General features: G+C 39.9%; 1 protein-coding gene and 3 long non-coding RNA genes across 5 annotated transcripts; 1 reads left to right on the forward strand and 3 right to left on the reverse strand.

The window, feature by feature from the left end:
* The first annotated feature begins 27,342 nt into the window (after nt 1-27,342).
* LOC110887847 (uncharacterized mitochondrial protein AtMg00810-like) lies at nt 27,343-28,473 on the forward strand. The gene is made up of 2 exons (XM_022135413.1): nt 27,343-28,195; nt 28,289-28,473. Exons 1-2 carry the CDS (start codon nt 27,343-27,345, stop codon nt 28,471-28,473), a joined length of 1,038 nt encoding a protein of 345 aa, XP_021991105.1.
* Nucleotides 28,474-31,151: 2,678 nt separating this feature from the next.
* LOC110891814 lies at nt 31,152-31,766 on the reverse strand. Of its 2 annotated transcripts, none has more exons than XR_002565572.2 (2): nt 31,569-31,766; nt 31,152-31,290 (listed from the first exon to the last, which is right to left on the reverse strand). It is a non-coding gene; the product is annotated as an uncharacterized LOC110891814 (long non-coding RNA). The 2 variants fall into 2 exon arrangements; XR_004871406.1 differs by having other exon boundaries at nt 31,152-31,302.
* Nucleotides 31,767-62,481: 30,715 nt separating this feature from the next.
* Nucleotides 62,482-63,955, reverse strand: LOC110891813. The gene is made up of 3 exons (XR_002565571.1): nt 63,821-63,955; nt 63,216-63,272; nt 62,482-62,771 (listed from the first exon to the last, which is right to left on the reverse strand). It is a non-coding gene; the product is annotated as an uncharacterized LOC110891813 (long non-coding RNA).
* A 5,562-nt stretch (nt 63,956-69,517) lies between these two features.
* On the reverse strand, nt 69,518-70,982 carry LOC110891812. The gene is made up of 3 exons (XR_002565570.1): nt 70,857-70,982; nt 70,252-70,308; nt 69,518-69,808 (listed from the first exon to the last, which is right to left on the reverse strand). It is a non-coding gene; the product is annotated as an uncharacterized LOC110891812 (long non-coding RNA).
* Between the last annotated feature and the right edge of the window lie 1,107 nt (nt 70,983-72,089).

Consider the following 72,089-nt stretch of genomic DNA (forward strand, 5'->3'; position numbering starts at 1 on the left):
GAGGTGGGAACAACCAAGGGTATCAAAGGCAATATCAAACGGGTCAAGAGCAAGGGGGTCTTCGGGTGGAAATGAGCTGATGGATATGTTGAAGAGCATGCAAGCGGAGATGCAAAAGAGAAACCAAATGGATGATGCTCGTATACAAAAGGATGAGGCCCAATATAAAGCAATTCAAACTTTGACCACCCAAATGGGTCAACTTGCAACTGAAGTGTCGGAATTAAAGAAAAACAAAGGTCAATTACCAAGCGACACTAAGGTAAACCCATCTCATAGTACTTCAAGAGGTAATAATGTTAATATTCACCATGTAAGTGTCTTGAGAAGTGGGAAAGAGTATAAAACCAATCCTTCACCGGATTTGGTTGATGGGGTGGTTGAAGATATAACGGGTCAAGATAGTGAGGAAGAAAATGAACCACCTATTGTTTCTTCAAATAAACCCAATTTTGAAAAACCCGAAATTAATAAAGAAAAAGAAAATAAAAATGAGGAGGAGGGATCTAGTCAAGTACCATTTCCCTCAGCTTTATTAGATCCGGGTAAGAAAATTTTCATTTCAAAACGGGGTCCTCAAAAGGAGGAAATGTGGGAGGTTTTTAAACAAGTCAAAATTAATCTTCCTTTACTTGAAGCAATAAAACAGGTACCCGCTTACGCCAAGTTCTTAAAAGAATTGTGTACCCAAAAGAGGCAACAAAAAGTGCCTAAATTGGTAGACTTGACGGAGAGGGTAAGTGCAGTCTTGAAAGGAGATCTTCCTCCTAAGCTTCAAGATCTGGGAACGCCTCTCATAAACATCCAAGTGGGAAATTTTCAAACTACAAGGGCGTTATTGGATCTTGGAGCCGGAGTAAGTATCCTACCGGGGGGGTTATATGACCAATTCGATTTTTGTCCATTGAAACGGGTTGAGACAACGGTGGTATTAGCCGATTTGTCTCATAAACTTACTCAGGGTATTGTATGGGATGTGATAGTTAAGGTTGATGAGTTTTATTATCCCATGGATTTTCTTGTGCTAGATTACTCATCCGCGGACCCAATTCAACAACAAAATGTTATTTTGGGTCGGCCGTTTTTAAACACCACACATGCTGTTATTGATTGTCGATATGGTACGGTCGACATGACATTCGGTAATAGAAAGATGAGATTAAATGTTTTTACTAATGGTACTAACGTTTATGGTGATGAGTGTTTTCTAGCAAATTTCATAGATGGATACGACCCGGAGGAGTTCGAGGAAGAGATTTTGGGTTCTTGTGTATGTGATGTGTCTTTGCAGGTGCATGCATGTGATTTGGAAAAGGAAGAGAAGGAGCAAGAGGCACTTACGGTGAAAGAAGGAAGACCGCCATGGACCCACCAAACAGACACTCTACCGGTGGAATTGATTTGGGCACAAAGCCTTCTTTGGAATGTCCACCAAGTGTGGAATTAAAAGAGCTACCAAAGCATTTAAAGTATGCATTTCTAGGGGAGAATGACACCTTACCGGTGATCATTGCTTCCAATTTGGCGGTAGCTCAAGAGGAGGAATTGATACGGGTGTTGAAGGCTCACAAGGCTGCAATTAGGTGGACGATAGCCGATTTAAAAGGTATTGGTCCATCCATTGTGATGCATAAAATCATTACAAGTGAAGACGCAAAGCCAACCCGTGAAACACAAAGAAGGTTGAATCCAAATTTGAGAGAGGTGGTTAAGAAGGAAGTTATCAAGTGGTTGGATACGGGGATCATTTATCCCATTTCGGACAGTGCGTGGGTAAGTCCAACTCAGGTAGTGCCTAAAAAGTCCGGCATCCAAGTAATAAAAGATGAACAAGGTGAGCAAATTGCCACCCACCCGGTAACTGGGTGGCGAGTTTGCATTGATTATAGAAAACTAAACGCTGCTACCTCCAAAGACCATTTCCCGTTACCTTTCATTGACCAAATAATTGAAAAACTTTCCGGTCAAAAGTACTATTGTTTTTTGGATGGGTATTCGGGCTATAACCAAATTGCTATTCACCTGGACGACCAACACAAAACCACGTTTACATGTCCATATGGTACATTTGCTTTTCGGCGAATGCCATTTGGACTATGTAACGCCCCCGCCACATTCCAAAGATGTATGATGAGTATATTTTCGGATATGGTCGGGGAGTCTCTTGAAGTGTTTATGGATGATTTCTCCATCTTTGGCCCAAGTTTTGACTCTTGTCTCGATGAGTTAGAAAAAGTTTTAAAAAGGTGTGTTGAGACAAACTTGGTGCTAAGTTGGGAAAAGGGCCATTTTATGGTTCAAGAGGGTATTGTGTTGGGGCACGTGATATCGGACCGGGGAATGGAGGTAGACAAAGCAAAAATTCGGGTAATTTCATCTCTACCCCCACCAAAGAATGTTAAGGGGGTGAGATCATTTTTGGGACATGCGGGGTTCTATAGAAGGTTTATTAAGGGTTTTAGTGTAATTACAAAACCTTTATGTAACTTATTATTGAAAGATGTTCCATTTGATTTTACTGACGAATGTTTACAAGCGTTTCATGTGTTGAAGGAACAATTGGTGAAGGCTCCTATCTTGCAACCACCGGATTGGTCAAAGTCGTTTGAAATTATGTGTGATGCTAGCGACACGACCATTGGAGCGGTTTTGGGTCAAAGGGTCGATAAGAAGCCGGTGGTGATCTATTATGCAAGTAAAACTTTGTCCGAGGCGCAATTGAATTACACCACAACCGAGAAAGAATTATTAGTGGTGGTGTATGCCTTGGACAAGTTTAGATCCTACATTTGGGGGAGCAAGGTGATCGTGTATTTGGATCATAGTGCGGTTCGATACTTAATGGAAAAGAAGGATGCAAAGCCCCGGTTGATTCGTTGGGTGCTTTTGTTGCAAGAGTTCGATCTCGAGATTCGGGACAAAAAGGGGTGTGAAAATGTTGTAGCGGATCATTTGTCCCGGATCCCATTGGAAGGTTTGATGACCCGAGCGAAATTAATGAACGGTTTCCCGATGAACAATGTTAGCCGTTTCTACTTTTGTTGCACCTTGGTATGCCCATTACATGAACTATTTGGCCAAGGGTGCAATTCCGAATCATTGGATGAAGAAGAGACGACAAGAATTTCTTAGTCAAGTGAAACAATATATTTGGGATGAACCGGATTTGTTCAAAATGGGACCCGATCAAGTGATAAGAAGGTGTGTTCTCGAAATTGAAGTTTTAGAGATTTTGACCCATGCTCATTCATCGGCATGTGGAGGGCATCTTAGTGGGAACAAGACGGGTTATCGGGTGTTATCTAGTGGGTTTTATTGGCCCACGATTTCAAGGATTCCTGCGAGTATGCCCAAAATTGCATAAATTGTCAAAGAGTGGGAAGCATTTCGAAGCGAGATGAAATGCCGTTACAACCAATTTTGGTAGCGGAGGTATTTGATGTTTGGGGAATAGACTTAATGGGTCCTTTTCCAAACTCAAATGGGTTTTTGTATATATTGGTTGCGGTTGATTACGTTTCGAAATGGATTGAAGCTATCGCTACGAGGACCAACGATCATTCCGTTGTATGTAAGTTTGTACAATCCAATATTTTTGCTCGATTCGGTGTGCCTAGGGTGATAATAAGTGATGGCGGTTCACATTTCAAGAACTTCAATTTTGGGAAATTGTTAAAAAGATACAATGTGAATCACCGTGTTGCTACACCGTACCATCCGCAAACAAGTGGACAAGTTAAAGTGTCAAACCGTCAAATTAAAGAGATTCTAATGAAGACGGTAAGAACGGATAGAAAAGATTGGTCAACCAAACTTGATGATGCGTTGTGGGCCTATCGAACGGCTTACAAAACTCCACTTGATACAACGTTGTATCGAATGGTGTATGGAAAAGGGTGTCATTTGCCTATGGAGTTAGCACATCGGGCATATTGGGCGATTAAAACGGTGAATGCAAACTATGACGAAGCGGGTCGGGTGCGAAAGCTACAATTGAATGAGATTGAGGAAATACGGGATCAAGCCTATGAGTGTGCATCCGCATACAAAGACAAACTGAAGAAAGTTCATGATGCAAAAATAAAGAAAAAGAACTTCGAAGTGGGTCAAAAGGTGTGGTTGTACAATTCAAGGTTGAAGATGTTCGCGGGAAAACTCAAAAGCAAGTGGATGGGTCCTTACGTCATTCGAAGAGTGGGGAGGTTTGGAGATGTTGATATACAAGATGAACAAACAAATAAACAACAAATGGTGAACGGGCATCGGCTCAAACCGTATTTGGAAGGTAACGACATCAACAATCTCGAGCTTGACAAAGTGGGTTACATTCTACGCCCATTGGATGACGAAGAAACTTGAAAGAGGCTCAGGTTTGGTGTTTGTACATATTTAGTTTAGTTTGTTTCGGTTTGAATAAGTTTTAAAGTTTAAAGAAACTATGTAAGGCAAATAGTACTAAATAAAAAAGGAGCAATAACGCCCTCTTGGTTTAAAACCGGTGTTTGAAACAAGTGTGGGGAACTTTTTACGAATTTTCCGAACATAGTGTTGAGGATAACACGGGTTTTTAACGGGGGGTAGGGTAAATTTTCATGTTTTTGAAAAATTTATACACTTATGAAAATTAAAAATTTATAAAAGCTAAAAAAAACAAACAAAATAAATATAAAATTTTTCAAGTCATAAGAGTTTTTGGCCCCCCAAATTGCCCAGTTGCCGCCGTAAGCTATGGTGGGGGGCCATAGCTTACGGCGACTATCAAAAAATTTTAACCTTACGGCGTGTAGGTACTGACCTACGGCGAAGAAAAAACACCCAGTGATCACGGTAACCTACGGCGATCACCGTAGGCTACGGCGACGAGTTAAAAACTGGGGTCGGACCTGCGGCGTTACATAAAAAAAAACAAAACCAAAAATATATTATTAATAATAATAATAATAAAACAATTTACAACAACTTCTAACCTATCCATATCCACATATCTCGTTCCTCATACGCCAACCACACAATTTCTTTCTTCTTCTTCTCCACTAAGAACCCTAGTTCTTCATCACCTTCAAAACTTCATATCTCTCTCAAATCTTGTCCAAATCTAGTGATTTTTGAGTCCATCTTGGGTGAAATTTCACAAGGATTCTAGATTTATACTCATATCTCGAAGAATCCTTTGTTTTTGGGTCGGATTTAAGCATAGGGGTGCCGAAAATTTTGGGGTTTTTGTGGGTTTTTGTGGGTTTTTGTGTGAACTAGAAGAGTTTGTTATTCTCATCTTCTACAACACTAAGGTATGCAATTTCTTGTCATTCTTTGAAGTACATTGAGGTTTGTAAGTTTTCATTATGTTTTTACTTACACACTTGCTTGTGTGAGATAGATGGTAGGATGTTGTGAAGCATTGAATGTATGGGTATAAATGTGTTTGATGTCTAGTGAAAATTTTTAGAAAAATTTTGAATTATAGTGGACATCATGCCGAAATTTTGTTTGAAAGAATGAATCTTTGGTTTTTGTACACTTATACCCATAACATAAAGCAAGTGTGGGGAAGATTGGGAATATTCACTAACTTGAATTGTTGTGTGGTTTGTTTGTGAATGTGTGTAGGTATGGTGAAGACAAAAGGTAAATCGGTTGCAAGTTCGTCTAAACAACCTCAAGTGGAAAAGGAGCAACCAAAGAGGAGGAGATTGACACGGGTTGGTGATCCGGACTCGGAGGAGGATGCACCTCCAAGGGGTCCAAAACCGGATTGCACATCCGGTTCACTACTAGACCAACCTGCGGAATGGAGAGAGGATTTATTTCACGAACAAATGAACAAGTTAAAGCAACGGGCTGAAGCATTTATTTGTGAAAAGGAGACCCGGGAGGTCGATTTTGGGCCGTTCGGGATAACAGCAAAGTTTAAAGCATTGGGTTGGGGGGCAGCTTTGAAGTGTTATGATGGTGAGGTGAAGAAGATGTATGATACTCAGATTCAAGAATGGATGGCCTCACTCGAATGTCCCCCGTTTAAGGCCCCAAGCAAGATGAAGCTCGTTGGATGGTGTAATGGGGTAAAGGTCGAAATGTCTTACGACTCATTGCGCCGAATAGCGAAGTTTGACGACCTATCATCCAATGAATATATCTACCCAAGCCTCAAAGATCTCTTTCATGAGCCTGACAAGCACCCTCAATGGCAAAATATGTTGGATTACCTTTTCCTTCCGGGTACTACACATGGGAAGTTGTATAGACGGAACTTGAGAATGGAAGCGAAGTTGTTGTTGACATTGTGTATGTACAATGTCATTCCGAGGCGGGGTGACAAGATGGAGGTTTGGTTTCAAGAAGTGTCGATCTTGTATATGATGATGCATGGTTCTCCCAAGGTTCCCTTCCGATTTCTAGTGTTGAATAACATCTGGTTGAGCAGAAATAGTGGAGAAAGAAAAATTGTGCCACATTGTCGGTTGATCACGGCGTTGCTGAAGAAATATGGGGCAATTAAAGGCGATGAAAAAGGTTCTTACAAGAGGTTTAAGCCATTTGACCTAAAGAATCTGGGGCCAGGTTGGGAGTATAAGGAATCGGAGAGGTATCATAAGCTGACGACAGATAGGCGAAGGTGGAGAGTGTTGAAAGCGGATGCGAGACCGTTACGACCGGGCGAGGCTGATGAGCCCGAAATGACGGATGAAGAAGTTAGTGGTGATGACGACTACCGTGAAGACACGTTCATGGTTGATGCTCAGATGGGGGTGCTGGTCCGGCGGGAGTTCAAGGAGCCGGTGTACAGTCTGGTTATGTGGGGAGTGCATTTGATTATGCACAACAGGCCTATGATCCCTATTGGGCTCATTCGGGGAATATGGGCCAGATCATTAAACAGAGGCGGCCACGCACTTTTGGCGAATGGAGTGAACCAAACCAAATGCTCTTCGATCAACAAACTTTTATGGGTGCTAGCATGGAAAGAGCTCTCAAACGGAGCTACGACAGAAATGAGCAATGGAATCGTGCTCATATGTATGCCCACGAAGAAGAGACGAACAACCGCTACTTAGATGACCGTCAGCGATGCTTACATGATCAGTGGCATGCGGGCCAACCACTTGAAGTGGACCCGCTAGTTGTGGATTATACCACATTGCCACCGTATGACGGTAGTGTGTCATACCCCACCCCACCATTGCATCATTCTCAATGGGTGGATCCACACGCCATGAATTATCAACAAGCGGGTCAAAGTGGTGATCAAGGAAGTAGCAGTGGCAGTGGAGCATTTGGGTTTTGGCGAGTGGAATGACATGATGACATCCATCTTCGGGCCTCCACAACCGAAGTATTACTAGCCAGGTCGTATCTTGCTCCTTTGTATATTTGTGTAATTTCCATTTCGTATGTTTATGTTTATGGTTGGGAGGTCGGGTGGTGTTTAGATGTTGATGTGATTGTTGGGATGTGAAAGTTGGTGGTGTTATGTTTTTAAAGAAGAAAAATATAAAAAAAATATAAAATAAAAAAAATACGAAAAGAAAGTTGGGATTTGAGATTATTAGCGAAAGCTAATGTTGTTGGTTTAAAGCGATCTTTTTCCTCAAAACCATACATTGGGACAATGTATCCCAAGTGTGGGGATGGGGGAAATTTTTGAGAATTTAAAAATTTTTGTAAATCCAAGCGAAAAGTGTCAAAATTTGAAAACTTGATATTGTTCCACTTGACACACCGACACCCATTCTTAGTCTTTTTTTGGTGAGAATTTGAGCCACATATGATTGTTATTGATATTTCTTTGTTTGAGTGGCGGTGTGTGTAGTGATGTGTGTAAAATGCAACATATAAATTACATCAAATGAGGCATAAAACTAACCCTTTTTAAGTACTAATGTTGGAAAAAGTGTGTTTTTGTCTTCCTTTTGTATTTTCAGGATTAAATAAGCTCAAATTAACAAAAGAAGCAAAAAGGCAGCTAAAGCTAACTTAAATACAAGAAAAGGAACAAAGTGGATTGCCCGACCCCTCGACAGCATCCTCCCAAGCAAAACAGAGTGCCCAAGAAGCAGCAGAAAAGACAAACCTGTAGAGTGTGTGAGTCGTCTCGGGATCCAAGATTGATCGTAAGAGTTCTTGACAATCAAGGCCATGTTTGCCTAAGTCTCTTACATCACTTGGTGAAGACAAGTGTTTAGTATAATACTTTTTATTTTTAATCTTTTGCACTTTTTATTTGGTTTTGTATTAATGACTTTAATAACTAGTTGCTTATGTTGAAGGTGACTTTTCCTTATCGTTTGTCCGTGGTGTCTTGGCATTATTTTACTGTCTATATAAAATAAAAGATTTTCATCATTCATATCTCCACGGTCTATATGGAGGTATGTTGGCTACCTGGTCGGGGGTTAAGGGAACGGTTTGGTAAGGGTCTTGCCCTTGTTCAGCGTTTAGAGGTCCTGCAAGGGACCTGGATCAAATTTAGTAGGATCTCCTTCAATACCCAAAGGTATTGGATGGCGGGGATCCAAACTATTTGACCCCCTCATAAGTTAACTACTATTAATACTATAACCCGGCTATTTAGGACTGTATCCCTGCTGACTCAGACTACTTAGTCGAGGGTAACGTCACCTCCAAAAGTGGGGCCTACCATAATTTGCATTAATAACTTAATTCATTATCTTTCAATAATCCGACCCTTTAGGATTGTATCCTTGCTGACTCAAACTACTGGGTTGAGGGTAACGTCGCCTTCAAAAGATGGGCCTACTACAATAACTAAGATAATATCTTAAACAAGTGCAAAAGTGCGAAAATAATCAAAGGTTATACTAATACACAAGTCGGATCCAAGTGATTCATCTTGTCTATCTGTTTTTATTTTTATTTTATTTTTCAGCATTTAGTTAGTTTTATTTTCTTAGTTTAAAAATCTTTTCTAACATTTTGATTTGATTAGACGTTGAGGATAAACCGGTACTAAAAGCTCTTGTGTCCTTGGACGACCTCGGTATCTTACCAACACTATACTACGTCCACGATGGGTGCACTTGCCCATATGTGTGTTTAGTGTTAGTAAATATCGTGTTTTTATAAATTTAAAACTTGGCTAAAAAGTGTAAAAAGGGCTTAAAATATATACCAAAAATATATAACACCTCGCACACATCAAGTTTTTGGCGCCGTTGCCGGGGACACAAGGATTTTAAGAAAGCTTAAAATCGACGGCCTAATCAGTTTTTCAAAACCTTTTTAAAACGCGCGCACATTTTTCTGCATTTTAGTTTAGTTTGCATTTACAGTATCCTGAACACGGGGCCGTGTCCACTGAACACGCCCCCGTGCTGCATATTTTTAGTTAGATATCCAGATACAGAGTCTGAACACGGGGCCGTACTCATTAAACACGCCCCCGTGCTCAACGAGACCAGTGACTTTAATTAAAACGCCCAGATACAGACGCTGAACACGGGGCCCTGTCCATTGAACACGGGGCCGTGTCCAGCCTTCTGTTTCCGTCTTTGTTTTTGTTTTCTGGTCCCGAGACTCAGTTGTGGTCTGTTGAGTGATTCTTACGGATCAATACTCAAGAGGCTACAACTACACCTATGAGGAGGATGATTATATGAGAGACTATTGCACTAATTGTGGTAACCCGCACTCGGTACAATATTGTAACTTGTTTCAACCATCCACTTCTTACAACCATTATGAGGAGCCCAAGTACGAGCCATCAACTTCATACACATCCTATGAAGACCAAAGGTATGAACCTTCTCCCTCATACTCGTATTTTGATGAACCAAGATATGAGCCTTCATACTCATACTTTGAAGAGTCAAGATATGAGCCTCCACCTTCATATGCTTATTATGAGGAACCATGGCGTGAACAACCCACCTCATATGAGTACTATGAAGAACAAAATTTCGACCCTTATCCATCATATGCTTATCATGAAGAACAATGGTATGAACCATCTACTTCATATGGGTATTATGAGGAACCAAGGATCGAACAACCGGATTCAAGCCATGAGGATCCCGATCCTTACTCTATCACATAGCCGATAGGATAATAGAAAAACTCAAATTTATCGAAAGATGCATAAAAGAATCTCGCGCAAGGGAAGAGGAGTCCCGCGCAAGAGAAGAATTAAATAAAGAAGAAACGGTAATTGAGGAGTTAAAAATGGAAGAACAAATAAGTGAAAAACCGACACATGAGCTAAACAACGAAAAAGGTGAGGCTGATAACGTTAAAATTCAAGAAGAGTCTAATTTTGAAGAAATTAATCTCTTGTTACCTTCTTTTGAAAATCATTGTTTAGTAACCACTCATGCTAAGTTTTTAAAAGAGTTAAACACTAATACTAAAATCGAGGAAATGGTAAGTGTTAAGTTAACTAATGATCAAACTTCACTAATAAAAGAAGATCCTTTTGAAATTAACATTACACCGGTTCCATGTTTTTTTCAAAATTCATTTATTAGTAATGTCACCATTGATAAAGATCTTTGTGTTAACATAATACCTAATTACATTTTTGAAAAATTAAGTATTAGTGATTTTGCTCCACTTCAAATACCCATTTTTCTATCCAATCGGAAAGTAATAAAATCCATCGGTGTAGTTGAGGATGTCTTGGTTCAAACAAATCAAATGGTTATTCCAACCGACTTTGTCATCCTCGATGACGCTCCTCTTATCTTGGGAAAACCTTTTGTAAAAACTCATGAAGCTTTGAAAAACCGGAAATTTAACAATCTATCTCTTCAGTTAGGGGCATTCAAAAGGAGCATAGATCTTGAGCGTTCAATGAAATATTCTTTTGGCAATAATGACCCCCTAATTGAAGATGAAGATGAGCCAGCCGATACAACTGAAGAAGTTGACCACTTTGTTGAAGAAGAGGTCGCCATAGAACAAACTTTTAAAGTTCTTGATCTTGATGAGCCACAAAATAAGGTGTCTCCTAAAGACCCACCCCTGGAGCTCAAAGAACTTCCGAAAGGTTTGGAATATGCTTTTCTAGACAAAGATGGTAATTTACCTGTAATTATTTCGTCTAAATTAAATAGCGTAGAAAAAGAAAAAAATAGTTAATCTTCTTAAAAAACACAAAAATGCGATTGCTTGGAAGTTTGTAGATATTAAAGGAATAAATCCTTCCATGTGCACGCACAAAATTTTAATGAATGATGACTACAAAACAGTAATACAACCACAACGTAGAGTAAATCCCAATATGCAAGAAGTGGTTAAAAATGAAGTCATCAAACTACTTGACGCCGGACTAATCTATCCTATCTCCGATAGTCCATGGGTAAGTCCCGTCTAAGTAGTCCCGAAGAAAGGAGGTATGACGGTAATAACTAATGAAAAAAATGAATTAATACCAACAAGAACCGTCACATGATGGAGAGTTTGTATAGACTATAGACGATTAAATGAAGCAACGAGGAAAGATCACTTTCCTTTGCCCTTCATTGATCAAATGTTAGAACGACTATCCGGTCATAAATTTTACTGTTTCTTGGATGGTTTTTCAGGTTATTTTCAAATTCCGATAGCACCTGAAGACCAAGAAAAGACGACTTTCACATGCCCCTACGGAACTTTCGCCTATCGACGCATGCCGTTTGGTCTATGTAATGCACCGGCAACATTCCAACGTTGTATGGTGGCCATTTTCCATGACATGATAGAAAAGACAATGGAAGTCTTCATGGACAACTTTTCTATCTTTGGAGATTCATATGACCAATGCCTCGATAACCTTGAACGAATGCTATCCCGATGTGAGGAAACAAACTTCGCCCTTAACTGGGAAAAATGCCATTTCATGGTAACAGAGGGAATAGTACTCGGTCACAAAATCTCGAGCGAAGGAATGGAAGTTGATCGAGCAAAAGTAGACACTATTTCTCGATTACCTCCACCTTCCTCCGTTAGAGCAATCAGAAGTTTCCTAGGGCATGTCGGATTTTATAGAAGGTTCATCAAGGACTTTTCAAAAATTTCAAGACCTCTAACAAAATTACTTGAAAACATCTTTGACAAGGAGTGCAATCAAGCATTTCTAACCCTCAAGGAAATGCTAGTCAATGCACCTATCATGATAGCACCTGATTGGAAATTTCCTTTCGAAATCATGTGTGATGCAAGTGACTTTGCTGTTGGAGCAGTCTTGGGACAAAGAAAAGAAAAGCATTTCCACACAATTTATTATGCTAGTAAAACACTTAACGATGCACAAGAAAATTACACAACTACTGAAAAAAAATTACTAGCTGTGGTATTTACTTTTGATAAATTCCGTTCTTACCTTGTTCTTTCTAAAACTGTAGTCTATACAGATCATGCAGCTATCCGATACCTCTTCAAGAAACAAGACGCAAAACCCCGTTTGATCAGATGGATTCTACTCCTCCAAGAATTTGACATTGAAATCAAAGACAAAAGAGGAGCAGAAAATACTGCTGCAGGTCATCTTTCACGCCTAGAAGACCCAGCTTTGGAGGCAACCAGGGACGAACAGATCAACGAAAAATTTCCCACAGAATCCTTGGAAATGGTGGAAAGCAGACAAGAACCATGGTATGCCGACTACGCTAATTACTTAGCTAGCGGTATAGTCACCAAAGGATGGCCACCTCATCAAAGAAAGAAATTCTTTGCCGATGTAAAGCATTACTTTTGGGAAGACCCTTATCTTTTCAAAATGTGTGCTGACCAACTCATCCGAAGGTGTGTCCATGGTGGCGAAGCACGAAGAATTCTCCGCCATTGTCATGAAGGTCCATATGGAGGACATCATGGTGCCGCTAGTACCGCACGAAAGGTATTTGATTCAGGATTTTATTGGCCAACCATTTACAAAGATGCGCAAGATCCTGTAAAGACATGTGATGCTTGCCAAAGATCAGGTAATATTTCTTCCAAAAACGAAATGCCTCAAAATGGCATTCTCGTTTGTGAAATTTTTGATGTGTGGGGACTCGATTTCATGGGACCCTTCCCACCATCAAAAGGAAACAAATATATACTTGTGGCGGTTGATTACTTGTCTAAATGGGCCGAGGCCGAAGCTCTTCCAACAAACGATGGAAGAGTAGTGGTAAAATTTCTGAAAAAAACTATTCTCTCGTTTTGGAACACCAAAAGCTTTGATAAGTGATAGGGGTACCCATTTTTGCAATCATCAACTCGAAAAAATCTTAATAAGATATGGGGTCTATCATCGGGTCTCAACAGCATATCACCCTCAAACAAATGGACAAGCCGAAGTGACTAACAGAGGTTTAAAACGAATACTTGAAAAACCGTAGGATTAAATAAAAAGGAATGGGCTGATAAATTAGATGATGCTTTATGGGCTTTTCGAACTGCTTATAAAACCACTATAGGCACAACCCCGTATAAGCTCGTCTATGGAAAAAGTTGTCATTTGCCAGTAGAAATAGCTCACAGAGCCTACTGGGCAATAAAAAGTGTAAACCTAGACTTAGAAACTGCAGGTAAAAATCGATTCTGTCAAATAAATGAATTAGACGAACTAAGGAATTTTGCATACTCTAACTCTGAAATTTATAAGGAAAGAATGAAAAATTTACACGACAAATATATTAAACCTAATGAATTTCAAGTAGGAGACCAAGTTCTGTTGTTTAATTCTCGACTTCGATTATTTCCGGGTAAACTAAAATCTAGGTGGTCAGGACCTTTTTCCATCACCCATATTTTTCCTCATGGTGTAGTAGAAATTAAAGCTCGAAATGGGATTCCATTTAAAGTCAATGGCCAACAGCTGAAACTCTATCAAGGTTCCATTGAGGAGGAGGAAGAAGAGATCTCGCTTCAAACGGTCAATGAGTAAAAAGCATCCACATCATACCTGGTATGTTACGAACAAGTGAGTATACATCGAAACCGGTAAGTCTCCTAACCATGTTTTTGGGAAAAAACGGGCACTCACACGAGCACACCTAAAAAAAATATATTTACAATGAAGTTAGTAATAAACAAACAAAGCTTCTCAAACAAAAGCTTGTTTGAAGAAATACTTCATTAAAAATAAAAAAGTCATAAAAACAAAATATTTTACGAAAACCGACGCTTTTTACGACTTTCACCCTTTTCTACTAACCACTAACCCAACTACCCACCTTTAGCCCAAGCCTAACCCTTCACCCAAAAAGTCTTCTTGATATTTACAAAGGTATAAAGTTAAAAAGGAGGAGGATTGATTGCTTGGCAAGCTTATGGTAGGAATAAGTTCCATGCCGCTCTCGAGTGATTCACTAAAAATACACCTTCGGCCGAGTGTGAGTGATTTCTCCCGTGAGGTATGTGAACTTGTATATAAATGGAATTTTAGAAAGGTATGTTATGCCTTAATAAATAATTTACCTTATGAAAAGTTTTTAATAAATCATGACGAATAGCATTGTAAATAAATAAAAATAAAACCCAATAAAGATCTTGGATTCCCGACACTCTATGACAAAGCCAAAACCTTCTCTTCTACCCATTCCATTTGGGAGTGTAAGCCACATATTAAAGAGTTTTGCTTGAGGACAAGCAAAAGTTCAAGTGTGGGGATATTTGATGTGTGTAAAATGCAACATATAAATTACATCAAATGAGGCATAAAACTAACCCTTTTTAAGTACTAATGTTGGAAAAAGTGTGTTTTTGTCTTCCTTTTGTATTTTCAGGATTAAATGAGCTCAAATTAACAAAAGAAGCAAAAAGGTAGCTAAATCTAACATAAATACAAGAAAAGGAACAAAAGTGGATTGCCCGACTCCTCGACAGAATCATCCCAAGCAAAACAGAGAAGGCAGAAGACTGAACACGCCCCGTGCTCAGCGAGCACGGGGCCGTGCCCAAGAAGCAGCAGAAAAGACAAACCTGTAGAAGCTTCTATTGTTCACCACGGGGGCGTGCCCAGTGAACACGGGGGCGTGCCCAAAGTACTGCAGGCGCATTAATTGTAATTGCGAATTACAATTAATGAGGAGAGATAGTGTCAGACAGGCACGGGGCCGTGCCCAGGCCTCTGTTCAGCCTATAAATAGGAGTGCTTGGCTTCATTGCAACTCATCCCTTGGCACACCACCTCTCTCACTCTTCATCCACCACCCACCACCATCACAACACCATCATCCATTGTCTATCATAGAGTGTGTGAGTCGTCTCGGGATCCAAGATTGATCGTAAGAGTTCTTGACAATCAAGGCCATGTTTGCCTAAGTCTCTTACATCACTTGGTGAAGACAAGTGTTTAGTATAATACTTTTTATTTTTAATCTTTTGCACTTTTTATTTGGTTTTGTATTAATGACTTTAATAACTAGTTGCTTATGTTGAAGGTGACTTTTCCTTATCGTTTGTCCGTGGTGTCTTGGCATTATTTTACTGTCTATATAAAATAAAAGATTTTCACCATTCATATCTCCACGGTCTATATGGAGGTATGTTGGCTACCTGGTCGGGGGTTAAGGGAACGGTTTGGTAAGGGTCTTGCCCTTGTTCAGCGTTTAGAGGTCCTGCAAGGGACCTGAGTCAAATTTAGTAGGATCTCCTTCAATACCCAAAGGTATTGGATGGTGGGGATCCAAACTCTTTGACCCCCTCATAAGTTAACTACTATTAATACTATAACCCGGCTATTTAGGACTGTATCCCTGCTGACTCAGACTACTTAGTCGAGGGTAACGTCACCTCCAAAAGAGGGGCCTACCATAATTTGCATTAATAACTTAATTCATTATCTTTCAATAATCCGACCCTTTAGGATTGTATCCTTGCTGACTCAAACTACTGGGTTGAGGGTAACGTCGCCTTCAAAAGAGGGGCCTACTAAAATAACTAAGATAATCTCTTAAACAAGTGCAAAAGTGCGAAAATAATCAAAGGTTATACTAATACACGAGTCGGATCCAAGTGATTCATCTTGTCTATCTGTTTTTATTTTTATTTTATTTTTCAGCATTTAGTTAGTTTTATTTTCTTAGTTTAAAAATCTTTTCTAACATTTTGATTTGATTAGACGTTGAGGATAAACCGGTACTAAAAGCACTTGTGTCCTTGGACGACCTCGGTATCTTACCAACACTATACTAGGTCCACGATGGGTGCACTTGCCCATATGTGTGTTTAGTGTTAGTAAATATCGTGTTTTTATAAATTTAAAACTTGGCTAAAAAGTGTAAAAAGGGCTTAAAATATATACCAAAAATATATAACACCTCGCACACATGAGTAGTGTGTTAATAGAACTTGTGTGCGAATCCTTGTTAAATCCTAGAATTAGCATGCTTTTGAAAATGATAGGGAACTTGTAGGAAGCCTCGTCTAGATGTCTGAGAGTGCGGGATTGGTGGGTTGGACCTCATACTTTACATATATGAGTTTGGTATTGTGAGGGGTGGGGGTTTGGTCCTTAGAAAGCCACGTTTGAGCCTTAGACCATTCGGTTGCGACCCAAGCCTACTTCCTATAAAATTTTACCTTTTGAGATGACCCGGTTTAAGAGACTTAGCATGTAGTATTGATGTTCTTGTGTATATTATTGAAGTGTGATGTGTTATGAAAAAAAAGAGAAAAATATGAGAAAAATGCAAAAAGAAATAATTAGTTTGAATGGTGGTTGAGATTGTTGAAAAAATATGTATATATTTGGTGTTTGCTTTGTTAGTAGTAGAAATAAAAACCGGGTCAAATCAATTAGCTCTTCTATATATGCATTCCACCATTTTCCTACCTTTGCACCTAGCCCCGTTACAACCCGTAAGTTCCTTTGATTCAAAAGCATGCTAGATATTTGTTAGGAGGAAACTTGATTTTTATACAAGCTTATTGTCGCACACACACACACATACGCATTGAGTGGTTTAGCATTATATGCTAATAATTCTCGTTACCGAGAGATTTTTGTGAGGGGTGTGTCTTGTGGTATGATTGGAAATTATAGAAGGACGGCACGTTTAGCTTGGTTTGCATAATCAATCGCTTGTGGTTGGAATAGTTTTTGAATGGGTTGCTTGGGACAAGCAACGGGTAAGTGTGGGGATGTGACGGGTGGTCCGTAGGACAACCCTTAAGTGCCTTAAAATGATTAAAATCCCATGCTATACACGGTTAATTGCTTGGACTTGGTAACCACTCTCTGTTTGATGATGCAGGGTCTAAAGTGCTTGAAATGCGGGTTTTTGGAAGGCATGATTGGATGCTAGAAGTTGGTGGAGTCAAAGAGTGGAAGAAGAGAAAATTTGATGAAGAAACAAAGAAATGGCATCACTCAGCGCCGTAGCCTACGGCTACTGCCATAGGTTACGGCACCCACCCTTTGTAAATTGGCATCGCCGTAAGACAGTGTCCCGGGGCCATAAGGATCTGATGCTCGCCGTAAGCTACGGTGAGCGCCGTAGCTTACGACGCTATGTTGACCGCCGCTGACTTGATGATCACCGTAAGCTACGGCAAGCGCCGTAGCTTACGGCGCTGACTGATCCAAAAATGTAACATATGCATTTGTTGTTCATTTGTTGGGGTTTTTATGGTGTCTAATCATGTGTCTTCGGTTACACCTGCATTGTGAACGAATTTTGGAGCAAAAATTGGAGACGAGAGAGCTTGAAGAACACTAGTTAATCTCTTGTTTTATGTTGGTGATTTCTTTGAACATTGAAACTAGTATTATGATGTTGATTCAAGCCATGAGTGGCTAAACACTTGATGATTGTCCTGGATTGAAGGTTTGATTGAGACATTTCATGTTTGATTTTCCTAATTTCTAGAATAACAATCTTTATCTTTATGATTTGTTTGTTATGGTGTGTGATTGTTTGTTAGTAACTTGTTAATTCTTACGTTGAACTAATTAGAAACCATACGTTCTAGGTGCCGTTGGCAATCGAGATATCATGGGTATAGTTAGGCTTGGGTAAGGGTTAATTGATCATCGGGTAACAACCTCACGTTCTAGGAATCTGAGTACTTAGTTCCCTTTCATCACTGCAAGTAATCACACATGAGCTATGTCTATGTAGTTCTTTCTAGTGAAATGATAACATGAATGTGGAAGCAAACCGGAAATCTAGGATGGTCATTTGTCTCTAATTTGCTTACAACCAAAACTTCTCTTTTGCAATCTATTTAGTTAAATTTAGTTCTAAAACCAATTCACTCAAATCAACTCTTGAATTTTACTTTACTTGCAATTAGTTTAATTTTAGTCAAGTTAGATAAACTTCTAACTAACACATATTCCACAAACTCCCTGTGTTCGATACCCACTTACCGCTAACTATTTAGTTGTATTTGGATTAAATTTGATTGTGATCGCGACATCACGTCACCCATGCCTTAGAAAGTGTGTGAACTCACCTTGGTTTGCTCGGTTAGATTAGTTACTCTAATAGTCAGAAATCAAGCACGTCGTAATAAGGTACAGATAACAATCAGTTTCTCATGCATAACACGTATCCTACGTACGGTTTATCTACTCATTACTTCTATCACGTACCACACAATTCTAATGTCAAGGTACTTTGTTAAGTTATATTATTTTACCCTAAATAATATAACTATCTCACAAAATAAACAAGTATCCACACAAGTGTTCTAGTATAAAATATATATTCTAAATATTTATATTTAACCATTTTACTTGTAGAAATCAACCTCCGATACTTTGTATTTTTGTAACAAAGCTCATAGCGAAGTTTATTTTGAAAAACAAAGTTAAAACGTATTTGTGAACAATTGTTAGAAAAATAATTTCTAAGTGTTGGAATTTTTAGAAAATTTTGCCAGAGTTTCCTTTGTAAATGGAGGTATCCATGCTTATTAGCATATCATTTTCTTTTTGGAAAAATATTCAATCAATCAACAACAAGTTACTAAACAACATTACACTAGTCAAGTGCAAAAACAATGCACTTTACATACAACATGAACTTGGTTTTTCATAAAAACGCGTAGTAACCTAGTGGGGTGTTTAGTGGGTTTAGTTACCCTCCAAAGTGTGTTTACTTTTGTTAAAATCTTACTCTCGGGGTTTTTAGGCGTTTACAACTTGTAAACTCATTTTGCAAAAATGTGTAGTTATTGGATCTTCTTGTTCTAAAAAGCATTTCCACGCTTATTTTGTTACTAAAATAGCGTAGGTTTAACAAAAGTCATAACCTTTCAAAAATCATCTTCTACTCTTGGTTTATTTAGGAAAACCATTTGTAAACCTCGGATCCATACGATCGTCAACTCACTTTGTTTACTTATTTTTCAAGAAATCATTTTTGTTACCAAGTTTATGTTGAAATATGGAGGTGATTCCTTTATGTAAATCACTAATCACCTCCTAACTTGTTAACTTATGTTTTTAATGTTACTTTAACAAGTTCAACCATGATGTTCAACATCATATTACTAGTAATCATCAAGCAACATCATATACACTCAAAATAACATCATTCTAGCATTATTTCATCTTATGTAAAGCTTATGTTCAAGTTTTATGTTTATGATCTTTAGTGTTCATATGCATTCATCAAGATATAGCTATTAACCACTAAAAACATGAAGTATCAAGAGTGTATAAGAAGCTTACTACTAGCTTGAAGCTAGGGGAAGAAACAAGTGAAAATGTGGAGGATAAAAGCTTGTGGGAGAGGTCCTTCAAGTTCTAAGAACACCAAGCCTCCTAAAACACCTCCTAGCACCTTGAAATACGCTTGGATTGGAAGATGGATGATTGAAAAAATTGTGGTGGTGTAAGGGGGTGCGCGGCCGAAGCTTGTAGAGAGGGAGAGAGTGGGATGTGGTGTTGTGATAAGTGTTGAAGATAATGGTTAATATAAACACACTTTCTTTTATCCAATGGTCATAGTGTTCATGGAAGTACATACAAGATCTACATAATCCAAGGAGAAGATATTACATGGGAATTAGGGAGATCACCAAATCTTGGTGATGATTATGGTGGGGCCACTCTTGGGCCGGTTCTAACCAGGGGGGGGGGTTATTTGTAAATTATTGGTAAGTAGGTGATTAGTAGGTGTTAAGTGTTATATCTAGTGTTTTGTGTGTAACATGTTTTATGTAGTGTGTTATAGTGCTCGGGAGCCATAACTAGCTCAGAAAAATAAAACAATACTTTTTGCAATATTTTAGTGTTCCGGGTAATGTCACACCCCCAAAATCCACCATGCGGAGTATCACCGCTTGGAGGCGTGACATGACCAGGATCGAGCCACCAATCATATTGAACAACGTAATTAAGTAAATAAAACCAACCACAATACAATTGGTGACCAAAAGGAAGTAACCAACTCCAAGTTAACGGCGGAAGCATAAAACGTAAGTCCAAAACATAAGTTCATAGTTCATAGGTTTAAAGACCAAAACATAAGTTCCATAAGTTCATAAAGTTTAATTATTAAACACGGGACTTAATAGTCCATATCTCACAACGACCTCCTCCTCGTGCAAGCTCCATAAGCATCTAACGACCTATAAGGCATGTAACAACGAGTCAACAACAAAGTTGAGTGACTTCACGGTTGCTCGGTTAGGTACTGTTCCGTTAAAGTGCTGAGTTATTCCATATAGTGTCCTATATATATATATATCTTTTTGTAATACTTTTAATTCCCAACACTTAGGAAAACATACAGGACCATTTAGTCAATTTTCTGCACAAGACTAGTATGTTAAAAAGCACAAGTAAGTATGACACAGTAATCAGAAAGCAGTTAAGTAGTTCAACACAGTCATCAAGCACTTTAATTAACATTAATTAATCGTACGGATACATGTAATTATGAGGGTTATCGCATTCCAAGTCCGTTAACACTTTCTTTGGGGCTTTATAAAACGAGAAGTAATAAGTCGACGAGAAGTAATAAGTCGGTAAGCTTTCCATAACCGATGTAATAATGACAACTCTACCCCAAATCGACAAAAGGTGGGACTTCCACTTAGCTAACCGATTTCTGAACGTGTCGTAAACCGGTTGCCAATTGGTTATCCGGTTCATGTTAGCTCCCACTATTAGACCAAGATACTTGAAAGGAGGAGCATCCGCCTCATTAACCATGTCTCCGATATCCTCCATACCCACACCAATGTGGTATAAATTGGATTTCTCTATATTGATGGCCTGAACAGAGATAGAAACATCGGAGCATTCTCACAACGTTCACCACTTCTTCCTTAGACCATTCCCCCACTACTAAGGTGTCATCTGCGTATAAGAGGTGAGTAATGGCCGGTCCGTTATTTGGGGTGGAAATCCCCTTAACGGCCCCCGCTTCCCTTGCTAAGTTAATCATACATGATAGAGCTTCCATCACCACCAAAAATAGGAATAGAGAAAGGGGATCACCTTGCCTGATTCCTTTTTCGCACTTACATTGAAAGGTAGGGGCCCTGTTCACCAAGACAGAAGATCTGTCCGACTTGAGAATACCCAGAATCCAACTACACCATTTGCTCGGGAATCCCATTTGATGGAGAATATTGACCACGCATTTCCCCCTCACATTGTCGTAAGCTTTTTCAAAGTCAATCTTAAGGAAAAAAGCCTTCGATTTCTTCTTTTTGATCCAAGAGATAAGCTCATTAATGATAAGGGCCCCGTCCAAAATGAACCTACCTATCAAGAATGCCGATTGGGAGACCGAGATAATACCATCCATCACCTTCCTTATTCAATTGGCTAAGGCTTTTGAAAGAACTTTGCTGATAATGCCAACTAAGTTGATAGGTCTATAATTGTTGAGAGAAACCGGATCTTTGACCTTAAGGATAAGAGCAATAAAAGAAGACTCACTTCCGATGCTAATCTCTCCATTAGAGTGGAACCAAGCGAAAATTCTAGCCAAATCCTCTTCAAACAAATCCCAAAAATGCATCTAAAGTTCATCCCGTCCGAACCCGGAGCCCGATCATCCCCACATTCAAAAACCGTCTCCTTTATTTCTAGACCAGAAAAAGGTTCGACTAACATGTCACTATCGGTTTCAGATATTTTCTTGAAGTTGTCGCAATACACATCCGGTCTCTCCGGGAACTCTTCTTTGAATTTGCCCCGAAAAAACGAGAGAATTTCTTTCTTAATTCTAGATGGCTTCGTGCACCATTCTCCATTGACATTCAGGCCGTGAATGGAGTTCGTTGTCCTTCTATTGTTAATCAAAGCATGGAAATATTTAGAGTTTTCATCTCCGTCCGTGGCCCACTTCGAACGGGCTCTCTGTTTGACATCCAAAACTTTCATGTTCTCCGCCTCTCTGACAACTTTCCTATTTTCAGCCATTGTCCATTCTTCTTCTTCTGAGAGGTCCCAAGTTTCCATATCCATTTCTAGCTGTTCCAGTTCGGATAAAGCTAAATTTTCCTTTTCTTTTTCTTTAGCTAAGAACTCATCTCTCCAATTTTTAACAGCCGTTCTGATCCGAGCAAACTTGGCCGACAGACAAGAGTCAGGGGGATCAAATTGTTCGAATCCCTCCACTGCTTCCTTAATCGCGTCCTCGAAACCAGGTTTCCCGATCCAAGAACTAAAAATCTAGAATGGACGAGGACCAAAAATCAAATCAACCAACTCCAAAATAATGGGACAATGGTCAGATAGGTGACACTGCAACACTCTAACACAAGCGGAGGGCCATTTATTGAAAAAATCCGGACTGACAAGAAAACGATCCAGCTTACTAAGTTTTTTTCCATTATCCTTAACACATGTAAACTTTCTCCCCTGCATCGGATACTCAAGCAAACCATTATTGAAAATAAAATTATTAAAGTTACTGGCGCATACCGGTTTGAACTTGGACTGTTTTCTTTCATCTGGAGACCGCACCGAGTTAAAGTCACTGGCTAGAACCCACAAACCAGCATCCATATCAATATTGATAGAGATTTCATCCCACAAAATTCTCTTAGCCACAGTGCTTTGAAGCGCATAAACATTTATCAAATTGATATGTTCCCCACTCCCGACAACAGTCCCACTAATGGTCAGAAAGAACCTGTTCTTGATGATGTTATCAATCTTTAAAATCTTTGGATCCCAAAACCAAACCAAACCTCTAGACTGCCCAACCGAAGCAACACTAGCAGACTCAAAATTTCGGTTCCCCCAAATGCTAGCTAAATCAGCCGTCGAAACTGACTCCACTTTAGTCTCCTGAAGAGCCACTGCACCGATTTTATTAGGGGAGGGGGGTGGTCACTAGTGATAGAATTCTATCATTCACAAGCACCAATCAAGTTCCGCCATGTCATCAACCATTTTTCCATCACTCACAACCTTTTTTTAGTGGAGGTGGTCATCACTCACCACCATACCCAACAATTTCCCCCCAACCAACAATTACACTCACAGATAAAACCATCACGCGTTCTAAAAATAACGAAATCATGTTTTCGTTAATATATAACGCGTTATATATGGAGGTGGGGGTGGGATTTCGTTATTTCCACGCGTTATACATTGTTCCGTTATACAATCACGGAACCGCCCCCTTGGGCCTTAGAAATCCTCTTTTCCTTCCGCCACAAAGGGCATGTTTGGCTAAGCTTTTTGAAACAACTTATTGACTTATTGGCTTTTCGAAAAGTCATAAGCTCTAAAATGGTGTTTGGCAATGAGGGTGTATGTGAGTGGGAAAAGTGACTTTTCCAAAAAGTCACTCTATCCTAATTTTTCAAAAGCCAATAAGTCAATAAGCTGTTTTCAAAAAGCTTAGCCAAACATGCCCAAAGATTTACCTATCCCTCTTTAATAACCATTGTGTTTACATATATTTGCCATTATTCAGTTTCCTTGTATACAGCCTAGGCATTAATTGTATTCCCTAAAAAAAGGGATTTGTATTGATTATAAATATAATGGAATAGAGAGGGAAGGATCATCGATCCAATCGTTTCATGGTATCAAGAGACCAGAAACTTTTACCCTAATTCTTCCCTCCTCTGCCATCATCTCTTCCCCTGCGACCCATCTTCTCGGTCGTCGGCTTCACCCCACCACACGCACCTCTGTTTCTTTCTCCTAACCAGCCGCTATTCTCATGGATTCGGCCACCATTCATCCTGCGGTAACCGTGTCAAACATCAAAACGTTTGTACCGGTTACACTTGAAATCGAGTCCGGGCACTTCACCGCCTGGTCCGAGCTCTTCAAGCTTCACTGCAAGGCCTTTCAGGTCTACGACCACTTGCTACCTCGCCAAAAACCAGCTGCCTCCTCCTCCGACAAAGAAAAAGCTACCGACAAAGACACCACCACTCCCACCAATGCTCTTTGGGAACGCCTAGATGCCATTGTGCTACAATGGATCTACGGCACTATTTCCAAAGATCTCGTGCATACCATCCTGGTACCGAATACTACTGCTCACACGGCTTGGACCACTCTTGAGAGTCTCTTTCAGGATAACAAAAGTGCTCGCGCAATCCAGCTTAAACATCGGTTCTCCAACACCCGTCTTGAAAGTTTCCCCAACATGTCTGCTTATTGCCAGGAACTTAAGGTTCTGGCTGACCAACTCTCTAATGTTGGTGCTCCTCTAGATAATGATGGTTTGGTCCTCCAACTTCTTACTAGCCTTAATGAACAATATGAAGGCATCGCAACGATCCTTCAAGGACAAGATCCCTTACCCAACTTCTACACTGCCCGTTCTAAGCTCATCATGGTGGAATCACGCAAGGCCGAGAATGCATTACACTCTGCTAAAACTGCAGGCACTGCTCTCCAGACATCCTCGTCTTCTCGCCCTGACCAAGCCAACCACAACTTCTCGGGCCGTGGTCGTGGTAGATCTTCCCGGGGACGCGGCCGCGGACGTAACCACAACTCTTGGGGCCGTGGTCGCCATCAGCAACAGTCACAACAATTCAGCCCTTGGGCCTGGTGGGCTTCTCCTCCTCCGTACGGGCCTTGGGCCGGTGCTCCACAGCCGCATTGGGTCGGCTCCTCATCACAGTGGGCCGCACCCTCTACATCCTCTCAACAAAACTGGGCCGCCCCACCCTGCCCCTACCCCACAACCCAACCGAACTCTACCACCCCTAACCCGGCTGCTGGCATTCTCGGTTCCAAACCATCTCAGGCTCATACTGCTGCTTATACGCCAACTGATATTGATCAAGCATTGCACACCATGACTCTCAATCATTCCGACTTGACATCATACATGGACACCGGTGCGACAGGTAATATGTCCAATACTACGGACAATTTTCAATCTTTTTCTTATAATAGCATGTCTAAAAATATTATTGTTGGTGATGGATCGACCATTCCAATAATTGGACAAGGCCACAAAACCTTACCACAACCTTACCCACCCCTTATTCTCAAAAACGTCTTGTATGCACCAAAATTAATTAAAAACTTAATTTCGGTACGTCGCTTCACCACTGATAATTCTGTTTCAGTTGAGTTTGACCCATTTGGTTTTCTTGTGAAGGACTACAAGACACGGACCCCTATCCTCTGGTGCAACAGCAGCGGTGATCTATATCCCCTGGTACTTGGATCTGGAACTACCAACTCACCCTCCACTTTTGCAGCCATCTCCTCTTCGCTTTGGCATCAACGTCTTGGTCACCCCGACCAAGACCCTTTACTTTCTTAAAAACATTCATGTTCTGTTACTTTTGATTCTATTAATAAAAACATTTGTCATGCTTGTGTTCTTGGAAAAAGTATTAAACTGCCTTTCAATATTTCCTACACACCCGTGTTTAAACCCTTTGATATAATTCATAGCGACCTGTGGACCTCACCAATTTTAAGCACTCACGGTCATCGCTACTATGTCCTATTTCTAGACGACCTAACCAATTTTCTTTGGACCTTCCCACTCACGCAAAAATCACAAGTATTTGCTACATTTGCCATTTATCACAAACAAATCCAAACTCAATTTGACTTACCCATTAAAACTTTTCAATGCGACAACAGTACCGAGTATGTTAACTCGTCTTTTCAAGACTACTTTAACCAACATGGAATGGTCTTCCGTCACTCCTGTCCATACACATCCTCCCAAAATGGCAAAGCTGAACGCAAAATTCGTACCATTAATAACATGATCCGCGCCCTTCTTACACATGCATCCCTTCCAAACAATTTTTGGCATCAACCCCTCGAAACCACCACATACTTACTAAATATTTTGCCATCCAAACAATACAATAACAACACCCCAACTGAGCTTCTTTACCGCCGCACCCCCACTTATGACCATCTACGCGTTTTCGGCTGCCTATGTTACCCTCTCACACCTTCTACCACAATCTATAAACTTGACCATAGCTCGTTCCCACGTGTCTTCCTTGGTTACCCATCAAACCATCGCGGATACAAGTGTTTCAATCTACAAACGAAACAAATAATTATCTCTCGTCATGCTGCGTTCGACGAGATCACCTTCCCATTCGCCAATGCCATTCACCCACCACCTTCATATAACTTCCTTGAAGTCCCCTTTCCATCCTATTACTGGCCTCAGACACACTCGGCCCATTTACCCAGCCCAAATATCCCCACCCCCTCAACCGGCCCACTGCCATCACCCTTGACCCCACCTACGGCCCAAATCTCCACACCCCCCCATACGGCCCACAGCCCATCCCCACATCCCATGACTTCTGAACCGGCCCAGTCCCAGCCTACACCGACCAGCCACTCCACTTCCACCCTGGCCCAACTCTCACCCGATTTATCTACCATACCGTTAGCCCTCCCACGTCCAACCCGGCCCACCTATCACCCGGCTCATCAGTTCATGACCACAGCCTACCCACCTCAGCCCCCTTACCTCCACACTCTCACCTCAGCCCAACCCCATCACTGCCACCCACCCGAACCATGCGGACACGTGCCATGGATGGCATTGTCAAGCCAAAGCGACAACTTAACCTACACACCTCTACCATTATTCCCGTCCCTAAAACACCCACCCAGGCCTTGTCCATACCGAAATGGAAACATGCCATGACCAACGAATATCATGCTCTTATAAAGAATGAGACTTGGGAATTGGTCCCTCGGCTTTCGTATATGAACGTTATCCGAAGCATGTGGCTCTTCAAGCACAAATTTAAGTCGGATGGCTCTCTAGAGCGCTACAAGGCAAGGTTGGTATGTGATGGATGCCTTCAACAGGTAGGCGTCGATTGTGGCGAGACATTTAGTCCGGTTGTTAAACCGGCTACCATTCGTACAGTGTTATCTATTGCCTTATCACAAGCATGGTCGGTGCACCAATTGGACGTAACTAATGCTTTCTTGCATGGAATCTCCATGAAACGGTATACATGTATCAACCCATGGGGTTTCGTGACAAAAATCATCCAGATTACGTTTGTCGCCTCAAAAAATCTCTATATGGGTTGAAGCAGGCGCCTCGGGCTTGGTACCAGCGATTTACCGACTTTGTCCTCACTCTTAGGTTCACACAAAGCAAATGTGATGCTTCTTTATTTGTGCATCATCAGGGCTGTGATACTGCATTTCTTCTTCTCTACGTCGATGATATCCTGCTCGTTACGTCTTCGTCATCGCTTCGGCAACATCTCATGACTAGCTTGGCACACGAATTTGCCATGAAGGACCTTGGTCCTCTCAGTTTCTTTCTTGGTATATCGGTTACTCGCGACAAAAATTCAATGTTTCTGTCCCAACATGCATACGCCGCTAAAATAGTTGAACGTGCAGGTATGTCCTCATGTCGCCCGGTTCACACTCCCGTGGACACTCACGCAAAATTAAGTGCCACCGGGGGTGATCCGTTCCACGATCCTACACTTTATCGGAGTTTGGCTGGGGCACTTCAATATTTGACCTTTACGAGACCCGACATAAGCTATGCTGTCCAACAAATATGCACACACATGCACGCGCCAACTACCGCACACTGGGAAGCTCTCAAACGCATCATTCGCTACATTCAGGGAACACAGTCATATGGTCTTACACTTGGCCCATCTGCCGACCCGCGTCTTCTTGCTTATACGGATGCTGATTGGGCCGGCTGCCCCGATACCCGTCGTTCCACCAGTGGATACTGTGTGTACTATAGGGATAATCTCATCTCCTGGTCCTCGAAGCGTCAAGCCACCATCTCCCGCTCTAGTGCGGAAGCCGAATACCGGGGAGTAGCCAATGTTGTTGCAGAAATTTGTTGGTTGCGAAATTTGCTTCTCGAGTTGCACCGACCCTTGTCCCGTGCCACGTTAGTATATTGTGATAATGTCAGTGCTATTTACTTATCAGGTAATCCGGTTCAGCACCAGCGAACCAAACATATCGAGCTCGATATACATTTTGTTCGTGAACAGGTTCAATGGGGTCAAGTTCGTATCTTACATGTCCCGTCTCGTTATCAGATTGCCGACATTTTCACTAAAGGTTTACCACGTGTTCTTTTTGAAGACTTCCAATCCAGTCTCAGCATATGATCTCCTACCACTTCGACTGCGGAGGTGTAATAACCATTGTGTTTACATATATTTGCCATTATTCAGTTTCCTTGTATATAGCCTAGGCATTAATTGTATTCCCTAAACAAAGGAATTTGTATTGATTATAAATATAATGGAATAGAGAGGGAAGGATCATCGATCCAATCGTTTCACTCTTAAACCTCTGATGTTAAAGGACAAAATATTCATTGGTCCACCACATTGCTACCTTCACTAGTGGTGGTCTTTCTGATGAGAGGGAACCTTTTAAGGATTCAATTTTAGCCCATAAAATAACTTTCGTCTCGTCTTTTTTTCCTTTAGGATTTTTATTTTGTTAGCCAATGATAAAACAACCCAGTGAAGATCAACGCATCCATTATTTCCACTCTTACTCGTGCTCAGCAACTACAGGATTTGATCCACTAAATTTCATCCCCTTTTATTTTGTTTTGATTAATTTGTTTCAAGTTAATAAATATCAACATGCTTTGTTGAGATTAGTGTTCTAATCATATAAGTATCGTTTAGTAAGAAAAAAAATATAATTATTGTATTTTTTGTATTTTATGAAAATATTTAATAAAAGGGAAATTGGCCTGTAATAATCTCACATAGACCTTATTGCCATTAATAATCCCACCTCAGAATATTCCCCCCACCAGTCCCACCTTTCACTTATTTTTCCTACAATGGTCCTCCGTTAAAAAAACTTAACGGAGTTAAGCTTTTTTCCAAATTACAAACAGATTTTTAGGGCTTTTGATTAGAACGACGATACGAGTCCATTGATGTAAAACTTGCCTCGAAACGGTGCTCTAAACGATGAAAACGATGCTTCAATTCGGGTGTTTAAATTTCCAATTAACCAAAATCAACTTACTTGGAGCACCATTTCGAAATAAGTTTTACATCAATGGACTCGTATCATCGTTCTGATCAAAAGCCCTAAAAAATCTGTTTGTAATTTGGAAAAAAGCTTAACTCCGTTAAGTTTTTTTAACGGGGGACCATTGTAGGAAAAATAGGTGAAAGGTGGGACTAGTGGAGGGATTATTCTGAGGTGGGATTATTAATGGCCAATAAGGTCTAGGTGGGATTATTACAGGCCAATTCCCCTTAATAAAATCTTTCTATACTAATAAACAAAAATCCTTTTTGGACACGTGTCATTCTCTGGTAATTTCTCACCCTTTAATTTTTATTTATCTCTTTTATAATAATAAGAATAATAATAATAATAATAATTATAAACAACAATTTAACTAAATCTATTTATCTCTTTTTTTTCATAATAATAATAATTATTAACATCAATTTAATTAAATCTATTTATCTCTTTTTTTCATAATTTGAAATTGATTTTTTTTAACTCTAAAGTTTCAATCTTTGCAAATTTAAATCTAAAGTTTCAAGCTTTGGTATTTTAACCCCTTTAATTAATTTGGTTTTTCACTTCTAATTTCAAAAGTTTTCATCTTCTGCAATTTAACACCTTTATTTTTTTTTTTACTTTTAACTCAATGCTTTTTATCTTTTGCAATTTAATCTCAAAATTTTTTTACTTTCAATTTTAGTCTCTTATATACTTTTCATATTTCAAAATGTGGAGACTAAATGTGAAAAAACGTGAAACTATAGGGACCATCCGGGCAATTAACTCTTTTTTTTTTCAAAAAACATATCTTGACGACCATATGTGTTAAAAAATTATATTATATTTAATCAACTCGTGTAATACACGTGTTTATTTAACCCATGCAGTACACGTTTTTAAAGATGTAATTTTTTTATAAAGTTATATTTATTCATACCCGTGTAATACACGTGTTTATATTATATTATATTTAATCAACTCGTGTAATAAACGTGTTTATTTAACCCATGCAGTACACGTTTTTAAAGATGTAATTTTTTTATAAAGTTATATTTATTCAAACCCGTGTAACACACGGGGTTCTAACCTAGTACATTGTATTTATCTGATAGTATTAAATAAATAGTGCTTCCTAATCTGGTTATTAATTAATATGTTTAGACTAGCGTTATTATAATATTAAAGATAAAGATTATTTTAAAAATAAAATGTAAGTATAAATTGTGATGTTGAAGAAGAGAGGACACATGACATTGATTTGAATCCTTATTAGAAGTTAGATTTGTTGTTTTGTTTGTAACTTTATCATTCTTATCAATTATTAATAGTTAAAATCATTTGATTTAAGAAATATATAATGTTTTAAATAATAAGACATGTGGTTACTTTTAACGACTTGTTATAATAAAAACATTATTATAATCATGTATAATTAATTAAGTTGGAGATATAATAATAACTAGTGGGGTGCCCGCTCGATGCTGCGGGAGCACAACACTTAACATAAATTGGTGATTTTAAGGATTGCATAGGGCGATTTGGTTCGGTTCAGCTTTGAGACCCCATAACGAAACCCAAATTAGTTACAAAACATGGGATTCTAACTTGGTTATAAAAATATAACAACTGTGTTAGGCGTATTAGAACCCGGATTTTGCCTTTAAAACAAGAATCCACCCAACCCCTCCTAATGGTTGGTTTGTAAGTAAAGTTTCCAAAACAACATTTCTATGAGTAACAATGATAGTTTACATCTTTCTTGTATTTGCTTGTACTAATAATTCATACCAGAAAAAAAAAAAAAAAAAGAAGTATATTATTTGGTTTAGTCAATTTCATAACAGTTTCAGAAAATAGGGGTGGTGTAGATCTGATTATATTTCTTTTCCTCATCATCTTCTTATGATTCTTCATTTGTGCATATTCAAGCCATTTATCTGTAATGTAACCTAAAAAGTCAGAAGATGGTCATAAACACATGAAACTAAGAAGTAAAGTTTGATCACATTCAATGGATCATGATTCGATACAGAGTTTTAAAGAGAAAAGAATGGTGATCTTGGTAACCAAGTATGAAATAACAAAATTTATCACCCTACGAGTGAAGGACCGAAACTAATCAAAACAATAAATATAAAAATACGTTACAAGTTGAAGACAACATGATCCATACAATACGAGAACATGCTTAAAACAGAGACTATAGAATCCATACCTTATTCTTGTAATGTCGCCACAAAAGAAAAACGAGTGAAGGCGGCAACCGGTGGTGTTTGTTCACGAACGATAGTTGCTTCGCAGAAGAGCCAAATTTGTCGGCAGTTATTCAATCAAAGAAAAGGGATGGAGGTGGAGATGTTGATGGGTTTTGAATGAGATTCCAAGAATTGGAGGATTTGAGGTAGACATCGGCGAGCCCTTTTAACCACTTGTGGGATTAATGAGCATTTTAATTATTAAAAGGTGGCATTGAAGTATTTGATTATTGGGTTGGGTTACGGAAGTTGAACAACAAACATTACTTCACTATACGGAATATCTTTAATCAATTTATTTAATTCTTTCAACTCTATTTATTTCATTTTGATTCTCCGAAACATTTTAGTTAATATCCTAAATTCTTTTGAACTTTCATAACGTTTAGCACCTTTTCGATTACCATCATTATAGAGCAATGAATAGTGAATACAATTCATTTATTTATTTATTGTTGTAAAACAATGGTCTATTAGCAATCCATATACAACTATACTAAACATGAGAGAACAAGACTATAGAGAATAAGTGAATAGGAATTCTTTTTCATTGAGATATCAACATACAATACAAAGAACTCTATATATAGTGTTCTTACATTAATACAAAGGACATGAAGAGATGGTGGTTACATATGTGGAAAGTCACCACATTATGGTGCATTCATAACACTCCCCCTTAACTATTCACATGATGAAATATAATAGTCTACTATTCTTTTAATACGCTAGGTGATGCTGTCTCGTTAAAAACTTTGCTAGGAAAACCCAGTGGGATAAAACCATAGCTAAGGAAAAAAGAGTGCAGCGCGTATTTTCTTCCCCTGATACTTTTGGATCAGATATGTTGCCTTATTAAAAAAACCTTACTAAGAAAACCCAATGGGAAAAACTTAGTCAAGGGAAAAATAGTGCACTACGCATTATACATAATTAACAACATGATTTATGATGATGTTAAATTAGTACTTCGGGACCTATAAGATAAACTGATACTACTGGATCAGTTATGTTGTCTCGTTAAAAACCTTACCAAGAAAACCCAATGGGAAAAACTTAGTGAAGGGAAAAAGAGTGCAACATTTGAGATTAGAACTGTAATCTTACCAATACATCTAGCAAGAACGTAATATCAGATGTCGTCTTGTTTGCAAGGTACGTCAATGCTCTGATTGCAATTAAGTATGGTACTTCTTGACTAAGTAGTTCAACATCCCTTTCTTGGGGTTGATAAGAATATTTTTTCTATGTCAAGCGATTAGACAATCGTTCATGTACTCAACGAATGAGCTTTTTCTATGTAACATCTTCTAGATGTAGTCAGATTGATGAGCAAAAATAGTACATATATACTCGAACTACAGGTCGAGAATAACTACACTTTGTAAAGGTCATTCAAAATTTTCCTCTTTTGTTTGAGAGTTCCCTCTCGGTGATGTTTACATTATCACTGTAAGAGTGAAATCTTGTTAAACAGATGTAGCTCATTTTATCAAAATTATACCTCTCTTTTCAGAGTATAGTCGACTGTGCCACATACGAGTAGTTTCCTTTAAGAGACATATATATAACACCTATGGGGTTATTGTTTCATAATGCTTTGAGCATTTTTAATCCTTCAGGGGGTTTTCATACAGATGTCATTTGCAATTGTCTCGTACATGTATACGGTGATGACATCCATAAGTTGTTTTATCTCAAGTCATTCTGAGATTGCGAGGCCGCTTAAACATTTAAAGATTATCGCATCCACTACAGGGGTATACGTTTCCTCGTAATCAACTGCTGGGATTTGGGAAAAATATTTATGTTAAAATGCGTGCCTTACATCGCAAAAACTGATTATTTACGTTTCCTTTTATTTAAAGACACCCTTTTATAACCTACTGGTTTGACGTCTATGGGTGTTCGAACTGCTGGTTCGAAAAGGTTTAGTTTGTCGAGCAAATTTAGTTCAACCTTAAGTCATGTAGCCATTTTGGCTATTTGTGTGCGTACACTCTTGCACACTTTCTATATACGTAATCTTTTTTTTCATCAATTACATCTATTGCTATAGCATAATCAAATATATCATTTTACACGTGTTTCATTACGGTTCCATATTGTACTTATTTTGTACATAATTCATCGCGATCTCATATTTGTTTGGTACTAGAGTTTCTTTTAGAACTCCATTAGCCTCTTTTGGGGTTTTGACAACAACCTTCTTTAAGGTTTAGTATGCAACCACTTCTAGGGTTTTGGATGTAACTACTTATGGTGTTTTATGTGCCACCTCTTTTGGCGTTACACCAACTGCGTTACTCTGCTCTTTTTGTGTTTTGTGGGTTTTATCTTTTTGGAACCGATTTATCTCTCACAATTTATTAATATGATAATCATTGTGTGAGTACTTCCATTCGAGCAGATAAGTTTAAGCTGGTATATGTGACTTTGTCACCTTATTTGTGTTAGTGAATACATCTTGTATTTCATTTGTTATTATTTGCAAATACACCTTTCTTTTGGACTTCAGATTTGCATTGACCACTTCAGGGGTCGATATATAATATGATGCATTTTTTTATGTTACCAGTCTTTCATTTTCTTGTCTCCCCCTAAGACTGGGAATACGATGTACATATCCCATTTTATATGTTATGGTGGTGCTATTGGTACATAGGCTGCACAACAAAATATATATAAAAAAATGGAAACTTGGTTCTCTTCAGGAGACCAGTTGTAATGGGGAGTATTTGTGATAAGCAGTTGGTTTTGAATTTATATAATCAATCGACGAATTCCGTCTCGACTACGTATGCCTCTCACTATATTTCACATTGTGCCCAACAATGGTCCCTACAATTGGGTTGTCAAAGAACCATGTTAAACCATGTCAAAAAAAAACAATGTTCCATAGTGTTGGGCATATGCTACATACGGGTAGCTAAAAACTCACATGTAACCATGTATGAATGCCACAATCCACATAACTGTACATTTCAATGGTCCCCTATAAGAGGGATTGTTTGTAGGAGTTTATTGTTTGGAAAGGCATAAAAAATTATTTGCCACAAAAAAAACTAACTAGACATATGATAAGGCATTTTGGGAGCAATGTTTTTAGATTACTTAGAGGTGCTAAGGTACCGGTTAGCATGTTTGATTGTTTAGCATATCATGATGCTATCTTGATGACCTATTTGGTCATGCCATGTGGTGAACGTATAAATATTCTAGTAACTTCTTGTTACTAACCATATTTGATTTAATGAAATATTGTGGAAAATTAGTATAATTTCTAGTAACTTCTAATACAGTCTTCTTGGCCATATTTACTATATGATATATTTTAGATATTTAGTACATTTTCTTTTACACCATTCCAAGGTGATGACTTTTCATTCAAACATAGTGGAAACTTAATAAATTTCTTCGGTATACATTAGAATATGATGCATTATGAATTACAAAATTCGATATCAGCGGGTAAACTATCGATGCTCTTCTGGAGCATATAATATGCTATTAACACGTGAAATAGTATCAATAGCTTCTCTACCACGTGAAATATTATAATTTTAGCCTTTGTTTAGAGGAAAAACATGTACTATTCATAAGGTTTTCCATCACTAGGCTATATGTTAGCCAAAAACGCCAAGTGCGATGAACTAAAGTTTGGGTTGAACTTGAAAAATCATTATTAAAACAAACGGGACTTTGTATACATTTGGGAGAACTTCGGGTTCTCAACATTGATTTAGGATTCCTGTGAAATTCAGTATAAATGAGCATCAACACTAACTCAAATGAATTATTATCTATCAATTTAAGTAACTAACATCAGAGTAGTTTACTTATGAACAAGAGAACAAACATAAGAAAAAGATTTCCCTCATCATTTACCATGATCATGACCTTTATAACAATCATTATATCATCACATTCACTTTTAGGGAATGGATTATAACCACACAACTTTCATAGTGCTATCATTACAATTGCTTTTGTTATGTACATGATCTCGACCTTTCACTAATCTATCATTGCATTTACATTAAGGAATGGCTTAGAGCCACACAACCTTCATTCTGGTTGTTTCAAACCTTATATATATATATATATATATATATTACTACTTTATAAGCATATTTGAGGTTTGATAAATGGAAATTGTTTTATTTAACCAATATAAATAATCGTTTCATCACATAACCTCAACTAGCCCATCAAAAGAGGCACATAGCCTACTAAGGCTACACGGTACGGGGGTCGTCCCCCTACCGTCCCGGTCCGTCGCCGGTTTGAACACCGTGCCGCCCCTTCCGTCGCCGTCCAGTCATCGTCCTCTCCGTCGGAATTTCGCCGTCCAGGACGGAGCAACACATGTGGGCCCCCCTCTTTCTTCTCGGCGTCGCTCTGTCACCCCCGTGCCGCCACCCCCGTCGCCGTCCATCCCTCGGTCACCATACCGAGTAGTCTAAGTATGCAAGAGTCATGGGTGGTGAAAAGTCTAACATAATTAGAGACTTAATTTTGCCATAAAATCTCCAATCAATTGTCATAAAAGACATCAATACACCACATGAAAAGTACTTAATTTTGCCATAAAATCTCTAATTAATTGTCATAAAAGATATTAATACACCACATGAAAAGTACTTAATTTTGCCATAAAATCTCTAATCAATTGTCATAAAAGACATCAATACACCTCATGAAAAGTACTTAATTTTGCCACAAAATCTCTAATCAATTGTCATAAAAGACATCAATACACCTCATGAAAAATACTTAATTTTGCCATAAAATCTCTAATCAATTGTCATAAAAGACATCAATACACCTCATGAAAAGTACTTAATTTTGCCATAAAATCTCTAATCAATTATCATAAAAGACATCAATACACCTCATGAAAAATACTTAATTTTGCCATAAAATCTCTAATCAATTGTCATAAAAGACATCAATACATATCATGAAAAGTACTTAATTTTGCCATAAAATCTCTAATCAATTGTCATAAAAGACATCAATACACCACATGAAAAGTTTATTATATTAATAGAAAATTAAACAAGTGACATAAATAACTCTACTCAAGAGTTTGTCACTATATGTAGAAATTTAATATTATTATAGGCTATTACTTTATGAACTAGAAAGGCAACAAAGTGTCACACTTTTACTTTTTGAATATCATAATGAATAATCATAATAATAATAATAAAGATGATTGATGCTTAATGTAACTAATCATACATGCAAGAGTTATTTTACCTTTAAAACATGTGTTATGAAGAAAAACGTAAATGAAAATAATACATAAAAGTGTTGAAAGAATATAATGAAGTGGCAAAGATGTAAAACTTATCTAAATTGCTAACAAACCTTTTATTACTTATATAAACTAATAGGGAATGTTAACTGCCACTTTAAATGATTTATTTATAGCTCTTTATGGCTAATTTAAATGATTTCTTTATAGCTCTTTATGGCTAATTTAAATGATTTCTTTATAGCTCTTTATAGCTAATTTAAAAATTGAATTATAGTAATTAGTTACCATCCCGTTTCTTCTTAACCCCACTTCAATTTCTTTGGTGGTTTTAGAAAGCAATCGGCCAAACACAAAAGCATAATTCTAGATCATGTATATCAAATTATCAATTCCAACGAGACTTCAACCGGTGAAGTATATGGCCGATTAAATACATAGAAAATCAGGTCTCTTCGGCAAATATTAATTAGATATATGCAAATTAACTTGTTTTCAAACAAAGTTTATTAGGCTCATCATCTTAAATACAATTTCTTAGTTGAAATCAAAATGTCAAAATAATTCTTAATACAAACAAATAATTTATGTGCATGTTGATGATCATATTGACCCGTTACTAGCAAATGTAAATACTATATATAACATTTAAACTTTCATACATTTATAATAGATGAATAATAGATTATGACTAGTTAACCTAGGCAAGATTTTCATCGAGCCCATATAAGAACAACCAAAAGAAAAAATATACATAAAAAAATAATGAGGTCACGAGTCATGATGACTTAATGATGATATTGGGGGAAATCTGAAGTACTACAAATCTAAAATATAGTAAATGGCATGAAAGAGTCCGATTTTATAAAGTAGAAGTCACACATTTTTTATTTTGATGCTAATGAAGAACGTAAGCAATTGCGTGAAAAAAAAATAATCTTCAAAGGCTGTAAACGTTGTTATTATTTATTTATTTATTTTTTTGAAAACAAATCAAATATAATTTATTTTTCAGTCATTTTCTCCTCAGTTACTTTCATGCCATCAAAATATTCACAAAATTAAATCCAAATTTTCTAGTTATGATTATATACAAAAACAATAAAACGAGGACAAAACATGGAGCCATGAAGTACAAGGTGAAAGGCTGAATGGATGAAAGAAAAACCAAATCATGGATATGAAGATTCAAATCATGGATATGAAGATCTTGCAGCAATTCGTGCTGATAAGGTGTTGTAAAACAATGGTCTATTAGCAATCCATATACAACTATACTAAACATGAGAGAACAAGACTATAGAGAATAAGTGAATAGGAATTCTTTTTCATTGAGATATCAACATACAATACAAAGAACTCTAAATATAGTGTTATTACATTAATACAAAGGACATGAAGAGATGGTGGTTACATATGTGGAGAATCACCACATTATGGTGCATTCATAACATTTATCAGTATAAGTGTATCTATTAATTCATTTAGCAATTTAATATTTGTGTAGAAAGACCATTTTGCCCTTTTACTTACTTCATTAAGTTATTGTACCATACACATAAAATATTGTAATTACTTAAATTTAGTTGGTATTTTTGGGAAATGCTTTATAATATGGTATAGATAATAGTTTTGTTATATATAAGAATAGATTCAAGATTTTTGACTTTCAAAGTAAATTCATATTAAATACAAACATATTAAAAGTGTATATATATAATTACCCTTGATGAAACAATGGTTAACCGGGCAGGGTTAACTCACTGGTCTCGTCAAGAAGGGTTAATCCCTTCCTCTCAAGGATCGCTGGCTGGATCACCGGTGGGTTGATCTCCTGCACAAGGAAACAAACCGTGACTCGTAACAAGGAGGAGGGGGTGGGGGGTGCTCCTTGTTACCACTCTCCGGCGTGAGAATCAGTAGTCTGCTTGGGAAGCAAAGTATGATAGTAGTAGTAGTGAGAGAGTTGTGAAGAGATACCTCAAACCTGGTTTGGGGTTGGTTGTTATAGCCGAGGAGTGAAGGAGGAGGTGGATGGATAGACTGACGGCATGCTGCACCTTTGCAGGTGTGTCAGACATGTTGGCCGGGGAGGCGACGCCACGTCAGTCTGTTGCTTACGTAGTCCTGACAAGCGGCTGCCATTGGTGCTACTTGCTCTATGGTGTCAGTCCCACTTGATGAGTAGACAGGATGCGGTGCGAGCCGCATCGCTGTCTGCAGTAACTGTAGATGTTCCCGCGTCTTACTCTTTTGATCAAGAAATGCGCGAGATGCGGTGCCAGGCCGCATCGTCGGCTGTGGTGACTGTTGCTGTAATCCAGCTTCTCTGTATTGATAGAAGTGTTCGCTGGATGCAGTGCCAGGCCGCATCACTGTGAATACTTCCGTTTTCATACACCAGATGCGGTGCCAGCCGCATCGCTATGCCGTTCTCATATTCCAGGTAAGTCCTCCTCCATCACTGGACATATTGGATTCAGCCCCTATGTCGATGCGTTCCCGCACGGACACAAGTGGGTTGTTAGCTAGTGGGGGTTTTGATAAGGGTAATGGTTACTCGCGGTCGATGCTGACGCGAGATCTGGGACCATACCCCTTCAAGTCCCCCCAGTCTAGTGTTGCTGCCATATGCAAGCTGCATGTGGGAGGAGTATTGGACTATGGTGTTTAGAAGTTAGTTTGGAGTCTGGAGAAGATCCTAGGCCATGCAGATGGTCTTTCCTCTTTGTAAATCAAGCTGGAGATCTGGAAGGGTCCTTTGATGCCTCTTCTGTACCGGTGAGAATGTTTCGTCTGATGCGAAATTCTCAGCCTCGGGTTGGGTGCCACCTGTTGGTGTGTCGAACCAACCTTGAGACCTTGCCGGGCGGATGCACAAACTTCGAACCAATCTCTGAGATGGTGGTTGAAGTTGTGCACAAACTTCGAACCAACCTTTGAGGTGGTGAATGAAGAAAAGAGTTTTCTTCTGTCATGATTGGACATCGAATGATGATCCCTTTTGTGGGGTGTTCATGTTCTTCCAATTAGCTCTCTAGTAACCGCACGTCCTTTGCGGTTACCTCGTTGCTTGACATTGTTGGCCACGGTTGTGGGAACCATGTTGGGTACTTGCGTCATTGTTGGCCATGTTTGGTCGAACAATGTGAATCTGGATAATGGTCAAATAAACATGGTCATAGGCATGGTAATGCCCACCATTGTTTATTCTATCCGTCATACAAGTAGGGTAACAAAGTCATAAGCAGACTTGTTACCGCTTGTTCGGCCGCTTGCTGTTCGACGAGATCTCGTATGATACTTGGGGATCTCGTCCGCATCTCTTCCTTAGCCACCTTCCTTCACGCTCCAATACCGAGGAGTTTTCCTTGAAGTAGTTTCGTTCATCGATGTGAACTTAGTTGTGGCTCTTCCGTAGCAACCGTTTGCGGAAGCTATGGTTGTGTCCGCAGCGACTCATGAGTGTCTGCGGTTTTGTCACCCGATATTCGCTTGAAATCGGTGTGTTGCTCGGATGTGGCTCTTGAAGGATCAGGAGTCAGGGTTGCTGATGTGCGTGCGCGTACATTCCCTTCCTTCTTCTCGTTAAAGAAGTTGTTTATGCACCCTCTGTGGTTGTGAACCGGACAGGAGGGATTTGAAGCTTGAAGAGAATGAAGGCAATGCGGTTTGCCTGTTTCTGAGATGCGGTTCTGTCTAAAGAACAACGCTGGTTCTGAGTATCTGACACACCTGTACGGGCTCGTGTGTGTCATCTCCGCATATTCCACGTATGCTCGTGGGTATGTGCGGACATGTTTATACCCCTTAACCATGGAAAGATATAATTTTTTGGCTATTTTATGGGGTATTTAAAAAAAACGACATGCGGTATGGGTTATGGTTCGGTATACCAGAGAAACCGCATGCCGCTTGTGTTTGGATAATGTTGTCGCTTTTTGTTGTACACGTGGCTGAGCGCACGTGTGAGTTGGTGGAAGTTGGTGAGATTTTCTGGCATGTGCTGAAATGAAAGGACGGTTGCACTGCCCGAGGCCATTAAATGCACTGTAGCAGGAGTGTAAACGTCTCCTTTGTCAGGCGCGTGGGCGGCCACGCGCGCATGGTAATTGTCAGCGAAAAGGTCGCTTGACACGTGGTGCCGCGTAATTCGCTCTTTTTTGGACGTGATGATTCAGTTTCCATGCTGCATTTATTGCAGTGAGTATATAAGGGGAAACCGTTCGTGGTTTCCCCTCACTTGTTCAAAATTTCAAAAATTTTCGGTGAGAGAAACAGTTTCCTCTTGTCTTCTTCGATAAGATTTTCTGAAATTCCGGTGAGGTAGTTTGAGTTTTTCCACTCACGTTCTTCCGTTTCTTCTATATTTCTGATGGCTGAACCATCAAGTCCACACAATGTGGAGGGTGAAAACCCTGAACAGCCGGTTGTGGCGGCTGATGAAGATGAAGATGATGATGGTGGTGCCGTCGGTGGTGGTTTACCGGTATTGAAGTGGACAAAAGGTGGTTTTAAAAACCTGATGACCACTATTCAGATGGCTGACGATTGGAAGGCCACTTACCCACAAGAGGGTGATACTGGTGCCGATGCTCCGGCCGGCTATATCACATTGTGGGCTGATTTTTTCACCGATGACAACCTTCGATTGCCGGTGACTGTGTTTGTTGCGGAGGTGCTAGAGTACTATCATCTCCATATCTCCCAACTAAGTCCATTTGGGATGTTCCAAATTAGGAACTTTGAGTACACCTTTCGTGCCCATGGGTTGGGCGTTACTGTTGAGAATTTCCAGCGGTTTTACCCGTTGACGGTGAACACCGGATTTTTTTCTTTTAATCAACGACATGGGAGTTTGAAGTTGATGACACCCTCAAGGGTGTGACTGGTTGGAAGAAGAAATTCTTTTATGTCAAAGCCTGTGCGATCTACGCCCATATGACTTTTCGGGACGTAAATGTGGGTGTTACGGATGAGGATATTCCTGTTGCCACCGCAAAGACTGTGGATTGTTTCTCTGGGCTGCGGCCTATTGAACTCAAGAAGTTAGACAACAACCAATTGTGGGTGTTGCTGATGATGCTCAGCAGGCCAGATAGGAAGGCAAGGCCCGTTCTTCGGGAAAAGAGTGGTGGTAAGCTTGTTACTCTTGATTATTTTCCTTGCTTCATTATCCTTTTAGTAATGTGCATGCGTTGTATCAGTGGATGCGGTTGGTCTGTGGAGGATGTTTGAGCCCGATTTCGAGGGCAAGGTTGAGCTGATTCCGGTTGATCTGCGGGAAGGTTTCAACCTGGAGATTGTTGGCAATTTTCGCGTTCCTACTCGTGATGCGTCGAAGGCACCCGTGCCAGAAGGCCCAGGTATTTTCTAAGTTACTCCTGTTTTCAAAGATCACCTTTGTAACTTGTTTGCTTCATTATTTCAATGCAGGTATTCTTGGGGATCTGGGGAAGTTTGAAAAACGTATCCCCATGAAGCACGTGGAAAAGAAGCAGGTGAAGAAAACCGCGCGGGGCCGCGGTAAGGAGAAAACTGAGGGTTCTGCTACCCCTCCCTTGGTGCCACAGGCCGCAGGTACCTATCATTCTTGTTACCGCAGATATACCGATTACGTAGTAGTATCTGATACCCTTGAGGGTTTGGGTGTTCCAGGTGGTGATGCGGCTGTAGGCGGGGCTGCTGCGGGTTCCGCCCTTGATGGTGGTAAGAGGAAACCGGAGGAGGCAGCTGTTGCTGGTGGTGAAGTGAAACGTCGGAAGCTACATTCTAAAAGGGCTGCTCCGACGCAAAAGAAACCTGCGGTCGCTGCTGGTAAGTATAACTGTTGCAAGTGTTTTGTGAGCACAACTTGTTTATTAATAGTTATTGCCTTGTTTGTATTGCAGAAACCCAAGATGCAGGATATTCTTTCTTTGATGCTCCTTTGTCTTCCTCGCATACCACAGCTGTGGATGCGTGGAAAGAATCTTGGGCCAAGGTGAATGAAACACTGTTTCGTGTTCGTCAGGAGTTGACGAATGCCAAGGCCGTGAATGCTGCTCTGGGCAAAGAGAAAACTGCGGCCGAGGTGATTGCGGTTAAAGCCCAACAGGCGGAGGCCCGGGCTGTAAAGGCGCTTGAAGAGGCCAAAGAGGCGGGGGCTCGTGCTGCAAAGGCCCTTAAAGAGGCCAAAGAGAGGGAGAGCCGTGCTTCTAAGGCTCTTGAAGAAGCGAATGCTGAGCGGACCCGTTTGAATCAGGTTGCCGGCAGCCTTCAGGTATGATTTGTTTTACCTGTTTTATCTGTTTTATCTTTCCTTCTGCCTTTCAAGAATGTTTACTAACTTCATGTAACATGCTTCTTGCTTTTTTGAAAGGTTGAGATTCAGTCTTGTGAGGCTAAGCTCGCATACACTACTGCCCGCTTGACTGTAGCGGAAGGGCGGGTAAATGCGGCTGTCGAGGCCAGGGATGCCTTGACGTCTTCGTTTAACCAGTTTGAGGCTGACCGTGAGTGGATGCGGTGTCACGGCATTGCACGTGTAAGTACTTGATGCGTTTGTGTTTACTTGGATTAGCATGTGAGTCTTATCATCCTTTTATTGCAGATTGTTCAGGCTATCATGGATGCACCTGAAACCGCAACTGGTTTGGACTTGGTCAAGGAACGTGCCCGCGATGCCGGTTTTAAAGCTGGTTATAGCCGCTGTATCGGTCACATAAACATCATGTCTAAAGGCGGTTATACTGAAGAGCGATCCGGGTTTCGTGACGTGGACACCGAAGCGCTCCTTAATGCGGCTGTTGCCTCCTTTTACGATACGTCCCTCTCTTGCGTGGAGAAGTTGGACGAATGTTTAGAGGTCGCGGATTATGTAGACCGGTTGCGGATGCTATATGCCGATGCAGAAGAGGAAAATCCTGCTGGTGGCAGCCACGATGGCGCGGGTACCAGTGGTTCAAAATAGGATTTAGGTTGGCCTGTGTGCCCCTTTTTTGTTTTCCTCCTGTATATGTTGGAAACTTTATGTAAATCCATTATGCACCGCGTGGGTGCCTGAATTTTTTGAATATAAAGTTTGTTGTTCAATTTGTACAAGTGTTTTTACTTTTTGCATGATTGAACGTGTGTATGCGGGACTCTACCCATTGTGAATGGGGTTGAGTATACTCCATACCGTTGTTGTAGGAGTATGCGTCAATTCCATTGTTCGCCTTATTAGGGTTAGGAATTGTGTAAGTTTTGTAAAAACTTGTCCGGAGCTCTACCTATTGTGAATGGGGTTGAGTATACTCCATACCGTTGTCGTATGAGTATGCGTCAATTCCATTGTTTACCTTATTAGGGTTTAGGAATTGTGTAAGTTTTGTAAAAACTTGTCTATCCAGCTGGATAGACACTTAATATTCTGCCTGTTGCAGGCCTATTACAATATTTGTGTGTGGTTAGCACTTTGTGTAGGTATCGCGAATGAAGATGTTGCCAATCTGTTTTTGCGGATACCGCAAAGTGGAACACACATTTGTAATAATAGTAACAAACAATATTGCATTGAATTGCTCGTGTATTTATTTGCAAATGGCCTGCGGCCCGATAGGTTACATGAAAATGTAAAAACATGGCTTACATGTAACAGCGTCTAAGCTGTTGTGCATTCCATGTACGTGCGATAGGTTCGCCTTCTAACGTTTGTAATTTATATGCCCCTTTGCCCAGGACCTCATTTATGAGGTAGGGTCCTTCCCACTTTGGGGCAAGTTTCCCTGGGCGTTCAGCATTAGATGTCTCGTTGTCGCGGAGTACGTAGTCTCCGGGGTTGAAAGTACAAACGCGGACGCGTGAGTTGTAGTACTTTTCAAGTTTGGATTTGTACTTGGCCTCGTTGATGGCCGCGTTTTCACGCCTTTCTTCCAAGAGGTCCAAGTCAATCCTGCGTTCCATACTGTTGTCTAGTTTTTCAATAGCCAACATTCTGGGAGAAGGGATGCCTATCTCCGCGGGGATCACTGCTTCTGAGCCATAGACCAGGCTGAAGGGTGTCTCCCCGTTGCTTGTTTTTGGGCTTGTGCGGTGAGCCCATAAGATGCTTGGGAGTTCATCGACCCAGCCACGTCTGGCTGTTCCCAACCTTGCTTTGATGCCTTCGACTAAACTTTTGTTGATACTCTCAACCTGGCCATTCCCTTGTGGATACGCCACAGATGAGAATATGTGTTCGATGTGTAGTTCTTTTAGCCATTTTTGAAATTCATCGGCAGCAAAGTTGGTGCCGTTATCGGTGACGATGCACATTGGTAAACCGAAACGGCAGATGATATGTTCCCAAATGAATTTCCTTGTTATCATAGCAGTGGTTGAGGCGAGCGGTTTCGCCTCTACCCATTTTGTGAAGTAATCAACCGTTACTATGATAAATTTGACCGCACCTGGTGCATCTGGGAAGGGTCTGACCACATCGATTGCCCATTTCTGGAAGGGCCATGCGGTGGTGACCGGGACCAGGTTGTTCTTGGGGCGCAAAGTTTTTGGAGCATGTCGTTGACAGTTGATACATTTGCGCAACTCTTTGACGGCGTACAGGTGCATGCCGGGCCAGTAATACCCAGCATTCATGATTTTGGCAACTACCATGCGTGGTCCTGCGTGTATGCCGCACATACCCTCGTGTATCTCTCTGATGAGGTATGTGGCATCCTGGGGGTTGACACATCGTAGGAGCGGCCCTAGGTATGATTTGCGGTATAAGATACCGTCTCCCATTTGATAATGGCACGCTTTGTATTGTAGCTTGCATGCCTCTGACTTGCTTTCGGGAGTCACACCTGATTGCAAATATGCAATAATTGGTGTCATCCACGATGTTGTGCCGTATTGGATGACATTGACCTGGCGCAGGGGTACTGAAGGATTTTGTAGAATTTCGATGCGTATCTCCTTTGCCAGGTGTTGAAAGCTGGTGGATGCGAGTTTTGAGAGTGCATCTGCGGATTTGTTTTCACTTCTGTTGATATATCGGATATTGAACGAAGTGAACTTTGATGTTAGTTGCAGGGCTTGCTCAAGGTAGAGGATCATGATATCCCCCTTTGCGGCATAATCGCCGCGTATCTGCCCTGCAACCAACAAAGAGTCGACGTGTGCTTCCAAATGTTGCACGCCGAGTTTGACTGCTAAACGTAGTCCTGCCAGTAAAGCCTCATATTCTGCCTCGTTATTTGTGCTTTTGAAATCGAGGCGGATTGCATATGTAAGTTCTTGGCCATCAGGGCTGACGAGTCGCAGACCTGCGCCTGCACCTTCCTCGTTGGAGGCACCATCAGTAAAAAGTGCCCATGCTTCCGAGGAAGATGGTGCTGGTGTAGGATTTTGTGCTTCTTCACATTCTTGAATGCGATTGGCCGGTACCTCGGTGACGAAATCAGCTAAGACTTGGCCTTTGATTGCGGGGCGCAGTTTATAGTTCAGCGTGTGCGCGCCCAGCTCGATTGCCCATTTTGCTAATCTCCCAGAAATGTCAGGTTTGGATAGGATCGGGTCGATCCTGTAATTGGTTAGCACCGTGATGACATGGTTCGCGAAGTAGCGTCGCAACCGTCGTGATGTGTGCACTAGTGCTAATACCAATTTTTCCATTATTGAGTACCTTGTTTCTGGGTCGTTGAGCATCTTGCTGATGTAATAGATGGGTGTTTGAACCCCCTCGCGCTCCACTATCAGTACCGCACCTACCGCGTTGTCTGCGGCAGATAAGTATAATATGAGTGGTTCACCCTTGCGTGGTGCGGTTAGAGTTGGGAGTTGTATCAAACACTCCTTCATTTCCCGAAAAACATTTTCGGCCTCTGCGGTCCACTTGAATTGCTCTTTCTTTAAACAGTTTCCCAGGGTTTTGATGAAAGGATATGACTTAGCTGCATGGTTGGCTAAGAATCTATTCAGTGCGGCTAACCTGCCGGCCAGCCGTTGCATTTCTTTCATCGTTGAAGGCGACGACATGTGCTCGATCGCCTGAACTTTCTCTGGGTTTACCTTGAATCCATCTTTGGTCACGATGAATCCAAGGAATTTGCCTTCTTCCATTCCAAACGAGCATTTCCCTGGATTGAGCTTTATGTTAACGCTTCGCAGAGTTTGGAATGTACGTTCAATATCAGTGAGCATGGTATCTTCCTCCATGCTCATGACGACTAGGTCGTCCATGTAGATTTCGACACTTTTGTTTATTTGCCCGCGGAAAGTGTCGTTCATCAGTTTTTGATAGGTTGCGCCCGCATTGCGCAATCCAAACGGCATTTTTGTATAGCAGTAATTTCCGGTGGGAGTGCGGAATGCCGTTTTGTCTTCATCCTCGATTGCCATCTGTACTTGGTGGTAGCCTTTATAGCAATCGAGGAAACACTTCCATCTGAATGGTGCGAGGTTGTCGACTTTTTCGTCAATTTCCGGAAGTGCGTAACAATCCTTGGGACAGGCTTTGTTGAGATCTTTGTAATCGACGCACATGCGCCAGCCCCCGGATGGTTTTTCTACCATGACTGGGTTGAATAACCAAGTCTGGTATTTAACTTCCCGCAAGATTCCTACGGAGAGCAGTTCTTCCACCTGCTCATGCATCGCCTAGTTTTTAGCGGATCCAAGGTGGCGTTGGCCTTGGATCACCGGCTTAATACCTGGCATGGTATTTAAGCAATGTTGCGCAATTTCACGCGGGACCCCAGTCATGTCTGCGGGTGTCCACGAGAAAATGTCTTGGTTCCTGAAGAGAAGCTGCTTCAAGTGCGCTTTGGTGTTAGGTGACAAGGCGTGGCCCAATGTAACCTTTTGTTCTGGGTATCTCGCGTTGAGAACCCATTTTTCTGGTTGGTTGTTGGGGGTAGGCCTTGCTATCTTGGTCGGACGTATTTCGTCTGACATCATGACGTCTCTGCGTGTGTAGATTATCGCGACCCCTGTTTCGGTTGGGAAACCGACCGCAGAGTGGGGTACGGACGTAATCATATTGAAATCACCTTGGGATTCTCTCCCAAGGAGCACGTCATATTTGGAGGTATGAGGTAAAACCATAAAGTTTACCTCTTCTGTTCGTGTGTGCCTTCCGCTGGTAAGGCGCACAGGAAACGTAATTTGGCCGAGGGGAAAGACAGTTTCCCCTGCGAACTCGGCCAACGGGTAGTCCACTGCTTGCAACCGATCTTTGTCCTCCTGATCGAACTGGTTGAAGCATTGCTCATAGATGATATCGGAAGTACTGCCCGGGTCGATGAATAGACGCTCGGTGCAGTAATGAGCCAGTTGGCCTGTAATAACGACGGCGCGTCTGTCGCGCGGGCCGACTCGGACTTTTGGAAAGACGACTTGCTCGTCTTTCCAGTCATTGTGCGGTCTTTTTGCCGCCTTGCGCGGCATATCTTTACCTCCGTTGATCATGTGAGTGGAGGCCACGTACATGGTCCTCTTCCCTGAGGAGGTGCCTTCGCCATGAGGGGTGATGCGCTTGGTGGGTTTTTATACACCTGGCAAAAGATGTTGCAGTTTCCCCTCTTTTAAGGCTCGCTCAATCTCCAGCCGGAGACTGATGCAGTTATTTGTGGTGTGGCCCGAGTCCTTGTGGTACTCACAATAGAGTGTGACATCCTGATTTTTCTTGGCCTTCATTGGTTGGGCCGGTCGCAAGAGCTGTGCGTCCGTAAGAAGGACTTCGCTTGGCGACGCAGTGATTTTGGTTCAGTTGCGGTCACGAGAATCTTTCTTTGGCGCACGGTTGTCCCGTTGGGGATTGTGGTTCCTCGGGTCAAACGGGTTGGTCCGCGGGAAGTATGGTTTGGAAATATCGCGATTTCCAACGTCCCGGTTGCGTTTATTGTTACGCTTGGACCCCTGGTGGGAGGTTTCGGCTTGGGGCTGTGCCTTTGCCATATGCGGTTCGAGGGACCGCTGCGTCTGGGCGTATGTCTTGACTGCGGCCATGACATCTTCCCATTTTTTAGACAAGCCCTCCTTGCCAGAGATGGTCATAACCATCTGCCTGTCCCTAACGGCCTTGATGAAATGGTTTCGTGCCATTTGGTCTTGCACGTCACCTATCTCTAGGCACTCTTTATTGTATCGGACGACGAATGCTTCTAGAGATTCGTCGTCCCTGCGCCAGATATTCATGACGTCTAACGAATCACGTACGTGACGTCGTTGCTAGCTGAAATGAGCGAGGAACTTTTCATGCAGATCCTCGAATGAGGCTAGTGATCCCACTGGCAAAGAATCGAACCAAGCCCTGGCCAGACCCGTAAGGGTCTGGGGGAAAAAATTGCACCAAGTGGGTTCATCCCATTAGCCGTTGCACCCTGCGGCCCATGAAAACGTTCATGTGGTCGTCCGGGTCGGACGAACCATTGTATTTCCCAACGTTGAATGGGAATTTTGTTGTGGTGACATGGGCGTGGGCAATTCGTGGGGCGAATTTGGAGTTTTCGGCCGCAGCTTTCGGCCTGTAGGGCTGGTTCTCAGGGCGTTTTGCAGCCCTAAGGTATGTGTTGCGTGGATGAGTGGGAGGTATATAGATGCGTCCTCCCGGTCTGCTGCTGGTGTCATGCGAATCTACGCAGTATGTATGGTCGTCCGGGTCGGTACGGCCATAACCCTCATACTGGGGCAGCGGTCCCAGCCGGCTTTGGATGCCGGAACTGCGGTGGACTGTGGATTGCCGCCTGTTAACGGCTTGAGGGCCCAGGCGGCTCTATAATGGGCCCCTGGTGCGGGACCCATATGAAGAATCGTCCTTATTTATTGTGCGGACCTCACAGTTAGAGGATCCGCGGTCCTCATGTCTGCTTCTTGAAGCTAGACGTGAGGGTGCCCTGCCGTCGTATTGTAAAATACGACCAGCAGGTGTGTGCGGTGCCGGGGTAGGCCCGGCAGGTATTTGCGCCTCAGCGCAAGCTCGGTTATATGTTGCGGCCAGCAGGGCGGCCTGCTGGTCATACCAGGTGTGAGGGTCCATGTCCGGAGGAATCACAGATGCGTACTGTGATAGGTCGTGTCCGAACGTTAGGGATGGACCCCTTTGCGTGGAGGTGCCAATGTGGCCCGGATTTGGGTCTGGGGGAGCTGTCCCCGCATTCCCTGGGTTGGTGGGGAGTAGATTATCCCCGGTAGTGTTGTTTTGGTGATCAGTCATGATTTTTTGAGAGGGAAAATGATGGTTGAAAAAGTGCTAAGAGCAGCGGTGGGCGCCAATGATGAAACAATGGTTAACCGGGCAGGGTTAACTCACTGGTCTCGTCAAGAAGGGTTAATCCCTTCCTCTCGAGGATCGCTGGCTGGATCACCGGTGGGTTGATCTCCTGCACAAGGAAACAAACCGTGACTCGTAATAAGGAGGATGGGGTGGGGGGTGCTCCTTGTTACCACTCTCCGGCGTGAGAATCAGTAGTCTGCTTGGGAAGCAAAGTATGATAGTAGTAGTAGTGAGAGAGTTGTGAAGAGATACCTCAAACCTGGTTTGGGGTTGGTATTTATAGCCGAGGAGTGAAGGAGGGGGTGGATGGATAGACTGACTGCATGCTGCACCTTTGCAGGTGTGTCTGACATGTTGGCCGGGGAGGCGATGTCACGTCAGTCTGTTGCTTACGTAGTCCTGACAGGCGGCTGCCATTGGTGCTACTTGCTCTGTGGTGTCAGTCCCACTTGATGAGTAGACAGGATGCGGTGCCAGCCGCATCGCTGTCTGCAGTAACTGTAGATGTTCCCGCGTCTTACTCTTTTGATTAAGAAATACGCGAGATGTTGTGCCAGGCCGCATCGTCGGCTGTGGTGACTGTTGCTGTAATCCAGCTTCTCTGTATTGATAGAAGTGTTCACTGGATGCGGTGCCAGGCCGCATCGCTGTGAATACTTCCGTTTTCATACACCAGATGCGGTGCCAGCCGCATCGCTATGCCGTTCTCATATTACAGGTAAGTCCTCCTCCATCACTGGACAGATTGGATTCAGCCCCTGTGTCGATGCGTTCCCGCACGGACACAGGTGGGTTGTTAGCTAGTGGGGGTTTTGATAAGGGTAATGGTCACTCGCGGTCGATGTTGACGCGAGATCTGGGACCATACCCCTTCAACCCTTTATTATGTGGGTGAAGATAATTTTGATATCTAATATTTAAAATTGGTATACTAATTCTTATCATTTTATCTCTATATTATATTGTATAATTAATTAATCTAATCATCATGGTATATCACTTTCTCTTAGGGGAGAGGATGTGTTGCCATGTGTTATTATTTAGAATTGTTTATTAAAGGTAGGATAATAATTTTTATTTAATTTACTTATTATTTATTAAAGTTGAGGTAGTATGTGACATGACATTAAATGAAATTCTTTATTATAATATAGACGTATGTTTAGAAAGTTGTTTAAGTGTGTAGGAAAAAGTATCGACTTGGTGCAATAAGTTAATGCGAACAAGTTTATGTCTTTATGATTAGACCAACGGATGTCAAATTTAGACAACTTCACTAAGTCAACATGCATGAACGCTATAGAAATTGACATATTAACATATTCGTGTAAGTCAATAAACACTCACTAAATCAACTTATAGGTGAGTCAACATAAACAAATTAGGAGCTGGCTTCCGAAAGGAGGCGTGACCATTAAAGTGATAGTGATTCGGTTCAAGTCGAAGACAAAAATGAATCATGGAGCATGAAGACTAATCCATGTTAACCTTTAGACTATGTACTGGTTCATATGATTTTTGTTTTGTGAAATCTAATAAATATTGATCACAAACACTTAAGTGGTTTAGATTCAAGAATATCAAGTCAGAGATAATTAAATCCTGGATATTATTTTTAAGTTATGACCCGAGATCTAGTGGCGGACCTACCTACAGTCGTGGGTGGGCGGCCGCACCCCTTGAATTTTTTTTTGTGTATAATTTAGGCAAAAAAACCCGACCGCACCCCTTGAAAATATGATTGAACGCCTCATCCGCACCCCCAACAAATAATTTCTGGGTCCGCCACTGCCGAGATCTATGGACGTAGTTTTTAAAAGGGGCAGCGACACAGCTTGCTATCTGTTTATTATCTATCTCGATGTAAATTAAAAAAAAACGATTTACCTAGTCAAATGAAACTATTCACATGCATGCTTATTGAAAAGTCTAAGCTAAAGCATATTTCCGCAAGTGGGTTACTAAAATGTTGGATGAGATTTTCATCAAGAGAATTGTGTTCCAAATTAAATGCAAAAAAAATGGTGGACTACATAATTGAGGCAACACTCAATGAAAACCGAATGTAAACAAAACTAAAATCAATGTTTTAGTAAACATGTTTTGCTCTTTGAGTGAGCAAAATTGTGAGATAGGACTGAACTGGGTAGAACCCGACCCTAGAACTAAGTTTATACACAACACATAATAGATGAAGTTTATGTTGGTTCAGTTCTGTTCACACATGAAGGAGAACAGTAAACATACCTGTTATGGCCGATAGTGCAGTGGAGAATCCAGTGAGAGAAGACGACATGGAGTTCGACATCTTTGTCAGGGTGATCTGGTTCCTCCTTAGGGTGCTAACTGATGATGGGGACTTAGAAACCGAAAAGGGATATCGGTTAGGAGAGGAGGTCGTTCGTGATGATGTTATGGCTAATGGGGTGTGTGAATTGTGTAACTGAGTAACTCCTTAACCTCCACATAACTCTCCTTTTATAAGCACCCAGGAGGAAACCCTAATTAGTTAATAAGGGTAATATGGTCCATCAACAATTACCAACTAATTATTTAATAGGTTATTATATATTTTGATCTCTATAATGTAAATGATTATGATGGCTATAGATTAAATATTAATACGTAATATATTTAATCTTACATTCTCCCACTTAGCCGAGTAATCATTTACTATGAGTATTAGATAAGCCTGATTAGGAGTTAACACTCATTTTAGCCTTAAACAAGTACTATAGCAGAGAAATACAGCCGTTGAATCATTATGCGACTCAGGACCCCCATTAATCATACTATAGCCTTAATTTAAAACCTAATCGTCATGACCAAAATACGCGTAAGCCCTTTGTTTGATTTGTAACTTTTATTTGTCTATATGCCATTATACCGGTTGAACATATTCTAATAGACATACAAAATCAAACTTGAGGAAATTTCATTAATCATAAAACATAAGCTAGTACAATATGCTCAAATAAGGTCTTTACTAATTCCCATATTCCGAACATGTTCTTCGTAAACCTTAGGAGGGAGACCTTTAGTCATCGGATCCGCAAGCATATCCTTAGTACTAATATACTCGATACAAAGATTATTTTCCTCAACTCGTTCACGTACAAATAGATATTTTGTATCGAGATATAAACCAGCTCCAGTCGAACTGTTACTGTTCGAGAAACTAACGGCAGCTGAATTATCACAGTAAAGCTTCAATGGTCTAGAAATGGAATTAACGATTTTGAGTCCAGTGACCAGGTTTCTAAGCAACATTCCATGACAGGTTGCGTTATAAACAACAATGTACTCTGCCATCATTGTGGAAGTTGTGGTCAACTGTTGTTTATGACTCTTCCATGAGATAGGGCCGCCTGCTAACATAAAGATATAGCCCGAAGTGGATTTCTTGTCATCTTTGCATTTGGCAAAGTCAGAACCAGAATAGCCCACCACTTCTAAATGATCACTTCTTCTATAAGTCAGTTTATAGTCTTTCGTCCCTTGCAGATATCGAAGTACCTTCTTAGCTGCTTTCCAGTGATCTATGCCAGGATTAGTCTGATAACGGCCTAGCATTCCAGCAATATAAGCGATATCTGGGCGAGTACAGACTTGAGCATACATCAAGCTCCCAACTACTGACGCGTAAGGTATCTGGCTCATTTGCTCCTTCTCAACCTCTGTTGTCGGACACTGGAATGAACCGAAAACATCTCCCTTAACTACTGGAGCGACGGAGGGTTTGCACTGTTGCATGTTGTAACGTGTAAGGACACGATCTATGTAAGCCCTCTGGGACAATCCTAAGATCCCTTTGTGTCTATCTCGGTGAATTTCGATGCCAATGACGTAAGAAGCATCTCCGAGATCCTTCATGTCGAAGTTATGCAAAAGTAACCGCTTCGACTCATGCAACATGTCTAAACTATTACTTGCCAATAGAATATCATCCACGTAAAGGACAAGTATAGTAAAGTTACTCCCACTCATCTTGAGGTAGGTGCATTGATCCACTTGATTCTTCATAAAACCTTGCCTCTTCATGACTTCATCAAACTTGAGGTACCACTGACGTGATGCTTGTTTCAACCCGTAAATGGATTTCTTCAACTTACAGACTATATGCTCCTGACCCTCAGGTTTAAAGCCTTCAGGTTGTTTCATGTAAACATCTTCGTCCAAATCTCCGTTAAGGAAAGCGGTTTTAACGTCCATCTGATGCAGCTCTAAATCGAAATGAGCTACTAGGGCCATAACGATCCTTAATGAATCTTTACGAGAGACAGGTGAAAACGTCTCTTGATAATCAATTCCCTCTTTCTGAGTGTAGCCCTTTGCAACCAATCTCGCTTTGTAGCGTTCAACGTTCCCATTCGGATCTAGTTTTGTTTTGAACACCCATTTGCATCCTACGGGTTTGACTTCGTTGGGTAATTCTACCAAATCCCAAACGTCATTTTTCTTCATGGATTCAAGCTCATCAATCATTGCTTTATTCCATTCAGAAGACTGATCACTGCTAATGGCTTCATTGTAAGAGATAGGATCATTGAGCTTTCCGGGATCCATTTCAGTCAGGTAGGTAACATAATCATCCCAATTAGGAGGCCTTCTTTGCCTGGATGACCTCCTGAGTGGATTATCGGGTTCAGCGTTGTCTTGGTTTTGAGCGTTTGACGTGCCTTCGTCATGAGGTATAATGGGTTCTGATTGTGGAGGTGAATTTGGAGTTGGTGCAGTAGCTTCAGGTACAGTAATTGCATTGGGTACAAGAGGAGTAATCGGAGTAATGGTAAGCGACGAGTCTCTCCCCCCCGCATCTTGTACTTCTTGCAATTCTTCATAAGGGTTGGTATTGCTCCCACTGACCTTGAAATCCTCCAGGAACGCGGCACGCTTGGTTTCAACAATACGGGTGACATGGGAAGGACAATAGAAACGATAACCCTTCGAGTTCTCAGGATACCCGATAAAGAAACAGGTAACTGTTTTAGGGTTAAGTTTCCTTATGAAAGGATTGTAAAGTTTTGCTTCAGCAATGCAGCCCCATACTTTCATATATTTAAGACTCGGTTTCCTTCCTGTCCAAAGTTCATAAGGAGTTTTAGGGACAGACTTAGAAGGAACTCTATTGAGTATATGAACAGCTGCTTTTAACGCTTCAGTCCAGAGGAATAATGGTAAATTGGTGTTGGCTAACATACTTCGCACCATGTTCATAAGGGTACGGTTTCTTCTTTCAGCGACACCGTTCTGCTGAGGTGTACCAGGCATGGTGTATTGGTTCACAATCCCCTGGCCCTTACAAAACTCATAAAATGGACCAGGAGCTTGACCCACATCAGTATGTCTTCCATAATATTCACCGCCTCTATCTGATCTCACAACTTTAATCTGACGATCTAATTGCTTTTCAACTTCAGCCTTATAATCTTTAAAAGTTGTTAGAGATTCAGATTTCTCCTTAATAAGATACAAGTACATGTAACGAGAATAATCATCAATAAAAGTGATAAATGAAGTATGTCCTGTTATGCCAGCGATTTGGTAGGGACCACTAATGTCAGTGTGAATGAGTTCTAACAAATTAGAGCTCCTAGTGGCACCTTTCTTATTCGCTAATGTCATTTTACCTTTAAGACATTTGACACATGTTCCAAAATCAGAGAAATCGAGAGGAGGTAAGACTTCATCCTTTACGAGACGATTTAATCGTTCTTTTGAAATGTGGCCTAAACGCTGATGCCACAACATGGATGAAGTCTCTAAGTCTCGTTTCTCTTCCATCTTTGTGAGTGATTCATTAATGTTATATGACAACAAAGATTTGGAAAAGTTATCTTCTAGTTCTAATCTATAGAGACCACCATCCAGAACACCAGTACCATAAAGAACAGAATCATAGAGGATAGAGAGTTTGCGATGACCATGGGAAACAATAAAACCGTCCATGTCTAACTTTGGTCCTGATACAAGGTTCCGAGTTACCTCAGGAATATATAAGGTATCATAAAGTTTAATACATAAACCAGTTTTCATAACTAATTGTAATGTTCCAATGGCCTTCACTTCTAATTCTCGATCATCCCCAACCTTAAGCGTTCTTTGGTTTCTTTCCAGCTTCCGGATTGAAAGGAATCCCTGAGTAGAATTGGTAACATGAACCATAGAACCAGAATCAAACCACCAAGAATTAGCAGGAACACTTAAATTATAGGACTCAAGTATCATAAAATAATCGTTACCTTTCTTAGCCAGCCACTCCTTAAAGTCAGGGCATTCCTTCTGCATGTGTCCTGTCTTTTTACAGAACTTGCAGCGGATACTGCCTAAGGAGTTCTTAGAGCTGGAAGGTGCACTTGTATTATGATTAGGATTAGGCCTTTGGACTTTTGAAGCATCCTTCCTCTGATAATTGTTCTTCCTTTTCTTAGAATTGGAGGTAGTGAAGTTTGCAACATCAGTATGGCGATCCATCCTCATACGCTCTTCCTCCTGTACGCACATAGCGACCAGCTCACTCATCGTCCATTTTTCCTTCTGAGTGTTGTAGTTGATCTTAAATGCTTCAAAAGACGAAGGAAGCGAAGTGATGATAAAATGAACGAGGAAACCATCACTGATTTCCATTACCAGCCCCTTCAGCTTATTGGCCATGTCATTCATCATCATGATGTGTTCGCGAATGCCGCTCCTCCCATCATACTTAGTTGTCACCAGCTTGAGAATAAGGGTACTAGCGTGTGCTTTAGACGTCCCCTTGAACTGCGCCTCCACAGAAGCCAAGTAGGTTTTAGCATCTTCAGAATCAGGAATAGCTCCCCTGATAGCATTGCTTATGGACTGCTTCATAAACATGAGACACATGCGGTTACACCTAGTCCACTTTTCATGAAGTATCTGCTCAGCAGCAGTACTCTGAGTGGTAAGGTCCGCTGGCTTATTCTCCCTTAGAGCATAATCGAAATCCAGCAGCCCAAGCATAAGCATGAGAGCATCCTTCCATGCAACAAAGTTGTCACCAGTCAAAGATGGAATCCCCTGATTTGGTGCTGATAGTGGAAATAAGATGAGCAAGTTATGATACTAAGGAAGAAGTCCTAATGTGATCTATGGGCAGGTTAAACTAAGGCAGGCAAAATAATGACCATTTTACATAATGAAGCTGTGATAATGTCTATTACTAACATCAAAATAATAGACTTAGTTAAAAAATTCTACTTAAATGAAGACAAAACAGCTTTGGCCAGAAGTGTAATCATTTAAGCATATGTGCAAAGTGGTTGTAACAAATCAGCTTTGGCCAGAAATTGAAACAATCACTTTAGTTATGCACTTGTTAAGTATGTCATCTATGAAAGAATTAAATCAGCTTTGGCCAGATATTAAAACATTCATGCTTGTGATGCACACTTAACATAGCTTTCGTAATACTTGGATGATAAGTAGATGTATCAAGTCAGCTTTGGCCAGAAATGATACATTAAAAAACTCATTCAAGTTAAGCTATTTTGGTTTTGCAAAACATTATCTGATTCTGATTAATTAACTAAAAAATTACAAAACCAATTATTTAATAGCAAACTACCCGTTATCACGTTATGGTCTCGAGTCGAGACCTTTGTCTCGAGTTATCACGTTATGGTCTCGAGTCGAGACCTTTTGAGCCCTTATGATTTCGAGTCGAGACCTTATGGTCTCGAGTCGAGACTGATGGTCTCTAGTCGCAATCTGATGATCTCGAAACTTCCTGTTACAGCTGTTTATTGTGATAACATAACTGAAAATTCGAAATCTAAGGGATTATGAGATATTATTTCCTGTTTTAAGGTGATCTAATTTTATCAACATATTTCGGAAAAAAAATAGTAACTGTTTATCTAATAACAGTTTTCGAAAATCTATTGAGGACAAAACAGATCAAAACAGGAAAAACATTTCATAATCCGAATCATATTCCTAATCATAACAGAATTTTCGAATTTTCTAAGAACATGCGATGAACCCTAATCATAAAAATAAAATTCTGGAACCCGAAACCTGAAACCTTTAAGACTTCTAAACAGATTTCGGTTGTAAAACATAAACCCATTTGATTTCGAGTGAATACGTAACTAGTCCTTTTCCAAAAAACAATGATTTCGAGTCCATCTTCATGACCCGAAAACGGCTGTGATAGTTTTAAAGGTACTAAAATCCGTTTTCCAAGTTTCAATCCCAGAATTATGGATACGAAAACGGAACTGACTAATCAACATATGCTCTAATACCACATGTTGGTTCAGTTCTGTTTACACATGAAGGAGAACAGTAAACATACCTGTTATGGCCGATAGTGCAGTGGAGAATCCAGTGAGAGAAGACGACATGGAGTTCGACATCTTTGTCAGGGTGATCTGGTTCCTCCTTAGGGTGCTAACTGATGATGGGGACTTAGAAACCGAAAAGGGATATCGGTTAGGAGAGGAGGTCGTTCGTGATGATGTTATGGCTAATGGGGTGTGTGAATTGTGTAACTGAGTAACCCCTTAACCTCCACATAACTCTCCTTTTATAAGCACCCAGGAGGAAACCCTAATTAGTTAATAAGGGTAATATGGTCCATCAACAATTACCAACTAATTATTTAATAGGTTATTATATATTTTGATCTCTATAATGTAAATGATTATGATGGCTATAGATTAAATATTAATACGTAATATATTTAATCTTACAGTTTATACACAACACATAATCGAGGACTGGCCCTATAAGTTCATTTCATGTCTCAGCTATTCGGTTTGGGTCTTAAAGCACCCACAAGACCAAGACCAGATACAACTTTGATTTGGATTTTTAAACACTTTAGGGCCTTAAAGCACATATAAAATGTCCAAACCAGACACTTTTAATATGATAATTGTGGTTTATGGTTATAATATACATATACATAGCTACATTACTACATATTAAAAAAATATTAGCAAATGTTAGATGACCACTTCCAAGTTTCAAACCAAATCAAACTGTTAAAACCAAACCATAAACCAAACCATTTAAATCTTAATATACCAAACCGATCTACTAGCTTCGATTTAGAAGATTATATGGGTTTCACCTTATTGGTATATTTAAGTGTAACTTTTAATATGAATCTTTCTCACCAACTTCAATTAGTCATATTACTAAGATGACATGGTGTGAGCGTTCAAAAATAGCGTTGTTGTTGATTAACGTCGTTCACACCATACCGTCCACGGCGTTGTTCAAAGGGCGGGGGAATCTCCACCGGCGTAGAGGACATTTTGCAGACGACATGGCAAGTGGTTAATAGACGTGATTGTTAGCCGTTTACCCCCAACGGTTAACTTTTAATTTAAAAAAAAATTACTTTTTTTTAATTTATAATTTCACACTATAAATACAACCAACATCTTCACCCAAATTTATACAAACTCCACAATTCTTCAATTTTATACCAATTTTTCCACTTCAACGCCGTTCCACTTCAAAAAAAAAAAAAAAAAAAAAAAAAAAAAAAAAACCGACGATGGCAACCACACGTCGGGTAGGCGTACGAGCGGTCCTCTTTGGAGGACAACCCGACAACACATCCAAGCCTATACAGGTCATAACAACCGAACCGTCAACTCCCCCTCGTCTCGTTTTAGGACGATCCATCTTGATTCCGAAAGATTTAGGATAATCCACAACACCATGGATATCGAGGGTGGTGATCTCGGGAAGGACGACATCATTCAAGTGGCCCTCATCAACTTCATGCACGTGCACAACCTAAATTATGTGTTTTTTAGTTTCTTATTTTTATTTTTATGTAATGTTTTTTAATTTTATATAATGTTTTTTTTTATTTTAGTGTTATGTATTTGTTTAATTATTAGTAATATATTTATAAGTTTTTAATACATTTTATAAAAAATTAATTACAAATTAATACAAAAGGTGTGTGACACGTGTAAAAAAAACCATGTTTCCACACCCCGGGTCACATCATCCGTTTTAAGACCATGCCCTGTTCTGACGCGTGTTCCACATGTCGCATAATTCTCCTTCTTTAAACCCCTTTACACCATGTGTTCTTAAATAAAAAAAATATATATAGAAAGCTGGGCTACCCTTAATGGGCCTGGCCTGTTTAACGTTTTTCATAGTAAGTATAACTTAGCCCTAGTAGAATACACTCATAAGTCGCCCGCCCTATAAATAAATTACCGAAAACTCACTTCTTCAATTCATCCATCCTCTAGGGTTTGGTTCAAACCCATCTAACAACAAATGTAAGTTTTTGTTTCTTTCAGTTGTAAACACCAAACCCATCGACACAATAATAATACGAAATGGGCATGAATCTCAAAAAAATAGGGGAGAGCTTTAACATCAATGGCTCTGAAATACTTACAGGTTTTCTGTAGGGTGCCCTCTTATTCATCTGCCCTTCACATTAAATTTCATCGTTTATTTACAGATTTTCTGTACATGAGCGTAAATGATGGCATCATAGTACAGGATTTGTGCTTTTTGAATCTGGATTTGTTTTAAAATATGGGACTTTTTTTGTTCTGTTTTTTATTCCATCTTTGATTCAAATTCTTCTTCACATTCCTGCCTCCAAACGCCATTACATTAATTTTTTCTTTCACTGAATTTGATAACTGTTTATTACAGTTTTTTATTTTAATTTTCAATATTAAAATTTAATGAAAGCTAAATTTGGTTTGGGTAAAATGGGTTATTGAACCTGGTTAATGTCAAAACAGGTTGGCTCATTGCAGGATGCAATTGTTTCAAAACTTCTTGCAAAATGTTCATCATTTTTTTTAATATTTTTTATTTCTAGAAATGATGCATTAAAAATAAATAAAATATATATTAAACAAAATAAAATTACATTTAATCAAGAAAACACATTACATAAAATTAAAATATAAACCATAAACCTAAAAGTTTCGAAGGGGCATGACCAATTATAATTTTTTTGCGATCTTCTGTTTTCGGGCTAGAATAAACGGCAACATCTTAGGTAAAGCATGGGCGTGTGGCTTAGTAAACGTCTCCATATCCCTTTCATACAGAAGTTATTGCACCGCCTCGCGTTGTTCCGACATTAACGCTATGATTTCTTCCTCACGTTCTTTTTTGTATTCGACAACTTTATCGCCCGCGCTTGTTTTGCTTCTTCGATAAGGGTGTATTGTGAGAGCTTCTCGGTCAAAGGGCATGAGCTATCGAATGGTGTTGTGGCTCTCTTATCTTTCTTTCGTGGTCTTGTTGGTGAGGGGTCTATGTTTATTTCGGGTATAGAACTAGTGAACTCAGGTCCTAATGTACCCGCATTATAGTTACCCGAATTTGACGACTTTCTTTTTTACCCTAACTACCACTATCTTCACCCAACAATGATACCGGCTACGTAGTACGGGTACGGGAACGATACGGGTACGGGGAACGACAAAACTCAAAAATACAAGATACGGGTATGACAAAAAAAAATAATATTAAAAATAAAAATATATTAAACAAAGTCTCAAAAATAAAAATATATTAAACAAAGTCCAAAAATATATTAAACTCCAAAAACATTGCATCAACTATAGTTAATTAATTATCAATAATCAAAACGTTTTCAAATTCCGGTTCATCTAGCGAAAGATCGGCAACCTCCAAAAACCCAACATCTTGCATTGAATCAAAAACATCTCCACCCACATCCCACATCTTTAAATCATCATTCGGATTCCTTGACAAATGTCGTAGATTATTGTGGATGTAAACCAAGTCTTCAGCACGACTTGTAGTCCAGTTGTTCCTCCTTATTGAATGAATAAATGCAAAAGTATTCCAATTAAGCTCAGCACAGGAAGAAGAACTAGGCTGTCCATGTAATTTAAAATCCAAAGTCTAGAGAAAAGGAGTTTGAGCACCAAAGTTAACCCACCAATTCTTGGGTTCCATAGTAGCCATTTGTTCAATGCTTTTTAAATCTGCAAAAGGACCACTCTTCATTATTGAAAACATTGCATATTCATCAAGGACTCTCGTATGCTCATCACCATCAGGATACAACCTTCGAAAACATTTATGCCTTTCTTGTGAAATTTCTCCATCCCTATGTGGAGCAAGTCTTTCAGAATCATCACGTAACCATGCATCACTATAATATCTACAACATTCAAAAGTACATAATAGAAATCAATCATATAGTTTAAAAGCATATACCTTGGATTTAAAGAGTGAGCTAAACAATGTAGGGAAGTGTTATTCTTCGTCCATCGGGCATGTAAAATACCACACACAACATCATAAAAGTGAAACGCCCAAATTTTCTCATTCGACTATTAACATAAAAACTCATACAATTTTTACAAAATTTTGACATGACCTGTTTGCATTAAGAACTTTTCCACCTGCTTTTAACATTATCAATTTAATAAAGTTCTACAACATCTTTCAGAAATAGCAAAGTGGTGACCATATAAGGTTCACCATAAACATTTTGTCCAACATACTAAAAGGTTTAGAAATCCAAACTACATACTAACATACTAAACATAAGTTTGACACCATATCACAAAATGAAAACTTTGACCCATACATAATAAACCACTTGAACCGGAAGCGTGTAAAAAAGTCTACATTGTGTGTGTTCAGTCCGGGTGCGCCGCAATTAAGCAAGGGATTTACCTATCATTCATAACAACAAAACATTATTAGTTCATAACACATAACAATTTAAATCCTTTAATTATCTATCATTGTTCGACCCGTTAACATGACATGTTACCTTATTAACATCCTTACTTCCATTCGAATACATCCAACATATCCCTTTCCGACTCATTCGCAATGAATCGTTACATACAATACTTTTTAACATACTTACATCATTTGACCCGTTATAAACAAGTCAATACCACACATTCTAACGACCATTCTACTTATCATTCCGACCCCATTTAAACGGGTCCTTGCACATTCACTACAACATCATCTTTAGAACATTTCTCGATTCACTCTTTGCATCAAATAAATCATAACCCGTAATGAAAATTTACAACAAATCTATAGTATCAAATACTACCATTCATGAATCTACATTTAGAGTAAATAAAGTTCATATGAACTTACCGCGATCTTGAGATGCTTGTGCCTTCGAGTGACTTACGCCTTCTTCCTTCTTCGTGCCTATATGTCATAATCTCATACTTTAGCTTTCATAAACATTACTTTCACAATCCTTATAGTACGTATGGCGTCTACTAATCACATACATCATTATCATAAAGAAGTTGCATTAACTTAACAAGTATCCATGTAAAAATCATAACTAAACTCACTTAGGCGTTTCGTCAAACACATTGTGTGCGTATCACTAGTTTAGCACAATGTACAAGCATCCTAAGCACAATTTCCATAGTTCTCTCATTGATTAACATAAACATCCTACTATTTTGAAATCTACCATTCAAATCATGAGCACATAGTTCTAAATCAATTATTCATAACAATTTCTTCAATCAACAATCAAATTAACATACAAAACTTCACAATTGCTAAACATTACTTGACTTACAAGTGGGTTTTGCCCTAATCATGCTCCTATTCAAAATTTAGCATCTAATGATGTCTAGACCTTCATAGCAACCATTAATCATACTGAATTTAGCATTACATTCACGAATTACACTAAACCCACTAAATCAAACATCACCAAATTGCAAAATTCGACTTACTTGATGTAGGAAATACTTAGGTGATCACCATTCTTAGTTCATGCATTCAACTAGCCTTCAATTTCCCTTTTAATTTGATGGATTTGTGATGTTAGGGTTAGATGAGGGCAGAGTTCTTCCTAGTCCCTAATTCTCGATCGCACACACCCACATACAACTCACTGGGCATTTTTTGTGTTGGGTGTTTTTAATCTAACATTTTCATTTTAACCCCCTCATCTATTAAAACACAACACTTTCCCTTTTTGTTTATTTACATATTATTCTAGTAACATTCATGCATACATAAGGCTATTAGGTTTATTAATATTTATAAAACCTTAATGATGGTAAAGATTATGTTTACCATTTCTTTTCATAAAATTTTCTGCGGTTAAAATATTAGAACGTGTCATACGAAATTCGGGGTGTTACAAGTCTACCCCCCTTAAGATAGTTTCATCCCCGAAACCAGAATACATACCGAATAACTCTGGGTAGTGCTTTAGCATATCATCCTCCGCTTCCCATGTGAGATCCGATCCCTTCCGATGTTGCCATTGAACCAACACTTGTCGAATGGATTTGTTGCGGAGTTGTTTTACTTTGAAATCTTTTATTGCGACAGGCCTTTCAACATAATTCAATTTTTCATCTACTTCAATATCATCCAAAGGCACATATGCAGTCTCATCCGCGAGACACTTTCGCAACAACGACACATGAAAGGTGTTATGAATTCCATCCAGTGCGGGTGGTAATTCTAACTGGTACGCCACCTCCCCGACCCGAGCGAGTATTTTGAATGGTCCAATGTATCGAGGACCCAATTTTCCGCGTTTGCGGAAACGAATTATTCCCTTCGATGGAGAAACTTTCAATAAGACATAATCTCACACTTGAAATTCAATTGGTCGCCTTCGCCTATCCGTATACGACTTTTGTCTATCTTGCGCTGCTTTTATCCTTGATCTAACCATATCAATCTTTTCATTCGTCTTGGCTACTACTTCTCTTGACGCGAGTTCTCGTTGACCCACTTCCCCCCAACAAACCGGAGTTCTACATTTGCTTCCATAGAGCATTTCGTAGGGGGCCATTTTTATGCTGTTATGATAACTATTATTATATGAAAACTCTACCAAAGGTAGATGATCATCCCAGCTTCCTCCGAAATCCATAACACACGCCCTTAGCATATCAACAAATGTTTGAATAGTTCGTTCCGATTGACCATCAGTTTGTGGATGGTAGGCGGTGCTTATATGTAATTGGGTCCCCAATTCTTCGTGAAACTTCCTCCAGTAACGAGATGTGAACCGGGTATCTCGGTCGGACACTATAGACACCGGAACCCCATGTCGAGATATAATCTCATTCGTATAAACTTCCGCCATCTTTTCCGAATTATAGGTTTCCCGAATGGGTAAGAAATGTGCACTTTTGGTTAGTCGGTCAACGACTACCCAAATAGCATCGTGTCCCTTCCTTGTCTTAGGAAGTTTAGTCACCAAATCCATCGTTATATGCTCCCACTTCCATACTGGTATCTCCAACGGCTGCATCTTTCCATACGGTCTTTGGTGTTCGACCTTCACTTGAGAACATGTCAAACACTTAGCAACATACTTAACAATGTCTCTTTTCATTCCCGGCCACCAGTAATTCATTCTTAAGTCTCGATACATCTTTGTAGCTCCCGGATGAATGGAGTACCGAGACTTGTGAGCCTCATCTAAAAGTAATTCTTTCACGCCACATTCCCGAGGTATCCAGATTCGGTCATACCTCGTTTTCATACCATTCGCATTCTCTTTCAATTCATGAATAAATCCTTTTGTCCTTTCTTTCTTTGAGTCGCCGGCATTTAAAGATTTTGTTTGAGCTTCTCGAATTTCATCAAGGAGTTTAGGTGTGACTACCATCTTCATAGATTTTACCCGAATCGGGGGCGGGTGCTCCTTCCGACTTAGAGCGTCCGCCACTACATTAGCCTTTCCGGGATGGTAATGAATGTCACAATCATAGTCCTTAATGAGTTCTAACCATGTTCGTTGCCTCATATTAAGATCTTTCTGCTCGAAAAAGTATTTGAGGCTATCCGAGTAAATAGTACATTTCACCCCATATAGGTAGTGCCTCCATATCTTCAAGGCAAACACAACTGCCGCCAATTCTAGATCATGAGTTGGGTAATTGTTTTCATGCTGCTTGAGTTGTCTTGAGGCATAAGCAACGAGTTTACCCTTTTGCATTAATACATAACCTAAACCTTGGTGGGAGGCGTCAGTATATATTACCAAATCATCCATTCCATCCGGTAGTGTCAACACCGGGGAATTTGAGAGCTTTTCTTTAAAAATCTGAAACGCCTTCTCTTGTTCTTCGCCCCATATAAACCTTTCACTCTTCTTGGTTAATTTCGTCATGGGCGAGGCTATCTTGGAGAAATCCTGGATAAATCTTCTGTAATACCCAGCCAAGCTTAGAAAACTTTTTATTTCGCTTGGATTTTTCGGGGGTACCCAATTCATCACTGCATCTACTTTGGACGGGTCCACGTGGACGCCATCCGCGTCGATTACATGACCCAAAAGTTGTACCTCTCTAAGCCAAAAGGTACACTTTGAGAACTTTGCATATAACTTCTCTTTACGAAGCGTCTCCAATACATCATGTAAGTGGGAAGCATGCTCTGCTTCACTTCGGGAGTATATTAGTATATCGTCAATAAAAACGATTACATACTTATCGAGCATAGGTCGGCACACCCGATTCATTAAATCCATAAACGCACCTGGTGCATTCGTTAGCCCAAAGGACATTACTAAAAACTCGTAATGTCCATACCGTGTTCGAAACGCAGTCTTCGGCATATCTTCTTCTCGTACACGCAGTTGGTGATAACCCGACCGCAGATCAATTTTCGAAAACCAACTTGCCCCTTGAAGCTGGTCAAATAGGTCATCAATTCTGGGCAAGGGATAACGATTCTTCACCGTTAACTTGTTCAACTCTCGATAGTCGATGCACATTCGCATCGAACCATCTTTCTTCTTCACGAATAATACGGGCGCTCCCCATGGTGAAACACTTGGTTTAATGAAACCCTTATCGAGCAACTCCTAAAGTTGCGTCATCAATTCTTTCATTTCGGTCGGGGCCAACCGATAAGGAGCTTTGGTTACCGGCTTTGCACCCGGGTTAAGCTCTATTTTGAACTCTACTTCCCTTTCGGGCGGAAGCCCAGGTAAGTCTTCCGGAAACACATCCGGATATTCATTCACTACATTCACAGCTTCAAGCTTTGGGGCACCTCGATTGGTGTCAATCACATAAGATAGATACTCCCTTCCTCCGTTCTTCACATGTTTGACAGCTTTGATTATAGAACATAATTTCGACTTGATGACCCTTTCCCCTTGAACACTTACCCGTTCCCCCCCCCCCCCCCCCCCGAGGTTACTACATGGATGACTTTCTTTTCACATTGAATTTCAGCGTGGTTTTGGGCTAGCCAATCCATTCCTGCAACTACTTTAAATTCCCCCATGTACATCAGGACAATATCTATACTAAATTCCTCATCTTCGATTAAGATCTTACAATTTCTACAAATATCAAGCAACAAGTAGCTTTTACTATCAGCAACTTCCACTTCTAAGGGTACTAACATCTTTTCAAGCTTAAATGATGGATGAACTAGCAATTCATTAGAAATGAACGACCTACTAGCCCCGGAATCAAATAAAACATTCATAGGCATAGAATTAACCAAGAATATACCTGAAACCACATCCGGGCTAGCCTTAGCTTCATCCGAGGTTAGCTGGAACATCCTCCCGCGAGCCTTGGAAGACTCATCCTTCTTTCCATCTTTCTTTGCCCCTTGTTGGAGTTTCAGACATTCCGCTTTAATGTGCCCCATTTGATTACAATTATAACACACTTTTGAATTTTCGGGGCACCTATAATACGGATGTCCCTCTTGCCCACATTTGTAGCATCCTTTCTTTCCCAACAAACATTCGCCCGAATGATGCTTCCCACATGTCTTGCAAGTCGGAATTCCACTACTTGCTTTCCTTTTCCTGTTTTGGTCTTGATATCTTGCCTTTTTCGATGGGTTTGTGTTGGTAGGCTTCTCCGCCACCCTTTTCTCTCCCCGTTCAACCTGCCTTTTTATCTCAATCTCCCTATCTCTTGCCCAGTCGATTAATTCATTCAACATTGCACACTTGGAGGGATTTACGAACTCCCGATATTAAGCCTTTAACATAGCATGATAACGTATAATTCTTAACCTCTCAGTCCCCACTATCTCCCCACAAAACTTCACCTTGTCAAGGAACTTGTTTGTTATCTCGTCAATCGTTTCATCCTTTTGTCGGAGACGTAAGAAGTCTTCTTGAATCTTATTAATTGTGGATTGTGGGCTATGATATTTCAAAAATGGCTCCTTGAACTCTTGCCATGTTAACGTTTGTACTTTATCATTCCCCAATTCCTTCGAGTATGCGTCCCACCAATCCTTTGCTTGAAGTTGTAGGAGGCCCGTAGCAAACATCACTTGATCCTCCACTTCACATCTACTTCGTGTAAACATGGCTTCAGTACTTGAAATCCACCTTTGACAAGCTATCGGATCAACTTCCCCCTTGTATGGCAAGGGGTTGCATGCCATGAATTCCTTGTACGTGCACCTCCGAGTACTTTTCTTCATTTGCAATTCATTAATCATTTCCTTCAATTCCTCCACCTTGGACATTACTAAAGTATCAACTACCCCCAATACTTGCCCTTCAACTTCTTGAGCTAGTCGGGGAATGCTAGCCTCAATTCCCTTCTTTACTTCTTCCGAAATCATAGTCTTTAGTTGTTCTTGTTGTGTCACTTCATCATCATTCGTATCCGCCATCTACACATAAGCATCATTCTTTAATTTAACATTCATTCATCCTTTCTATCATGTAACCATGCTAGTAATACGTAGCTCTCATTCTTTCTAATACGTAAAAGAAATTATTCGCGTCTAAATCATACTTAAACTTTCCTTGGAAACTCAACGTTTCCGACAACCAACATCATAGTATTCTTTATCCCATATACCTTGGTATCACCTTTCTTATTCTTTAAAGTCTTAATATAACGTTTTTTAATACTTCTCGTGTGATAAAAACATCAAACATAACAACATATTTGGATTTGGCTGAAAATGGCCTCCACCGTAAGCTACGGTGGCTACCGTAGCTTACGGTGGCCCTGTTTTCCTTTACGGTGCTGGGCTACTGTCTTACGGTGGCCATTTTCTCCCAGGTGCTACCGTAAGCTACGGTAGCCACCGTAGCTTACGGTGACGCCCAGCGTACAATGGCTGATTTTTTCTTGTTTTTACCCCCTTTTTGACCCGTTCTAACCCCCAAACTGATCCGATTCATCCCACATCTTTCCACAACATCCCGTAACCATTCCATAACGTTCCTTAACTAAATTATTCGTAATGCAAAAATTTCAACTTTTAAAATACTTACTTACTTTGCGCCGTGGAACGAACACACACTTCTCATGAGCTTTCAGTTTGAGTTCAAGCACTTGATGCTTAAATCCCTCAAACCTAGGCTCTGATACCAACTTGAAACGCCCAAATTTTCTCATTCGACTATTAACATAAAAACTCATACAATTTTTACAAAATTTTGACATGACCAGTTTGCATTAAGAACTTTTCCACCTTCTTTTAACATTATCAATTTAATAAAGTTCTACAACATCTTTCAAAAATAGCAAAGTGGTGACCATATAAGGTTCACCATAAACATTTTGTACAACCACACTAAAAGGTTTAGAAATCCAAACTACATACTAACATACTAAACATAAGTTTGACACCATATCACAAAATGAAAACTTTGACCCATACATAATAAACCACTTGAACCGGAAGCGTGTAAGAAAGTCTACATTGTGTGTGTTCAGTCCGGGTGCGCCGCAATCAAGCAAGGGATTTACCTATCATTCATAACAACAAAACATTATTAGTTCATAACACATAACAATTTAAATCCTTTAATTACCTATCATTGTTCGACCTGTTAACATGACATGTTACCTTATTAACATCCTTACTTCCATTCAAATACATCCAACATATCCCTTTCCGACTCATTCGCAATGAATCGTTACATACCATACTTTTTAACATACGTACATCATTTGACCCGTTATAAACAAGTCAATACCACACATTCCAACAACCATTCTACTTATCATTCCGACCCATTTAAACGGGTCCTTGCACATTCACTACAACATCATCTTTAGAACATTTCTCAATTCACTCTTTGCATCAAATCAATCATAACCCGTAATGAAAATTTACAACAAATCTATAGTATCAAATACTACCATTCATGAATCTACATTTAGAGTAAATAAAGTTCATATGAACTTACCGCGATCTTGAGATGCTTGTGCCTTCGAGTGACTTGCGGCTTCTTCCTTCTTCGTGCCTATATGTCATAATCTCATACTTTAGCTTTCATAAACATTACTTTCACAATCCTTATAGTACGTATGGCGTCTACTAATCACATACATCATTATCATAAAGAAGTTGCATTAACTTAACAAGTATCCATGTAAAAATCATAACTAAACTCACTTAGGCATTTCGTCAAACACATTGTGTGCGTATCACTAGTTTAGCACAATGTACAAGCATCCTAAGCACAATTTCCATAGTTCTCTCATTTATTAACATAAACATCCTACTATTTTGAAATCTACCATTCAAATCATGAGCACATAGTTCTAAATCAATTATTCATAACAATTTCTTCAATCAACAATCAAATTAACATACAAAACTTCACAATTGCTAAACATTACTTGACTTACAAGTGGGTTTTGCCCTAATCATGCTCCTATTCAAAATTTAGCATTTAATGATGTCTAGACCTTCATAGCAACCATTAATCATACTGAATTTAGCATTACATTCACGAATTACACTAAACCCACTAAATCAAACATCACCAAATTGCAAAATTCGACTTACTTGATGTAGGAAATACTTAGGTGATCACCATTCTTAGTTCATGCATTCAACTAGCCTTCAATTTCCCTTTTAATTTGATGGATTTGTGATGTTAGGGTTAGATGAGGGGAGAGTTCTTCCTGGTCCCTAATTCTCGATTCCACACACCCACATACAACTCACTGGGCATTTTTTATGTTGGGTGTTTTTAATCTAACATTTTCATTTTAACCCCCTCATCTATTAAAAACATAACACTTTCCCTTTTTGTTTATTTACATATTATTCTAGTAACATTCATGCATACATAAGGCTATTAGGTTTAGTAATATTTATAAAACCTTAATGATGGTAAAGATTATGTTTACCATTTCTTTTCATAAAATTTTCTGTGGTTAAAATATTAGAACGTGTCATACGAAATTCGGGGTGTTACAAAAATACACTTAATTCATGTGCTTGACATTTTTGTTTCTTGTAGATCTCAATCTTCACTTTCTCAATCATCGAATCCCACATCTCATACACCAAGTGTAAACATGGCTTGTCGGTGACACAAACTCTAATCATCTCATATATAAGTCCAGTGAAACTTAGAGTATATAATACTTTTTCCTACCATTCATCATCCGCAATCTTTTCTTTAACTTCATTTGTTTCACAGTGTCATCTTCTCTATAAGAAGATCATTCCTCGCTTATGACCAATGCTTAATGACCCCTTTTGATAAGTTTCAATCTCTTTAGCATCACAATGATGAAGGCAAATCGAGTATCAGCAACCGAAAGCAGTCTAATAGGAGTAAACTTGGTGAAAATCGAGAGTCTCATGTTATGGTTCATGATGATTTTTTTATTGCAAGTGCATTTGCATGAACTTCTTTTATCCATTTGCACTCTTCATACGGTGTTTCATTTGTTTCCACATATCTTGGCGAACAAATGTTCTTCAAAGAAAGATTAAGCGTACGAACAACACATGGTGTCCAATAGATGTGAGGAATCTGACTCTCTATAATTTCTCCAGCCGCCTTACAATTTGCTGTATTGTCAGTAATGATTTACACCACATTTTGATGACCAACTTCATTTATAACTTCTTTCATCAAATCATCCATAAAAAATCTATCTTTTACTTCCCCAAAACAATTCACTGCCGTCAGAAACATAGGACCACTACCTGAGGTAGCCACGAAATTGATTAGATGCTTTCTTGTAGGATCACTCCAACCATCCCTCACAATAGTGACCCCTT

Source organism: Helianthus annuus, chromosome 11, assembly GCF_002127325.2.
Source record: "Helianthus annuus cultivar XRQ/B chromosome 11, HanXRQr2.0-SUNRISE, whole genome shotgun sequence".
Lineage (NCBI taxonomy): Eukaryota > Viridiplantae > Streptophyta > Magnoliopsida > Asterales > Asteraceae > Helianthus > Helianthus annuus.

Bases quoted from the DNA above. Each gene is read 5' to 3' on its own strand.
- LOC110887847 (XM_022135413.1), top strand. From the start codon at position 27,343: ATGGGGTTTCGTGACAAAAATCATCCAGATTACGTTTGTCGCCTCAAA. The intron at 28,196-28,288 runs GTTGGTTGCGAA...TTTACTTATCAG, and splicing joins CAATGTTGTTGCAGAAATTT to GTAATCCGGTTCAGCACCAG.